This window comes from Sceloporus occidentalis, unplaced genomic scaffold (assembly GCF_023333645.1).
Source record: "Sceloporus occidentalis isolate IW3139 unplaced genomic scaffold, rSceOcc1.0.p SCAF_89, whole genome shotgun sequence".
NCBI lineage: Eukaryota > Metazoa > Chordata > Lepidosauria > Squamata > Phrynosomatidae > Sceloporus > Sceloporus occidentalis.
In genome coordinates this window covers 1,125,875-1,194,467 of record NW_028317069.1, presented here as the reverse complement: position 1 = coordinate 1,194,467, position 68,593 = coordinate 1,125,875, and the positions used below count along the sequence as shown (strand labels likewise).

The 68,593-nt window shown below is 35.3% G+C and overlaps 2 protein-coding genes across 2 annotated transcripts; both read left to right on the top strand.

The window, feature by feature from the left end:
• The first annotated feature begins 22,431 nt into the window (after positions 1 to 22,431).
• On the top strand, positions 22,432 to 23,271 carry LOC149284669 (homeobox protein Nkx-2.8-like). The gene is made up of 2 exons (XM_089496299.1): positions 22,432 to 22,582; positions 22,790 to 23,271. Exons 1-2 carry the CDS (start codon positions 22,432 to 22,434, stop codon positions 23,269 to 23,271), a joined length of 633 nt encoding a protein of 210 aa, XP_089352425.1.
• A 16,692-nt stretch (positions 23,272 to 39,963) lies between these two features.
• LOC149284668 (thyroid transcription factor 1-like) lies at positions 39,964 to 41,632 on the top strand. Its single transcript, XM_089496417.1, has 2 exons — positions 39,964 to 40,339; positions 40,968 to 41,632. Exons 1-2 carry the CDS (start codon positions 39,964 to 39,966, stop codon positions 41,630 to 41,632), a joined length of 1,041 nt encoding a protein of 346 aa, XP_089352543.1.
• Positions 41,633 to 68,593: the final 26,961 nt, after the last annotated feature.

The window sequence follows — 68,593 nt, the reverse complement described above, 5'->3', positions numbered from 1 at the left end:
GCAAGCACTGGTGGAACAAATGTAACTTCTCAATGACCTGGGGAGGCCACATCTACTGTTTTCCTTATTTATGCTATTGCACAGCATTGTGAAATTTGTTGCTTCTAGAAGATAATTTTCTCTCCTTTTTTTCTTCCTTTTTTCTCTTTCTCCTTTTCCCTTTCTCTCTCTCTCTCTCTCTCTCTCTCTCTCTCTCCCCTCTTTATTTCCTTATAGAAGACAATTCTTTTACTAAAATTAGTGGATATAAGTTATAAAATAGGACAAAATGTACTATGTATACATATTTACGAATCTACTACACACACACACACACACACACACACGGTATTATGACATAGTTCATATGCCTTGTGTGTGTTCTTGCAGAACGTAAACGTATCTAATCTTCTGATTGTAACATAAGATGTACCTTGAAGGAAATGGATTGATATACATTTTCTTAATTTAATAACAATCAGCTCCTTGCCTATCTCTCACAGGAGGCTGAAAACATTTCAGACTAAACTTGATTTAACCTTATAACATGCTTCCTGATCTTATCTGAAGGACAGGCTGTCCCTTAACAGGATGCATGTCTCATTTCATTGGAACGAGTTTCAAACTTATGCTTGAGAGTACCATGGACGATTGATCCATACATACACAAGCCCACATTAACCAGGAGCAAAAAACTGCACTCTGACACCTAAAGAGTTAACCACGGTAGAAATTACTATTACAATATTAAATGATCATAATGTGTGAATTGTATTAAAATGTATATAATATAGGCATTCAAAATTAGCTGCTTATAATTAACATGCATTTAAAAAAGTGAGACATACAATAAGGTATATTTAAATACAGAAAACCTGCTTTTTAAAGTTAGTAATTTATCACTTTTGTTGAATCTTTTTATCATTTTGATATTAGCCGCTAATTGAGTTGTTAAGTATCTGGTGGACACTGTTTGATACTTTGTTTTAAAGTTAGTCGGTAAAGAAAGATAATTTGATTTTATGGTCGCAGACTGGGTTATTGAAGTGTCAGAACATTTAATTAGTAATGAAATCCTTATTATGCTAAAGATATATAAATATATATTTAACTTATTTGCTAATCAGTTCTTTTATATTTTTTTAATCTTAGAAATAATTTGTTTCCAGAGAATTAGTAATTATTACAGAACGAGTTTTGGTAAAAAGAGAAGGAAAATCTATTTGTCTAGTATAGTTGCAAAACTGTTTTTTGTTTTTTATATTTAGTAAAAGCCTGAAAATGTTTCATCTATTTTGCTTTTGCTAAAACTGCGTGTGTGTGTGTATATATATATATATATATATATATATATATATATATATATATATATATATATATATATATATATATATATATATATATATAATATACAAAGATATTTCACATTAATCTGAATGCAGATAATGCAGATATTTCTATGGGATTAAAAGATAATTATTACACGAATGTAACATATTATATACACGCAGATCATTATATATGTGTATATATATATATATATACACACAAAATGATCTGCGTCTATGTTACATTCGTGTAATTATCTTTTAATGCCATGGAAATATCTGCATTCAGATTAATGTGAAATATCTTTGATATGTCTCCCAGTGTTTAACACTTTCAGTGCCAGCATTGCTTAGGGCTGCCTCTGGCACCTAGAGGGAAAATCATGCACTGGGTAAGAAAAATGCAGAATACATTATTAAAACTATTATTGAAACTTTTAACACTATTACTAATAAAACTATTGTTGAATTATATTCGCAAAAGTGTTTTTGAGGTTGCTGGTAACCAGTTTGACCTGAAAAATACCTGAAATCCTGTGCCGAATGCTGATGGAAGTCTTTTTTTTTTTTTTCAGAAAAAGATGCTTTTGTGATAGTTACAACAACGCAGATACAGATACCTGCTTTTTAAAGTTATTCATCTATCACTTGTGCTTGTGATTGATACATCACTTTAAACTCCAGATGGGGACAGGCAGGTGTCTGGTCAGAACTTCTTTGTAGTAAAAATCCCATGGGGAAAGTATATTTCATACATTACAGTACATATTTAACACAAATAAACCAGTTTTTCATGGACTGCTAAGGATATTTGGAGAACGTACATATCCATTGAGTACATTACAATACAAAGAAAATGCACAGTTGGTCTATATCCACCTATTCAAAGTGTATATTACATTTTATATACACACATGCTGCTGTTCATATACACATGACTCCAATACTAATAGGATCAGGGCAGGGAGAGGTATCCTTGAATCAAAACTGAATTACCCAGAAAGTCAGATCAAATGAATCAGAACAAGCCCCTAGAAGGGTTTAAGCTGTGTGTAATAATGCACCCTGCCAGGATCAGTAGCCCATGACACCCAGAGGACCACAGACGAGTCCTTACCCTTATGTAAGTGCCAAGCAGAGCTGCTGGGAAAGGCATGGCATGTGTGTGATGCTGCTGTGATGCATGAAATAGGTTTTTAGGTGATGTAATACACTTATGATGTCATTGTAAGTGATAGTGTATGTCTGTGTGTGATATAGTACATGTGAGAGTGATACCTTCTATATGTGTGTGATATGTTGTGTGTGTGTGTGTATGTGCATATGATCCATGCAATGTGAGGCAGGAGGTATGTTAGGCAGAAGGTGGAGAGGAGGCAGGGGGATGGGAAAGACATCTTTAACAATTCATCATTCTGACAGCTGGTTCAGTCACCTGGAATTCATTAAAACAAACATTTCATTCTGTGCTGACTCCTTCTCCTATTCTCCTATTTGATGGTTTCCACCCTCTGCCAGTATTTGTTTCTGGATTGGGATATGTTTTTATGATTGCCTCTAATTTCCGATGGCCTATTTAATTAGATAAGACAAAAAAGTATGCATTTTTTATTCAATTTCCCTTCCTTTCCCAAAATATGTTAAACGAATGAACCTAGCGCCCTCTACCGTTCACTGAATGAAGTGCATTCATACATACCCCATAAATTAAATGATTCACAAAAAATACATAATTTAACCATAAATTATCTTGCACATTGTATAATATGTATCACAATACATTTTATAATACATTCTGTAACACATATTGGATAACATATATTTTCCTTATTGTAGATCCCTTAGTACATCAAACACATGTACAAAGTGACCAAAAAATCGCCAGTATATAACCTGCTAATTTAGTTCTATATTTACCATTTGTATTATACATAGGTCTGTATCATGGCTGGACTGGTGATGATGAGGTGGCCTTGGCACAATAGATGCAATGTATTTAGGCCATGAAGAACAGGGGTATTAAACATTGTTCCTGGGGGCAGGAATTTTTAAATAGTTTGAGTGTCTTAAACAAATATCATCATAGAATAATGGGCCAGTTGCCATATATATTGGAACGTTTTGAAAACCCAATCCTGAAGTGGGATTGATTCATACTGTATGGGGTATTCTTTCATCTAGTTCTCCACTTCTACAGCAGAAGCGGTAGAGGCTAGTACCGCGAGGGAATTTAATCATACATGGGATAGGCATACGGCTCCTGAGTCTAAGACGAGACCAACGACTAAATAAGATCTGAGTCTTTACATGAGGAAAAATGGGTGACTTGATGGGTGAATAGGTCTGATCTGCCATCAAGATTCACATTTCAAAATGTTAAAAAATATTCATTTTAACAAACAACTGTTATGATGTATATGTTGTCCCCTCCTCAATTGCTCACCTAGGACCCTTTCAAATATGACGCAACCCATGGCCTGAATTGTTGGTATTGCATCAGCTGCCATATTTCTAGTATTGGATCAGCAGGGCTGAAGAGCAGAACATTCACTATATTATTAATCTAACTATAGTGAACGTTCTTGGCTCTTAACTTGCCTTCACCTCCAGGCTTTTCCACTTCAGGAAAAAATTAAGCTTAAACAGAGTAAACACAATTTAGGCAGCCATTTTGGAAATGTGTAAGCTTGATCAGGACAATGTGTTTGATTGTGGGCCATAATTATTTACACAATCAAAAATCATATGGTTAGTTTAACTGAAGTCAGCTATTTTTATTTTGTGTGACACAAAAATTCTCTCTAACATACAAGAGAGAACGGTTATGAGATTTAAGCTGATGGATCTGATGAAAACGTGTATTTTGTTTGCCTGAAATGTCCTATTTATGAGCGAACAATAGAACCTCATGGCAGTCAGTCAGGTAAATGTGTGTTCTGTCACCAAGTAACAGATACCTCCATAGAGAAAGACTAATTGAATCCTTAATTCATGGAAACTGACAGGATATTTATCCACCCCCCACCATCACACCCTTTTCCGTCTTTATATTTACTTTTCCCTTTTAGCTTTTGCTTTTTCGACTGATTTTTTTTTTTTTTTAAAGTCACATAGTGTTGGAAGTTATAGGGGTAAAACTGGTTATACAGGTGAGGCAACATGTCTGCTATGACAATAAGACTAGACCTCCAAGTTCAGGCCCATGTGTAATAAGATGCCACAACACAGGAGATTGACTTATCGTTATTGGAATCTGAGCAACATACCCTTTCGGAACATTGAGAATCAGTCCGTGAAATCTCTTCCAGGAAGAAGGGCAGATAATCTTATTGATAAGACCTAGACTTTGTTGGCAAAACAGTAAATATGGTCAAGTGGTCAACCCTTAGTTTTTTTGTGTCCCTAAAATGATTTAAGAGACGTACAGGAGTTTTCTGCTACAACCACCGTATAGCAACAATGAATGAGACGTCTCATATGTATAGCTATGTGTTAGGACAAACCTCGCTGTCTAAAAGGAATATCTATCCATGGGATGTTAAATTATCTAAGCCTAGGATTATTTTATGTAATGGGTATGTTACTGGGCCTTCAGTAAATTCCCTGTGCTCTTCAAATGACTTGGAACGCCCATTTATGAGATCACATTGTGATGTCATGCAGTCATTGTTTTAATCCCTGTGGAATGGTGTTAATGCAACTGTCTGCAGCCGATCAAAGCAACCAATCGGTGAAATCACTTTCTGTGCATGGGCACGTAGGGGGCGGGGTTTAGACCCTCCTGTGGCTTTTGACAAACCAGTGCTGAAACTGATTGGCGGCAAGTAAATGATGTGATCCATGGAAAATAGCTCCATAGCAAATGGAGAAAAGGCATATTGGGGCATTCCAGAGAATCCCCCCGCCATGCTTTTACAAGGGGAACACAGTGGCAATTTAAAGGGACCTCTCCACCATCATATGCATGAAAGTCCATACAATGGCTGGAGTGTTCAGAAATGTAAGTGAACACAGGCATTGAGTTGAGAAATATTTGAGCTCTGGTTTTGAGGAATGATTATTTCTGGTACCCTAAGACGTTCCTAACGAAGAGAGTAAAACCAGGAATTGTTCTGAGTACGCGTGACTTACAGGGGTGTTCAGAGCTGGTCAGGTTTAGAGAGGCAAACATCTATCATTTTAAATGATTCACAAAATTAAGGTAATCATTGTCAGTAGTCATTAAATCTGAAGCCTACCATACATCCATCACCAAAATTCCTAGCAGGTCCACATTCACAACACCAGGCAAAATAAACCCCGGGCTAGTCACTGTACCTAATGCAGATTACGAGTTATGATGATGTCAGCTTTACATATCATCCGACATCATTAATAAACACATCTACCTAACTCCTGTGGGAATAGGTTTTTGTGAAGAAAACAGAAACTGTATTTTTTTTCAGGGGCTTTGACACATCATTTTTCTTTTTCTTGTGAAATGGCAGAGTTCATTGAGGGGAAACAGCTAGGTAAACATCAGCACAATGAGTTATTTCCAAAGCAGGCAGGTAGCTGACAAGCTGAAGAATGAATGCAGGCTTTGGGAGTGTCATTTCTAAAATGGGCATTGAGGGAGGAGAGGCGGCGCGGTCCGGGGTAAGATAAAAATGTGGGCTGGCCGTTGAGAGGAGCTAAAAGCTAAAGTTTTGGGGTAGTTCAGTGTTTTTGGTTAAATGCCAATCATGCACACTCTCAATTTAGTTTACTGAGAGGGTGGTAGATAAGTGGAACAACCTCCTAGCAGAAGTGGTAGAGGGTAATACAGTGAAGGAATGTAAGCATGCATGGGATACATATGGCTGATGAATCTAAAATGATTAAGCTTCTACATATTGAACGCAAGCAGGCTGAGGGGTTTGATCTTCCATAAGATTCTATGTTTCTAAGTTTAAAACCATCTATTTGCTTTTTTTGTATTTGTTTTAGTGATCCTAAAAATTAAGAAAATTTTTCCAAAGAAAGCTACTATAAGAAAAGTGCCTTCCCTGCGGTTTAAAGATGTAAAATTCCAACCACTTCTGTTCCAACAATAGCTATCATGCTACCTATATATATATATACAGTTTCTCATAATACATAAAGAGCCAAAATGACAAATACATTTAAGGAAATATCCCTTTCCAACCTATACAACCGTTCTTTATAATACTAGACATAAAGCTATCTCCGGCAGTATCTTGGATTCCAAATAAAGGATAATAATGAAGAATAATCATGGGAAGCTACGTCTGTAATTTGCTGCAGAAGAGCGGTTTTAAGAAGCTGCCATGTGAAATTATGCTGTTAAATGGTTGTTGCTTTCGAAATAAACTCAATAGCATTTCTCCTGGTTAAATAAATAAGCCCCACTTTTTTTTGTAAGGGGGGGAGCTTTTAAAGGCTTTTTAATATTTTCATTTTCTTTTTTTTACAGAAAACTTAAGTCGCGTCAACTTGGTATTTTTCTAAAGGCAAAAGAGTTTGATTAACAAAACATTTGAAACAATTCATATTCTTACGACGTGTTTGAATATTTCCTATACACTTAAATAAGTCAAATTATGTTATATACTACTTGTTATGTCTGGTCTACCCATTGGACAGCACTACAGAATTTGATGGCACTATATAAACAAATCATAATATTGTGTAGTCTGTTGGCCATAAGCAACATAGGAAAAATTTTCAGCTGTCAATATCAAACCTACAGGCAATTATGAGGATTTAGTATGTTTTGGCAGAACGATGTAAAATGTGTATTGGCTTTTACGTTGGAAGTTGTAGGGTCTTTCTTTCTTTATATTTTTTGGTTCCGAGCTTCCAATGGACATAACGTTGGTCATGTATGTGAATACTTATTTTATGAAAAAAAATATATTTTATGATTTATCATATTACACATAAAAACAGATATGCTAAGGTGGAAGTGACTTACATATTATATTTTTGTAGTACTTTTTCAATACTTTATATACTTTGTTGCAAGTTGTGATGAGTTAGTTTTGCTTGTCGCATGTAAGTTACTCATACTAAGTTACATAGCTTTATGACTCTTATGTAACGGAATAAACCGCTCTAATATTTCCTTATTTATCTACTTGACACAAAAAAAATGTTCTTGCCTCGGGCGCCAAAGAAGCAACCCTCATATGTCTTAATCAGCCCCCTCTTATTTACACTAGAAAAATCATACCTTCTGTGTTATCTGATTGGAAAATGGAATTTTACTGATGTCGCTGATTACAATCTTTGCTGTAGTTTTGGAAAATTAAACAAGAAATAAGATAAATTTCAATGTACACAATACTACGTGAATATTTTGAAATTAAGCCCTTAAGGACAACGGGTTGTCCTTAAATCCATTGACAAGTTTGTGAGCGCGTACATGTACAGGCTTTGTCGTGAAGGGGTTAATAGTCTATGGGAAGAGAGATGGGCTGTTTCTTCCCCCGTGTTTGCCACGGGCTTGTTGGCTTGCGTCTGACAGTAATTGTTCTGAAATGCGTTGGGTGCAGATGCTTTGGCAAAAACCAGTAAGTAAGATTGAGTTGGCTCTATATAATACCTAGTTAAATTATTGTTAGATCTTAATGTGCTCTACTGCTTCAAGCCGATTGGGCGCTAAAGCATGCGCTCAAAGGATCGGTATGCCCGGCCACACGCTATGTGAGCATAAAGACATAGCGTGATGCTGGACGTATTTAGCTGTGAACCTCGCCTTACGTCATCAGACGACTGCTGGGTTTAAAGTGCCAGAGTAGTCCTGTCAATGCCAGTCCAGGCCCCAGATGTGGTGATATAGCATATAACACAAGGGCAGTTGGCCTGTTATAATGTATTAATATCTTACTGTGAGGAAAGAAAAAAAAGGTTACAGAGTATTATAGAAGGATATGGTGTTTGCAAGAAGATCCATGCCACCTATCATTCAATTTCAATTATAGTTTTTAACTAGGCAGTTCAGAACAGAAGAGCTTTAATTTAAGGGTTGTTAATGTGGGTATGCCTGTTTGGGGAGGGTCCTGAATATGGAAATATGACATTTTATATGGATAATGCTTTAGCACCCTCTAGTGGTAAAAGTAAATATTGCATTACCCATGTCATAGCACATTAACCATATTTGACATAATTTGATTTGACATCTTTTCATAAGAGCTACATTAAAAGGAGTAACTCGGCAATACTATTGTGAACTTGATAGTGAAACTAAGGCATTATTCCAGGGACGCCACTACCATTTAAACAGACTAAGCATCTGTTTAAGGGCCCTCTATTAATCTAAAGGGCCCACTCATAGTATAGTGGAGGGTTGGGGCACAATTCTGCTTAAACATATTTTGCTATAATGTATCCGTTAAATTTGTGATCATCAGTATTATGTTCCATGGTTTATGTATAATTATCAATTTGAATTAACTGTGTTTAAGACGGAGGTCCCAACATCTTTTTACTTAGGGCCCCAGAGCAGTCCCTGCATTTCTTTTACCCCAACCTTCGAAATTGTGGGTATAGTAAATACGCTTTTGCAGTTTAAAGTCATTTTTTTTAACGACTATTGTGGTTCAAAATTAAAAACAGAAAACATCCTCAAGGGACGCGTCTCTAGTAGATTACTGATGAATAACTTGCCGTTTGTCCTTTGAACATTAGAAACAATGTAATAAAAGACCGCATCCTTCTCGTATATCTGGAGATTGTACTTGGGCAGCTGCAGAAGTTTTCTTACAAAACTGCACTGCAATAAAGGTCCGCAGTTATCATACAGTTCATATAAATTCCTTGGGTAACCACGGCTGCTGCGCCTCCGTACTGTTAATGGGCACAGACTTTGGCAGTGTTAATAGCATGGCTACAAAGAAGATTGCTTGAATGCCCAGTAGGGTGATCTGCCCCTGACAGGCCCAAATGCCCAGTAGGTCAGTAGCCAACAACGCCACACACTTGATCTGCCGCTCCAACGGTGGATCGAGAGTGTTCGGCCAGAGGCAAGGTGAGCATAGAAACAGTATTTGGCCAAGCATTTAGTCAGCTGCCACCCTTATATTTATTGTATTTTTAAAACAATTTAACCCAAAAAGTCATTATTTTATCTAAATAACTCAGTAGCTTGATAAAATTATTATCAAATAATTTATGGCGAGACAAGATGGTCCTAATGCTTTTTATCTGCCATCAAATTCTATATTTTCATGCTTCTAGAATAAGACCTAGATGGGTACCCCTAAAAACCAGATTGAAGCTTTTTTTTTTTGATAGTTTTTTCTAAACATACAATTACATATATATATTGGTTTCAGACGGTCGTGCTTTTAGCATGGGTTTTATAATCAATTTATGCGTGATTATTAACCATTACAAGTGTGTTTTTATTTTTTACTGTTAGGACTTCTATAATGAGTAATGCATTGGATACTTAAGATATGAACATTCATGCGGAACCTATTGGTACACTTTTGCCTTCCAGCCGAACGTGGTGCTTTTAATTGCACCAAAGATTTGCACTGTTAATGGCCATCCAAATGGTGAGATTTACTTGCTTGTTTCGGTGCATTCTGCATTTTTTTTTTTATTTTTTTTTTTACGAGCCCAGTTCACAGAAAACCCACAGAAAGGTTGCTTGACGCTTTCATGAATCAGTCCTTTTGCATGCCATTGAAGGCCTCGTAAAATTAGTGCGCTTCATATGCTAGCAATTATTGGCCTGCTTTTGAGGAGCATTACACACTGTTTGCATTGGACTTTGCAGAGCCACGTTATCCATAAAATAGTGTGGAATGCGTCCGAGCCCTAGTGCCACAGCTTGAAACTCATTAAATATTTTTTCGAGGAGGGGTTGACGTCAAAATTATGCATCTCAGCAAGGGGGGCGCTGGAAACCGGGACTTTTCAGCCCATGGCTGGGCATCTTAGGTTTATTCCTGTTTAACAGGACACTGGGGTATAGCTCAGTATATATAGGTTTTCTGTATATACAGTACCTATTATTTACTACCTTGCTTTATGGAGGAAACTTTAGGCCACTCCTGTTTAACTAATTCTATTTCCAGATGCTGTCTTGTATTCTAGTCTTAATTTGGCAGAACACAAAGCTTTCAGAATATGTTTTATTTTGCCCCAATTTTCGTTAGTAGCACAGGACGTGCTGTACGCAATTAGAAGCGGCTTTTGAACCACTGGCTCTTACGCACCGGTTTCCGACGTGGAGAACATAGGGAGGATTGTTTGTCATTTGCTAAATAGTCTCCGAAAAGAAATATATTGCTTAATTTGCAGTTTATAAACCAAATAATAAACATCGATTATATTCTAGATATAGGTAACACAGAGCAGCTTTCTCTATTTTTTGGGGGGGGGGGCGGTTAATAGAAACTGCATGCAAACTGTAAATGTATCGGAGCAAATTAATATTCTTACTATTCTTTAATAGAACAGTCAAGTCAATTGTTGCTGATCTGCGCCGTACCTTGGGGAGAGCCCCCAGTTTCCTACAAAGCTTACCAAGCCGATGATGTTCTCCATTGCCAGTGCTGGCATCTTTCCGAATGAGCTGACGCTGAGACTTTGGAAATATTAATCCTTAATTAGCCCATCTTGAGAGTTCTATGTAGGTCCTCATGGAATCTTTGACTTGTCATTATTTAATGATACACTTCATTGAGTCGCCTGCATTCAAGCAAGGATATCCGGCAGAACATTCTGGGAGCAAAATCCCCAACTGGGAGTCTTGGATATGATCACAGCAGGGGAAAATAGGAAGGTGTCGGCTCTAGACTGTGTGACCCTGAGAATCTGCCTTCCACCCTGAGACACTGAGATTGGGTAAAAACCATGAGACTCGGGGTCATACCCTGTGTTCCTAGGTATGGCTAGGGAATACCTCAACATCCTTGTGCTCTGAGTTAGGTAGCTATACAGTATGTTATGGAGATCTGCATGGACCCCTTAATTATGGGCCAGTTTGGTGCTAGCCCATTGAGAACTGTGGCACACCAGGGAGGCCAGTACTGCTATATAGTGATGGTATCCTAGTAAAGCTACCTTGGAGATACTGCCCCCTAGATCTTCCAGCCTAGGCCAGAATAAGCCATTTGTTTCTGTGCATAAACCACAATTTTTTTTTTTTATTGACATGGCATTTTAGCCCAATTTGCAAGCTACCATTCAAGTGGCACATATGGGTTACACTTATGCTAAATCCTGAGCCAAGTTGCTAGAGAAGAAATTAGCAATGGACAGAGCATATTAATGTATGCCCAGAAGACCAAGAGCTGCTGACCAACAAACGTCACTTGGATTTCCGTCTTAAAGAGTTCAGTGAAATCTACAAATATGGAGTTAAACAAAGTTTACTAAATTAGCTGCCCTCTTAACAGAAATATAATTATATTACGCTTATTTTGCTAGTTGGCAGAATGTTGCAAAATTTCAATGTACAATTCCAAGGCATTCTCTCAATTTCCACTCATAATAAACCCTAAATAAACTTTGTGATACATTTCTATATTTATTTATACATTGATTTTAACTAGCTGACATATTCCGGTGCAGGTGGGGATTTTGGTTTAATCTTCCATTTCAACAAATTCAAATTAATAAACATAAATTTTATTACGCCAGGTGGCCTCGGAGGAAGCATCAGGGCATCCAGTTTCAGTAATACATCAACATGCCGTAAAATCTGTAACCTTTATTTTTCCCAACCCTGATGTGGTCAGAGTTAAAAAAAAAATAAAAAATAAATAAAAAAAAAAAATAATAAAAAAGAAATAATTCATGATCATGAATGCCAATGGCAGCTTTCTCGTCATAATAATTGTGTATCCAGTTTGGTTAAACACCCAAATTCCCAAATCTTTGGGAAGCAGATAACAGAGGCTACCTCTTTCAATGAAAATAGCATTGGATTTAGGTTAAACAAGGGCATTCTTTACATTAAGGGCAGTAAAGCCCAATAGTTCACTGCCTGTGTGGGTGATGAATGGGATTTTTTACTCTAGAAAAAGACATCTATAAGGGTGCATTTATCACAATTTGAGGTCCTCTTGTAGGGAAATATTTCCTCTATGGGTAAAGCTAGATTTCAACTTAAAGCGGCAATATAATGTCCCTGACAGCATTACCAAAAAAAGTGCATACACACACATACGTAAACACATTACACAAATTATACACATACTCGTACTCACTAACATACATGTTCACTCATTCTCACACATATCCCTCTCACGCCACTCGTAACACACACTCCATGTCACACCACTTATACATGCTCACACACACACACGCACCCTTACACATCCATGTGTGCACACTTATACATAGACATTCATTCTCACATATACAGGTTTATATATATATATATATATATAATGCGACCCTTATAGTTACGCTACTGCCTATAAAACAGAGTGGGGGCTGCATGGGACATTAAGGATAGGTACCCTGTCGGCAATAATAGGCTATGATGGCAGGTCAAATCGGGGTGCACACTCAATGCATTTTAGTTGGCTAAGAAAAAGGGGCCACAATGAGGAACTTGGGGGGGGGGGATCAGTCTGGTATATAAAAAAAGGGGCTTCCGTTATGTTATATGCAGGAGAGGTGTTACAAAACTATAAAGTGGTATCATTACCTGTCTTTTTGCCGCTAGTGCCTCACACAATACAATCGGCCCTCCTGCTGGTGCTTCCCACCGATTTTGTTACATTTCTTGCTTTCTATACTGTTCGAATAATGAATCCCAGATCTACGATTTTCTTTTAGTTTCATTTTAATTTGGATCTTTGCAACATTGGAATCTACCGCAATAATCCTGGGGAGGATAAATCAAAAAGGGAAAGTTGGAAAGAGAATAAAGGGGAGAGATTGGGTGGGGTGGAGGGTCCGGGATGGTGCCAGAAAATGGACAAGGAGACAGAAAAGAGCAGGTCTGCGGAGTATAATAATAATTTAAGGTGGAATGATCTTTTGGGGCTAGAAAATGCAGAAAAATGGAAACAGATTTCCCAGTAAAAATGCAATAAGGGTTTTGTTAGAAAAGTGCTTATTTTTACGGGAAATTTCAGAAGCTAAGATATAGCCCACACAATATCTATAGAGAGCGTGAGTATATTCTATCACTGTTCAGAACATTTAGTTCCTGGTAAAACTAGGAAACCCTGTTTTATAAGCTGGTCCCTAGCTCCGTTATGTTTGAGTAAGGTCCAGAATAAACAAAACATTCACAAGTGTCAGTAACAACATTGTTATTGGGTCTCACTTGCATAGTTCCAAAACAAAATTATGGATTTATTATACTCATTATGGATATAACAAAATAAGTAAAAAATTAGGAAATGCCAGATTCACTTAACCTCATTTATATTCTTCTGAGATGTGCACATGGTGCTTGCTGATCTGATTTTTTTTTTTATTACATTTATTTATAAATTACATTTATTTATAAATTACATTTATTTATAAAGCGATAGCAGATTTTGTTACAATAGGTGAAAATATTTAACAAATTGACAATAACATGAACACCAAACATACTGATAGAGAAGGATAAGACAGCCCTGCTTTTATGAGCTTGCAATCTACTTGATTTATTATATTTGTATAGAGAAATATTTCCCCATGAAAACATCAAATTTAATATTTTATTCCTATAAATATTTTAGAGCTTTGCATTACTACACTAGGGGGTGCTTTGAACCTACTTTTTGTACTTGCTGCTGCACAGGAGAACTGAATTACCCAAAAGGGATATGCTAAAGTAACAGATGTAAGAAACTTTGGAGATTAAAGAAAAAGTTAACTCTTATAAAGAACATGCCCACAAGCATGATGCAAAAAGGGGACAATTGGTTAATTATGTATGTTACTATAATTAAACTAAAATATAACAATTCGTGGTGGTACATATTGCCCCCTTTTCCTTGTGTTTTATCATAATACTCCAAACCTGAGGGATTACAATGTGTGTTACTAGTATGTGTAATGTGTGGGATGCAAGTGGTGGATGGCTGTCGATGACTTTTTGTGGTCTATAAAGTTACTATGGACTTTAAACCTCAACCTTGTTACTGAACCATGCAACATGCTTGTAGCTTGGCGAGCAAGCTGTAGAGTAGAAGAGTGAAAGCCGGAGCTGAGATGGCTAAAAGCGCTTTTGTCTGTTTAATTACACAGTGAGAGAGTCTGGCTTGGCTTCCACACAGCTTGCCAAGCCAAGCCTAGGATTTGGCTCAGAATTGCCACAATGCACTGGCTGGCTTGCCCATCTCTAGACATGCTTCCTATAATCATTGAAGGCGTCCTAGAGATCTTGTGCCAAACAAGAGGTTAATAAAATAAAAAGCTGAGACTTGGTTACAAATTTTACAAATCTTATAAAATTGTCAATTAAATTAATAAAATAAATTAATAAAATGTATGTAATAGACTGCACATCATAAAACCAAAGGACAACACAAGGACCAAAATGTTATCTAATCTAAATTCAATAATACACTTACAAATTGTTTTGTAGAATATGTTTAAGTTATAGTCTATGAATAAAACAAGTAGTCTATTTCTGTAAATCCTAAAATCTTATTCTACTTTACAGTGTTTGTAGATACCTGGGTCAGGGATAGACTTGCATCTCAGCTGCCCCACGGCAGGAGAGGTGCCAGGGCCTCCTTGTTATCCCCTGTCTGCCCTGCTTACAACACCAGTCCCTTTAATTGGAAACCTCCATGAAGGGATAAGTTGTACCAAACAATATAAAATCAATTGAGGCTGCAGGTGGTACAACTGGATGGGATGCAGCAGAGAACAGAGATATGAGTCTTCAATGCCACAGGTCTTTTCTGGTCCTTATGGACTGCTTCCTGTAAGAACATGTATAGGAATAGAATAGGGGATGGTGTATAGAAGGGGGGAAAAATAAAAGAACGACCTCCCTAAATGAGACATCAAGGTATATATTATATATATATATATATATATATCTCCACACATGCCTTGCATACAAAACTGGGGTTTTTTTGCCTTCTTTTGGATCAACAGCAACAAATTAACAGATATAGGAAAGGCTGAACTTGATGGACGCAGGTCTTTTTTCAGCCTATGTAACTATGTAATGATTCAAAGCACTCAGGGCTTGAGCCTCCCAAATTAAAAAAAAAAAATAAATATCTCCGCACGTTACTTTAATTACAGAATTTACAAAGACTCAACATCTACCATTGAGAGAGAAAACTCCTATATCATTGCACAAAGCCTATTCATTGGCCTGAAAATAAGTCTCCATAGACACAGTACTTTTCTCTCCGACTTTCACAGCCTCGTCGATACTCTGTCCTCTAAGCGTAATGTAGGTCTGTAAACAAATGCATAGAATTGTTTTAGCATCTCAATAGATACTGTTGTCCGGTTTCTCTAGGACAGTTCCACCATCAAGAAAGTTATATATATATATATATACCAAACTGACACAATGGTGACTACTTTGTTGATACATTTCATGTAATTATATTTGTTTTCCCATTAAACATTCTTACAGCCATAACTTCTGAAATATATTATATATATTTATTTATATATATTTATATATATATATATATATATATATATCTTTCAGTCTACTTCCTTAAAGATATGGCTTTCTTTCACTTCATTTATTTTATAAAGCTGATATACTTTATTCTCCTGGCTATAAATGTATAGTTCTTTTGAAGCACAACCTAAAATAAAACAATTAACACTAAATAATAAAAGAAAATCTAATTATAAACTAGTTTCCCCAATTATCTAAATGTAAATATAAATATTTATCGGGGACAGAATTCCAAAACATATTCCAAAAAAATATTTCCATTCTTTTTTTATTTCCAGGCTCCCGATTTTTGGTTTCACAAGCTTAAGTATTTTTCCACTGAAAAGTTTAACTTTAAAGTGAGATTTTTTTTAAAAAAAATTGACATATAGAATAGTGGAGTCAGGTGGTCCTATTAGTTATTTGATTGTTTATTTTATTATAGACTAATCCCTCTTAATTTTTCATTGGCAGTGAACTCTGTTTCCTCTGTTAACCAGTATATAATAGTTTTAACTTTTTTACTTTTGTTATCAAATGTATTAACTTAATAAATATAATTTCTTGGCTGAAGACTCATGGCTGGTCAACATATACTCGGTGTCCATCCCTCCATTAGTCATTATAAATACCCTCTGTATTTGGCAGCACTTACACTACACTGTCTATTTAAAATCCTAGCTTTAACAGGGCAAAGGTAGCATGTGTTTCATTTTTTTATTAATATAACATATATAAATGTAATATAACATTATGCTATATTCATAAGAACAAGAGGCAGTAAAACATGGAAAATGTCTAACTATATCTTTTTTTATTTGTAAACATTGGAAGAACCCCAGCTAATCCCATGGTTAATTTGTTATATATTTTCATTTAAAATTAATATTATTGTTTGTTAAAATAAAGAACATTTTTTAAAAAGATTTTTTTAAGCACTTCTTCAGGGTTTAAGTAGATTTTTCTGGCTGGGCTAGAAGGCTGAACCAAAATCTCCCTAAGAGCAAAAGCAAATATTTAATAGTTGAGAGCCCTTGAGTGTCTAAGTGGACCATTTACTGGGCTCTATCTATATGTGAGCACAGGATGTTAAACAGATTAAAGGCTTCCAAAAAAAGTCACCTTTTAAAAGTTATTTCAATTTTTATCTCATCTTTCAACGGTTAAAAGAATTTCATGCAATTAAATATACATTAACATATGAAACATTCATGGAAGCTATTCTTCTGCGCTTATCTAAACTATATTATTATTATTATTTGTTATATGAAATCAAAGATCTTGAAAGAAATTTAAGATGGGGAGTATTCATAAAATATGCTGTTTTTTCCCTCATTTATTTTTTTTACATAATGTGACATACTTGTATGTGTTTATAATTTTTATTATGTATTATCTTTTATTTATATGGCGCCAACAATTAAGGGAGCTATAATTACAGTCCATACATCGAAAGGGTCTGACAAAGTACAGGGTGTCTGGGCATCAAAGTTATCATCATGTATGTGGCTGTCTCATGGGTGTATGTACCTGTCTGTCCGTTCCTCTATCTGTCGATCTCTTTAGCTGGAGACTGTTGAATTCTACGTTGAGTTTGTTTTAAGCCCCATTTTCTTGGTTCTCTTAATTACGATAATTACAATGGATTTCGTTAAGTGATTGTGTGACTTGGAATGTCATCCAGGTGCCCCTATTATAAATTCCCTGTCCTCGCTGTATCTAGCTTCTGGAAAGAACTGCCAAGCTTGGTAGACATGTCCCTACAGTAGAAGAAAGCCCAATATTCAGAGCGTAATAAAAAGAACATTCTGAATCCCGGTGAATGAGCCGTACGAAGGGGAGTAGGAGTTCGGAGAAACCAGGGGACGAAAGGGATAAAAGTCATTTCAATTTAATCTCATTTAAAAAGACATAACTAATAAATTTGTATGGATTGTGCTGCAGGAGACGCAGGCTAGAGTCGATAGTGGTTTAAATCCCATTGAAACGACTGAAAAGCCCAAACAACAAAGACCCCGGTCTGATTATCCCCTAGAGCAAAGGGACATTCTAAGGAGGTGTCAATCACTTATTATTCTAGCATGGAACAAATGCAAAATCTTGACTGGAACAAATGCTTCCAACAGGCCTAGAATTCAGGGTTACATTTTCCCTTTGTCCCTAACCTAGCAGTTGGTATGTATTTGTCTTCCCCCCAGGACGACCACCCAGGAAGCCTTGTTTGGAGGCGGCCGTGGAGCGAGGGAGAGACGGTGGCACAATCTTATCAAGCGCTACTTTTTAGGTGCTGCCAATACGTCTGGTACATGGGAGAGTTTCTCTGGATTGAGAAATATGCGGAGACCTGGCCAAGTGTATTGTTTTGGGGTTTTTTTTGTTTAATGCCAAATGCCAAACCCATGTGCTCTCCGGCATAGGAAAGCAGAACATTTCTGTATGAGAACATGAACTTCTATTATGATTTCCGATGAAATTGTTTATTGAAGTTTTATTAGAGCCGTTTAGCCCAACTGGTCTACCCATTTTGCCCGATGTTAAAGACTCTATACTGTCTCGTCTTCGATCCATGAGCCATATGCCTATCCCATGCATGTTTAAATTCCCTCACTGTATTACCTCTACTACTTCTGCTGGAAGACTCTTCCACTTATCTACCACTCTCTCAGAAAAGTAGACTTGACTAAACTAAAAACATTTATAAGTGACTTTGTTTCAGGGGTTTCAACTTATACAGATAATTGGGGAAATTTGTGAGGATGGTATAGAGAATGTATTGGTATAGAGAATGTTGTTGCTTCAACCAGGGGAAAATTTGTTGCTTCAACAGGGTGGCACCAAATAATTCCTATAATTAAACAAGATAGTAGACAGAATAATGGTGAGTATTCATAGTCCTAATGGTTCTTCAGACAAAATCTGTTTCTATAGTTCTATGGTATGGATGGTTATCAGGTCTGCCTTACATTTTCTGATCATTTTCTCTCTACTCGTTTAAACCTAGAATTAATCTACTGCACTTAATGATAAACTGGGGTTTGGAATTATAGGATGGTTATAGATCAAATGAAAATACATTCTCAGATTTCTCATTTCTTAAAAACAAATTCTAGAATCCGCATTTTATATATGCTTGTATATAATCCAATAAGTATTGAATTTGTCATTTGTTACCCAATTCCAAGTCTACTAAAGAGACATGGCAGAAACTGCTTTAAATGATAAATTGGGGGCTGTCCCTGTCTCTATATTTGTGGCAGTTCTGTATCTTGAGAATCTGATAAATAGACCTCCAGGTGTCAATTTTAACACAAAGAGGCATTTGTGTCCCTTCAGCCATGGTTCCCAGATTGTAGACAAAAAAAAGATAATAGAGAATGAATTCTACTATGGCCAAAATGTTTAACACTGTACAAATATATATATATACATTAATATAAAAATTAGTATAATCTTCAGTTTTTAAAAAGTGTGTACCTTTTTTTAACTTTTTTTTTTAGTATTTCGCAATGTGTAACTTATATATCAGGTTACGAAATAGGTTTCCACTGGAAAAAAAAAAATTGTCATTTTAAATGTTTCAGGGTTAGATAAAGGAGATGTAGTTATCTGGAGATGAAATGTGGACGCATTCTACCTAAATTTAAATAAGTGTACACAGTATAAATACATGTATAATAGAATGCAATCTAAATATTCTGCTAAAAAGGCTGAAATCAATTACTCTTCTTACAATCAACATGCTACTTTCACTTAAAAGCTTGCTTAAGCAGATCAAAGCAAACCTCTAGGAAGCCAATTGGGATCAAATTAATTGGACAATTCGGCTCAAATAAGCTAATTAAGCCATAAAGATTTTTCAACCTTACATATAATCATGTGAGTTAAATTCAATGTGTCTAAAATATTGAAATAAATAATAATTAGAAGAATAATAAGAATTTCATAAATCTATTGTGGACCTGGATACAAAACTATATAAATGATTCTATATTTACTTTGGCTCTAGATCCTGCCAGTGCTATATTACGTAATTATGTTAATAATCATAATCGTTGATTGTGCCTTTCTTAGAAGGATATTTAAATGAAATTTTATTTAATACATATATTTCATACTGTGTACAATTCTTTAAGTCAAGATGGACTATGTTCATATTTCTTCTCCAAACAACTCTCCTTTATCTGACCTTGAATTTTAAAAAGCGAAAGCATTAGAAGGGTTATTTCTAAAACCCTTTTTATTGCAAGATTTTTTTTTACTTTTATCCTTAACTTTTGTCCTTCATAAGGTCAACAAATATCTGTCAATCTTCATTGCTGAAAGCCCTTAATATAGCTACATTTGTAGCAAAGTGAGCCATAACAAGTTTGTGATGTGGTTATTTAAGAATAGACTTTTGTAGCGATGCTGGCATTGAGGAAATAATTCAGAAACACAGAAAAAAAACTGACAAAAAAAAATAAATTAAGTACTAAAATGTCTTGCAAGGCTGATGCTTTTTTTACTTTTTAAAATCCAACCTGCAGTTATGTATGTAACAACCATCATTTTTTTTTTATTAGTAATTAGCAATACATGTATTTATTTCTGAAATTTAGCCCAATGATGATTTCTAATTGATTAAACATAAAATAATGGAATTATCTTTTTGGTTAAATTGCAGATTATTTCTGAAACGAGGGTGTCGCATCACATTACATTTTATAGATGTATTTTTTTCTGCTCAAGATTTATGTGGGGAATGGAACACATTTGAATAACAGTCACATTAAAATAATCAGAATGCGTCAATCTATACTGTTGGGACTGGTTGGTGACATCCAGGATTATGCTCATGGAATGTCGCTCTTCAATAGTTTGTTCTACAAACTTGTCCAAAAAAAAAAGCAAATGGCTCATCGACCCTTCCTGGTCCTTCTGAAAATCACTTTTGCAAATATACATTTCTGTGGCTTGATGGTACATACAAATATCATATTTGTTTTTCAGAAGGATTTGGGAAGTAATCTATGTATTTCTAGCTGATCTTCCATATAACTTGTTCAGGAAGTGCTCAAGAGTACTCAAGGGTCTTTGTACATCCAAACACGGTGGTCCTTGAGAGAATAAGTGCAAAATAAAATAAGACCCTCATTCCTGGAATGGAGGGGGCATTCCCTATCAAATTTACTTACGTGTTACTTGGTAATACTTTTTCTAGATGAGTCTTTTGACCAGAATTGATTCATGCTTTTGTAATGCTTTTTCTAGATTTGGGTAAATCTAGGTATATTTAGGGTTATATATAATTCATTACTTATTATGTTAATATATTTTATATTTCATAACCGGAAATTTTTAACAGTAGATATTTGTATATTTTGCTATAATTGTAAATCTCGAATTTGTGATTTCCTATTTTATGAAATACAATTATGTCTGGATATTGCACGTCTACATATACTTCTGTGTGTTAACTCAAGAATATCTGTGATAAGTAATTAGAATTAATCTTATGGTCAGAAAGAAACACTTTTTTCCCCCAAGATCTTAAAGCTTGTGTGTTAATGGGCTAGATAGATGTGGCATTGGATAAAATTATATTTATTAAACTCCCCTTTTTTTTTTAGCTAATTTAATCTTTGATACAAATAGAAAACAAAAGTGGAAAAGTATAAGGAAAAAGTTAGACAAGGCTCTTATCTGGAGCATAATCTCTGCATTTATATTCCCACTCAGACTTCTTTTCTAATTCAGAGTGAAAGTAAATAGCTCCTTATCAGTAGAAGCAAGACCCTTTTCAACAGGTCTGAGGGGGAGATAGTGTGAATGGTGAATGACTTCTACTATCTCACACTGGGCAGGTGGATGCAAATGAAATCTGGGTGAAAACATGCCAAATAATGTAAAACTGAAGATTTCCATTAACAAAGTGTCCCAGCCAACACATGAATAGATGGATCCTAGACTTCCCATAAAACAGAATCAATCATTTTAGTTATTTAATTTGTGGCTGTAACTCACTTTGAAGCATCCCTTGGTTACATGGGAGGGGAGGGGGGGTACTGATCTGTGTTTTAGTTGTTAGAGGAGGGGGTAGGGTTAGGTTTGCTGGGGATGTTGGTCACTGCATGCCACCCAAGATGTTATTCACAAGTAACAATTCCCATTATCTCTCCCCACTTTGGGCTAATCAGACAGAATCCCTAAAGATGAATCTTGTTTCCTGTTGTCATTGGGAGGTAAGGGTTATCTCAGGGGAGGAGTGAGGGTAAGTGGAGGGGAGAGGAGGGGTTTTTTGTTTCCCATTAGGGTCCTTAGCACTTGACTCATTGTGGTACTTAGCATCTTGTAGACAGGGACGGTCTGAAAGCATTGAGTTTGTGTTTATGTGTAAATGGGGTGGGATGTTTATATAAACAGCAGCTCTGTGTAAGTGACACTAATATTTGGACTCAGCTCTTGGAAGTAGAACATTGAGGACCAAGCCTTAGACCAACATTCACCACCTTGCTACCTTTCAGAGATATTTTGAAATAGCTATTAAGAAGACCAGAGATGTCTTCAGCCAAGTTAAGCTTCACAGTCAGAAGAATTCTGGATCTACCAGAGTGTGAAGGCACCAGTCTACAGACAGATTCACCTTTAAGTTACAACAGAAGAGATGTCTTCCAAGACTGGCTGGAGAATGAGAGGACTCACTATTTGTGTAAGTATAATGGCATTGCTTTTATTTATTGGAATATTTTAATATCTGCATGTTGCTTTAATTAAGAAAACATAGTTACATTGGGGGCTGATGGGACAGGAATGGATAATGTCTTTATGCAGACTATAATTTTACATGGGGAAAATACTTTTATTTCTCTTAATGAATATTATTTTAATAGTATTCTTGAATTTTTTTGTGTTCCAGGTTCAGATGACAGTGGATCAGAGGCTCCATTGCCAGATAAAATGCCAAGTGTGGAGGTGTCCTCTCACACACCTGAATCCGAGGAGGAGAAGAAGAAGAAACGTAGAGTTCTATTCTCGAAGGCTCAAACCTTGGAATTAGAGAGAAGGTTTCGCCAACAACGTTACTTATCAGCCCCAGAGAGGGACCAGCTTGCCCATATCCTCCATCTCACCCCAACACAGGTCAAGATCTGGTTTCAGAATCACCGTTACAAGATGAAAAGGGCAAAACATGAGGGGGGCAACAGTCCATCACTCCTGAAACATGTCATGGTCCCACTGCTGGTCAGGGATGGGAAACCTTGCCATGCATGTGCTCCTGTTAGCCCTAGGGACAAACTCCAGGTCTTCTCCACACTGCAGCCCCCAGGGGCTTTAAGCTTTGTTCCAGGGTATCACCAGCACATCACTTATCCATCAAACCTTTCCTGGGGATGGTGAACTTTTTTTTTTTATTGAATTCCCTTGTACATACAGTAGTTTTATGGAAAGATTGATTGCATTGGTGGACCAAATAGAAGTACCTGGAATGAAAAGTTTCAATGTACGTTTAAAGAAACCTTTGCCATGCTGAAACATCCTACCTTGCGGACAATGGTTATGGGACTTGGTAAAATAACTTGTTAATTTTGAAACAGAATGTAAAAAATTACATACATATATATATATGCACTTGTACATATGTCCAATTATTGACCTAGTATTTGTAGTATTTTTATTTTGTTTAATAGTTATTCTCCTCTGTGAGTTTTGATAAATTGTTTTAATACCAGGTAAATATTTTTGTCTTTTTTTAAATGTTGATATAATGCAATTATACCTTTTATTATTGATTATTCGTTTAAGAGTAATTTGTTCATTCCAAAGTTCCTTTGTCTCCTAAACTTTTCTCATAAAATTAGCCATAACCTTAAAAACAAAAAACAAAAAAAAAATTTATTTTTTAAGTGAAAAAATGCTGAAGTTAGCTACATTTGTAGTTTATTCAGCAATCCTTAGGTTTCTTCACTTGTATGGAAAACCCATGTTTAAAACGTGATGGTTCGAGCTGGGCAATGTATATAAAAATAAAAAAATGTATGGAGAAAAAAAGATAAATGACTGAATGAAAATTAAACAAATTAAAATAAAAAAAATGAATGGGGCAAATTGAACTAAATCACACACAAAATGTATTAAGTTTTTGCTTGCCATTTTAACTTTTTCATTAAGAGAACATTTAGAAGGCAAATTTAAGAAACATTAATGCTTGAAATTATAACAATCATGATGTATAAGAAGTAAGACAATACATCACCTTGTATCCATCTCCTAGATGTGAGAAAAGAACGAAGGGGTATATTTACTAAAATCCCAAGTGAGAGCCTTATTTTTCCCTTGAGACGCTGATATAAGTGATTGAACGTATTTTAATTCAAGTGCATCAGTGCCTAGTAAACTGGTTGGACATAGTGAAGCTTATGGAGTTAGAATATATTTCATTGTCCAATGGAATATCACATATAGCCTTTGTGACATTACAACTCATCATATTTAGTCAATGGCTGGTTGCTGCATTTATTACCCATCTATAAACAGAGCGCTTTACATGAAACTATTTACTCAACAGTATTAATTATTCTAACATTAGAATATCCGTTACTCTCATATAGGCAGTTGCCAGTTAGTTTACACCAGGACCTCCAACTAACGTGTTTTAAATAATTGCATAATCTAGAAATTTACCAGGGAATGAGCTCACTCTCAGACCCCTCAAATATTAACCCTTTATTACTTAATAGCATAGATTATTCCATAGGGGCCATTATAATGGCAACCAAATAATCAGATTGTGTGAATTGAGTCACCTGTCTTTAAGCAGGGGCTTCAACTGTGATACACCCAGGGACAGTGCACCATGGGGGCAATTGGCCTCCTGGCTTGTTCAAAGGTCTTCAAAAAAGGGCCAGTCCAACTTGGATTGGTTTAGTCCCAGAGGCAGGGGTCACATATCACAATATTATATGACCCTGCTGTAAAAACGTGGTTGCTAGCACATTGCGTGTGTTAGTGTGTGTACTAGTGTGAATGTTATTGGGCAGGGGGCACTCAGCAGAAAGTGCCAGCCCTCCCCTGGTAAACCCTAAGAAAAATAATCAGGATTTGGTGTTTATTGCCCTTTGTAGAACTATTTTTGCACAGGAATATTTCTTTGAAACTACTCATGCTTCTTAAAGTATTGGGTGGCCTCATTTTCCCCTTTGAGGCTGAGGGGGGGAAAAAAACATTTTAATTTTTTTATGCGAGACGTTATGAAAATCTTTGTATTTCTCTTTAGAGCAGCACAATTAAAAAAAAAAAAAAATCCTTATATTGTCCCTCTTTCATCCCTTGGGACATTAAGCAAACAGCCAGGGTGTGGGGTGGTCTCTGATCCTGGTTGGGGCCTTTTGAGCTGTGTGCTCCTTCCCTGTAGAAAAGACACTTGTTAGTGGCAACCAATGCTAAAGCAGGAAAATTCTTTAAAATGTTTAATTTTCTGGGCCTATTTGGAACGTTCTTCAACATTCATGCTCTAAGACAGTAGAGGTTTATTTTAGGTGTGAATGGTTCTTCTTGGATGTCTGTTTGTTTCACAACTACAATATTTGACCCATCCACCCAATTTTAAATAAATTGTATATATATATATTTAGAAAATGTAGGGCCATTAAATAGTTGAATCTATATAGACTGATAAAGCATGTGTTCAGATCATAAAGTGCGTTCAGATCAATTATTTGGATATAACGCATTAGCATTAGGGTTCAATGGCCTTTCTAGCCACTGCAGATTTGTTTTATTGAGTAACATCGAGGCTTTAGGTCTTCCGTCGTGCAATAAACATTCTGCAAATCAGTTTCTCTAGCGGAAAACAAATAACGTATTGTTACGCCGTTGTTTCTGTTTGTTTTTTCCCCTATATGAGTGAATTTATTGGACCAATGTAACTGCCTCCCAGAGCTATAAAAAGACATGTCAGCTCTAGAATACAGAGCATGTACGTGGGAGGTGAAGCAGTGTATTTTGCAACGATGCTTACTGATGTGTAAATAGGACAAAGTGTTAATGTAAAGGCTGAAATGTAGGGGGCGTGCATACAAATTAGAGAGTCAAGGCAGGGGGGCTTTGGATGGAATAGGGTTAGGGAGCTACGATCAGCTTTATTTCCTAGCTATAACCCTGTAGCTGTCACCTGGGACTACAGATTCAGCTGTTGACCACCTTGCTTTCCATATGGAAGAGCCGATCCTTGGAGGATCCTCCCAGGGAAGTCTTTCCTTAAATCTCCCTTTGTTATACAAGTTGAAAAGGGTTTTGTGGAGCTTTAAAATGGACATGACAAAACAAATCCTCCTCATTTCAATTGGAGGCTGTTAAATCTGTCCCCGGTGACAATTTTATGGGTTTTTGGCTGGACAATGGTATCTATTTAAAACATGGTGGCCTTCAGGGTAACAATGGGGTAGAATTAGATAGCTTAAGAAAGCTAATTAACCCGTTTGCTGCAGAGTCCCCGATCACTCTTAAATGGTCACTCTCATACATGAATACACACAGGCTCCCACGCACCTTCACACAGACCAATGTTCCACGCAACCAGACACATGTCCTCCTAGTAATGCGTATACATTAGCTTCTTGATGGACCCTATGTAAACTGACCCCCTTTTTTTTTTTTTTTTTTTTTTACACCTCAACAAATTACACAAATCATTGTGTAGTGCAGCGTAGTAGTTAGAAGTATTAGCTCTGGCGGGGATGTTTGGAAGGTCCATGACCTCATTGCAACAAACCTCCGAAAGGTTTGGCCAAAATTTATAAACAATACAAGGGAATCGATGCTAAAAAACAAACACATTCCACACTAGTTACAAGGCACCAAGATCTGATTAATGACAATAGGATTCTTATGTAAGGAACTTGATAAACTATACTGCAATTAACTTAAGAAAGGGGAGCAAAGATGTCTTTGACGTGTTTAGTCTTTTTAGGACTTGGGAAAATAAGACCCATTCATTTTTTGAATGTCTTTACTCTTTTAGCGTCTACCACTTATGCTGGCAGGCTGTTCCACATATTCACCACTCTCTCAGTAAAGTAAAACGTCCTTACATTGCCTCTGCCTCTCTAGGTCAGGACCTCTTGTTTTAGCATCTCTCTTGCTTTGAAATAATCATATCGTCTTTGTTTTGATAAATCCCATTAAGTATTTAAATGTATATATTACATCTCCTTTCTCGCTTTCCACCAAGATAGATATATAGATATATATATATATAGATATAGATAGATATAGATAGATAGATAGATATAGATAGATATATATAGATAGATAGATATAAGATCCTTTAGCAAGGAACCAAAAAAGGACCCATCAGTAATTTTCTTTAAGAAAAAAATACTGTGTGTTTGGTCCAACAAACAAGTTTAAATGTCAAAAGCCAATGTACTGCAAATCACAAAATGGCCAGTAGAGGGTAGAATTTTATTAGAAATCACTGTTGGAGGTTTACTTTCATCCCATAGCAAACAAGCTGCACCAATAATAATTCAATGACATTTACATTGCCACAATTCATAATGAAAAAGATTTCACTGAATATATATTGTAATGTATAATGTACGCATTCATTATATTCTAGTTATCATGGTTGAGCGGATGTAATCCTGATAAACAGTATAATGCTGATTTATGTATCTCAGTATGGCCCTTACTAAAGCGCAGTTTTTCCATTCAATACATTTTAACACCCCGTTACGGAGAAGTAATTTGCTAAGATTGCTAGGTGTTTGGAATTGAACTGAAAATGGTCAATGTGTTTTTTGAAAGCAAAAGACCAAGTTACCATGACATATTTGTCTTCAAGCTTCAGAGTAGATCAAAAGACAAGTCTAGAGGAAAAACTATCCACCTAAAGAGGGATGAAAATAGGGACACTGATGCCACACACTAGCCACACTACCCTTACACACACACACACACACACACTGCCCTTACGCGCACACACACACACGCACACACACACACACATGTACAATGCCCTCACACACACACACATATACATGTACACTGCCCTTACAGACACACATATACATGTAAACTAGCCTTTGATTTTGGTATCAAAACATTTGCTACTGCAAACATTTTTATATGAAAGTCTTAAAAGGTGTGGGACGAAGAGTTGAGGCACGGCCATTGGGCAGCGTGGTGCGTGCACGCCAGCCTCTTTAATTTTGTTAGGCGCCGGCGGACGGAAGAGGCTTTCAATCCCGCTCGCAGCTGCTCACGGCTGTTTTGAATGTTGGTCTGCCAGCCGCCCGGCCCACTGACCTACCGTCCCACCGGGAAATTTCCCGGTATCCCAGTGGGCCAGTGTGGCCCTGGCCTCACCCTTCCTCTACCCCTGCAAAGTGGGACAGAGACCCAAAATGGGGACTGTCCCGCCTAAATCGGGACAGTTGGTGGGCATGCGATCATGGTACACATGTCCTTTGTATATATGTCATAGGAAGCAGGTCCCACCAAATGCCCCATTAATACAGAAACCAATAAATATTTGTGGACACTTGGAGCCCAGCATATTAGTCTGTCCTGGCCAGCCCTGCTAACATACCAAAAGACAAAAATAAAGGTCGTACAGAATAGATCAGTAAATAACCTTAAAGTTCTGATTCATCAATGATAACTTTTCTATTTTTATGTATGGTTATGGTGAGCTACAGGCTATTTTCTTGACAAAGAAACAAAAAAAAAATCATGACAGTTCAGAATGTACATGTATTACATTGTGCAGCAAACTGAAGTGGAATGCCAATGTGCCTGTTTCTTCCCCCAGCAATAATGACTATAGTTACCATGACTAATGCTGTTTATATTCATAATAATAATAAAGATTAAATGTGCGGGAGAACCAAGATTAGATAATCAATAATGGGAACAAAAATGAAAAGAACTATGTGTGCACTAAAAAACATACATAGAAAACTATAAGAAGCAAATGTTTCTACCTCCAGAGAGTCTTTATCGGGGGAAAGATAAAACATAGATCTATAGTTGTCATTCATATCAGAAACCTAGAATTATAAGTAATATTTATTTGCCAATTTCTTCTCTTACCTAACATCAGTATTAGACATGGATTTTCAACAATCCATAGGATACCTAAAATGTATTCATAATGTGCCCATATTGAATATATATTTGTTTATAATAAACATGTCGTCTCCTCGTGGCCTTCCCATGAACCTTGTGAAACATGATTGTGTGGGTTTAAACTCTCGGAACATTGTGTACCAACTCAGATACTCCAGAACAAAACCTGGTGTTCCATTTGTTTTAACCCTTCATTTTCAGACATACGCAGGGCGACCGTCATCTAAAGACATTCTTTCATTTGATGTGTCTCTGTATCGTACACATACAAAATCTTAATGAATATTACATTGTCAAATATAAAGAAAAATAGGTGTTATACCAAATATTGTTTCTCATTGTTATGGGGATCTCTGCTAGGTTTGACATATTTATTTCAAAAATTTGACATATTCAAAATGCTCGTGCTCTAAAAATGGAATGTTATTTTCATATTCCTTTTTGTGTATCACTTATACCTTAGAAATAGTATCCAATAAATAAAAGAATGAAACAATTTGGAATGGTACGGTTACTCATAGGTGTTAAGATGAAGGGCTTGCAAAATAGTAATCGGGATAGAGCCTCTCTCGTCCACTATTATATTTGTGTCTGCAGCTAAGACCATTAAACTTGACCGCCAGCCAGAGGAGCACAATAAATCGACACACTTTTTCGAGCACTAAAAGAAATATGCTTTCTTTGTCACGTAAAAGACAAATCTGTGTATCACATTAGATCTAATAAATCTATATTTATCTTGGATCTATTTATCTACAAATATTTCTCAATAGCGTTAAATGTTAATGTGTTGAATTTTAAATATATTTATGCATTGGAATTTCTTTCTCTTTGGTATTAGTTCAATAGGAATTATTAACCCTTAATTGTAGGGTTGACAGACATTCTTTAAAATAGGTTTCATGGCAGGAAACTTATTTTAAGGAAGGCTAGTATTGTAAAATTACTAGATTTGTAAACCAAAATTCTACTATTATATAATAAAGATCAGGGCAGAAAGTAGATATGTGAATGTGCTAATACATAACCATATTGGTGCAGTGGGTAATTAATGCAATTACATTTTTTTAAAATTAAATATTCTATATTACTTATCAAGTATCAACTATGCCTTGAAAATGGGGACTTCTGGTCACCCTAAAGTAATGAGATCCCTTCTTTGCATTTGGAAACATCAGTTCTAATTTAGTTGTTCTGTTAAATATGTCTAACTGTTCTAAAAATTGTATATCAAATCCTATTTCATAAAATACAAATATATTTTTAGTTTAGGCCAAGAATAATTTGACCTATTCGTAGTGTTACAACATGAAATTCTAAGAAGCCAGAATGTATGTGTTTTTTCTTATCCCTTTAATAGAAAAAGTGAATTCAGTAAAGTAGAAAAGAAAACATTTGGAGGGCATTGATTTTGAGTTCTTATTCAAATCTGTTTTTGTGAAACTCTTAATTTATCCACATGAAAAATAAGCAGAAAAAAGATAAGAAAAAAAAATCTAATATAAAAGTATATTAGTGCCATGATATGTAAAAGTATCAATATATAGTGCAATCTCATTAATACATAAAACACATGCTTATGAAATTGATTAGCAAAACACATTTGTTCTAGAGAATATAATTTGTTTTAAAAAAAATAAATTGAAATTAAAACAAATATCAAAAACAAGTCAGTTACAGATAAACAATACTTACATGTTTGAATTTACACAAGTGTTTCGGTACTTTTAACATCTCCATTGCAACTCCCAAAGAGGCACGCACAACTTAATAACATGAAGATATAGTGCTATATAAATTACAATATCAAAAATAATTTATTTTTCTTTGTGGTTTCAGATAGAGAACAAAAATGCAGATGGGGGGGGGTGTTTCTATTTGGAATATTACACAATCAGCGCCAATGCTTATGTAAAGAAAAGAGAACTGAGTAAACAGTTGCCTTCTATACCCACATTTATTGCACAAGAATGACTTTGTGCCTTCAATTCGCTGCCTTTTTCCATCAGAGTTCTTCAAAGTTTTTTGCTGTGACCCAGTGCAGTAATATCACACACACTCACATCCTCACATCCTTAATTTGTGTTGTGTGTGCTATAGACTGAAAACCTTGGACTTGTGATGTATAAAACAACTTAACATGTTTTGTTGGGCCATGTTTAAGATAGTGGAGTCCACACTGAATTGACTGTAATATTACCATTCTTGTTCAAATTTCTTCCCTCCTTCACACTCCTAATGTCTCTTACACCTTAGTGGGTAAATTGAAACAGTCATGCGTCAGCTGCACACTTTTCTTCTTGCGCAAGACAGAAATCTAGGCGTAGGAAGAAAAACTTCATTATACCACTAGAGGTCACTGTAGCTCATTACATATATTCCTTCTTATTAAAACTTCCCTGTCGTGTGTGTGTGTATGTATACGTGTGTGTGTATGTATATGCGTACACACAATTTTTGTCATAATTTATTATATATAATATATATTTTTTAAGTACTTCAATATGCATTCTGCAGGCCTGCATCTGCCCCCCTCACCTGTGGCTCGACAAATATTGCTACCAATTTGCTGCTTGACGCAACCAATCAGCGGCAGGAACACTGTAATATGTTATATGTAATTGCTAGAATCTGTTTTTATTAAACGCTATATCATATATATATATATAATGTTTAAAAATGACGCATGTACTTGCATGGGGCCATCATAACCCATCATGTTATATCATGCTATCACCCACCTGCTTCTTTACTCCGCTTGGCCTGTCTTGTCTGCCCATTTTTCCTGATGTAAAGACCTTGATCAGTTCTTGATCTCGACTTAGATTCAGGAGCCATATGCCTATCCCATGCTTGTTGCCTTACTGTATCAGCCTCTAACCTACTAGTTTATCTGCCACCTTCTCGGTTAAATTAAACGTTACATTACATCTAAACCCCTGACCATCCAGTTTTACTCTATCTAAAAAAACACAACCATAAACATTTGCGATAATAGTGATAATTACCAATTTTGTTTTTATCCCTCACATATATATATATAATTATTTTTTGGTGTGGAGTACTCTCTCAAGAACAAATGGTATCAAACTAAGCTAAGGCAGAACAGCAGTCATTAGTCTGGAACGGTGGAAGCTTGTTTCGGAGCTCTTGTCCCTCATGTCCGCATTATTCAAACCATTTTTCCAGTGAGTCGATAGAACTGTAATTGATTGAAAAGACACTAAAAAAGATCTATTGGAAACACGTCCCTCTACAGTGCATTAAATAAATACCTGTAAGTATTCCAGTACATAAAAAAAAAAAAAACCATGGTGTCCCGACTCCTATCAATGTTTATTCTGTCCTCACCATATGAAGAATGAACTGCCTTGGTCGCAGTTTGGTGGACACAGACGCATTGTGTCTGATTAAGACATTACTAATAATGGCCTTGGGGAATTGAATAAAACTTCTAGTACAGGGGAACACCCATTTCATTTACTTTCACATATTTCACAGGATGTAATGAGAAAAAAAACAAGGATTTATCCTGAGGAGTGGACAACAGAGCAGGCATGATCACAATAAGTGAATAGCCTGATTAGTGCATTATATTCTCGGTGAGAGGACAGCTCAATATGACGTGTTTGTCTACTCTCGTCAATAAGGAATACATTTATGTGATCTATAAAATATTTTCTTCTGTCTTGTAGGAATTAAAGACTAAAATATGGGATACATAGATCCATTGGCTGCCTTATTTGTTAGAGATCTTAACCTCTGACATATGGTTTTGCTTGTATGTTGCCTTTTTCATAACTGCCTATCTCCTTTTTCCTTCGCATTGCCAAATGTTTATTTCATTCTTCAAACAATTCTTTCTCAATTGTGAATTTTTATCAAATTTGTACTCTGGCAGGATGGGACCCCCTCGCTGATACCTTTCTTTTACCGTTTCCCATTCCCATTCCCTTCAGCAACCATTCTTGCAAATGGCAGACAAGTCTACTACACAAGATAATGTGCCATTGAGTGAAAAGGGTTAGAGACACTTGTCACATCGAAATATTCTGCAGAGCATGGGCATGTGTAGAAGTATGTTACATTTATGCCCGCCTGGGATGGCCATCTGGCATGGGCCGCAGGCCAACAGCGACTTATACAGTGTGTGGCCGGCAGCTGTGTATGTGCATAAAAGTGCAGCCGAGCATCTCCAGCCAACAGCCGCACTTATGTAATTTGATGGCTGGTGGCCTTCAATGCCAGGGCTCCATCATCCCCAGTCGGGCCCTGCATTCATATATTTATATTTCTGACCTTCCCTAATAGAACATTTTCTCAACATTCCTGCCCTCTGTTCCTTCTAGCTTCTATACATGCACAAATCTAGGTGTCTGGGTGTATAATACACTTGAATCATTTTATTAAGGATTGTGTAACTTTGTTTTACCTAATTTTTTTTTTTACCTAAGTGACCAACTACTTCACTATTCTATTTAAAGCAGTTCATCAAATACAAAAATATTATTTATGGAACATTTTATATCAAAAATAGATCTGTGAGCTTGAATTAATAGATGAAGGCAGCCTTGTATTCCTTCAAACCTCTCAATTTGGAGTTGATTTCTTTTTTAAGTGATATTTGTTTGCAGTTACATACTAATAGTATTTTTTTCCCAGTCATTCACCTTTTGTACAGTGCACGCACATTTTATTCAGTATGTGCTTTTCCTCCCCTTTGATTGCAGTGATACCCTATAGCTGGAAGTACATAGCAGGAAAAGCAACAAAAACACCCTAACAAACCTAACATGCCAGTTTCAATTTCTCCACGAAATATGAACCTATAATGAAAAATGTTTTATATTAATCCTTTTTTTCTCTGCTAAAGAATAACCCCCTTTATATGTCCATTCCCCAACATATTTGTCAAATGGCTTTATACATTAGATAATTGCATTAGATGATCTAAATAAAAATATTAAATATTTACCAATAACAGAAAGGTAGATTAATTTGCCACATTGTGAATTATCAGATCAGCTTTTTTGATTGGCTTTGGTTTCTATATGTTTTACAAGACCATACATGATAATTCTTATGTATCATTGCTCCAAACTTGTCTTAATAACAATAATAATAAATGTATGGATTGATAGCCTTAAATTAAATAAAATTCAATACATTTCAAGACACTTAAGGGTTTGATGATATTCTACACCTTTGGGCTGGTTCTATTTAGTTAAAATAGACATTTTTCTTAAAGATAAATACATTCGGAAAAAAAAATTAAATTATTATATATATTATTGACACCTTTATTAGCTATGCATCCCTTTTGTATGGATTTGTCTATGGAATGAAAATAAGAGATTTTCCGCTTCTGGACGAAAAAGGCTTTCCTTCAAGATGTTATTTTCTTTCTAAATTATTAGCCACTGCTGCTGTGCTGATAACCGGGAGTAGATTTTAGACAAAGCTAACAATTTGAAATGTCCTTTTCTTTAAAGACATAAATGTATTCATTTGGGCTTAAAGATCAAAGATATATTTTTGTGTTGACATATTCCAGATGAAAAGGGAAACTCTTTCCTTGCTCAAATAAGCTACAGGTATTGTTTTTTAAGTACTTAAAAGGCTCTAGAAATATCCCTGCATGTTTGTTTTTTTCAATCCTCCTTCAAACTTTCTGAGATCACAAAAAAATTATACGCTTCAATCAAAAATGTTAGTTTCACAATACGAAACATATATAACAATACAATTAAATATATATATATATATATGTGTGTATATATATAGTACCAGTGTTTAGGCAGGTTACAAGAGAGGATCACTGATCTCCCACTCTTCCAGCTTATATGCCATTGCCACACTGCCACCACCTTTGATGCCAACACTGTGTATGGACTTTTATTTGTTTTGGAATTATTTAGATGGTTTATATATTTTACATCAAGTTTAGCCACTCCTTGCCGATTGGTCCAGGCAGTCTTTGTAAAGTTGTGTGAGAAGAATGGAGAAACCCTCCAGAAAATAATTAGACATTACTTGCCATTCTACATGCATCTCATTTTCCATGGGGTGGACATTTCAAGTCAAATTCCATGTTAGTTTGTAAATTATATTTTTACATTATTATTATTACACTGATTGGTAAACAAAGGCACAGGTTATAGGTAGTTTCAATAAATGGGTTGGCTATGTCACCTTATAAAGTTCCCTTTAAATTAATAATTAAACTCATATGCCACTGATTATCATATGTGCAAAGGGTCCTGCTTTAAGAAGGACCTCTTTGTGACCCAAAGCCTTCTGTCTCTATTTTTTCTCTGCTGGTGTACCCCTTTTTGTATAAGTATATCACTATTCTCCAGCCTTTAAAAAAAAAAAAAAGTGATCCCACATTAAGAACATGTGTTTAAAAGAAAATCCTAAATATTTTCATCATATCTGGTCTTTCTGTTTTGTTAACAGTTTTGCATTCGTAATCAGATATTTACCATTTCAGTGTTCAAGCCCTGCAGAAATGCTTTTAATAAGTTAAAGAAAGTAGGTATTGAACATATAGTGATCTCCATTGTAAGCAACCCTTGATGCGGTGGTTGGGTTAAATCAAATATGGTTTGATTAGTTGATAAAAAGATAAAAATATTTCAGAAATTTGTTGTATCCAATGATAAATACTGAAAAAATACAAAGATGTGTCTATAGTAAAACTTACACTGTTATAGATTTCAGAAATATACATACATTATGACATAGGGTAATATCAAATGCTTGCCGCAATCTGAATAGTAATACCTACACCCTCACTGGGTAGAGAACTATGACTATGGTGTGATCAGAAAACACTTATATACCTGTTTTCCTCTGTACTTTTACAAATCCCCTCTTTATAAGTTCTCTATAACAAGAAGATATGAGATACAATAAACATGTTTAAAGCACAGTCTGACCACCCTCACACCTTCAGTTCACAGCCACTAAAACTGATAATAGCTAGATAGAATTTTTAAACAATCTGTAAAGTGTGACACCTTAAATTTTAGCTTTTCCCATAATTCACTAGCCCACGATGGTGGGTTAATGTGTGTGTGTGTGTGTGTGTGTGGGGGGGGGGGGGGGGGGGGTTATACACTTTGCTGGACTAGTATGTTGCATTCTAAAAACAAAATTAACATTTTGTTATTTATATGTACCATTTAATATGTGATCAGTGAATTCCCAGCCCCCATGGACTAGCTGGGTATGGGAGGTGTTGTATGGTTTGGGGTGACACAGTATGCACTTGGATTGGCACCAGATGATTGACAAAGTTCTCCATTCTTCTGCATCTTGAGTGTTAATCAAATGGATTGTGTGGGGTCAGAAGCTATTGAAGAAACCTCCCTTCAGTCTCTAGGAAGTGAATACAGCTCTCCTCTAACACAAGGAGAGAGAAAGGGAGGGAGAGATATAGTGTGCCTTCCTCTTGAACAATCATGTCTCCAGCAGGCAAAATGCCCCTTCTATCCCATTTCTTCCTCTTGCTATAGTCTCACCCTTTTTTCAGTGCAGTGAATATTGTTTGAGGCACTGAATAGGAAAGGAGAACCATCAGCCAAATTATCCCGATGATCTGAAATGAGAGAATTGTGAAAGTTTTATGGATATTCTCTGGATTTTTAGCAGAATCATCCCCTTAAAAAAATACCACACAAACTGTATATATATATATATATATATATATATATATATATATATATATATATATATACATATATACAAGAATAAAATTGCACATTGTATACACACATTAGTGAGTGCATATATATATATATATATATATATATATATATATATATATATATATATATATTCATATACCATCATATATGTCATGCAAAATTTAAATTCTTTTTTCTTCCAGATTATTTTAACAGAACCAATTGAAATGATGCTATATGTTGCGAGGGTTAGATTATAGCGCAATGTATATGTCGGTATGTGTAATTAGTAAGTCATACACACATTAATACTCAATTCACATCTTTGGCATGCTGATTATATTTACAAGTACATATTAGAGAATGTAGAAAATTCTTCAACTGTAATCTGGAAATACAATGATCCACTATAGCTACACACATAGTGTGTTATCTACTGTATATAAATGTGTGTGTATGTTTGTGTGTATATATATATATATATATATATATATATATATATATCACAAAAACAATAATACCAGCAGTTGTTAAAGAATATCCCTGATCAGTTGATTTAGTAAACTGCATAAATCATATTAACGCCTCTTAATAATTCATCTTTGGGAAAAATCTAACATCCCAATAAACATTAGTTATTCCACTAAAAGTCTATAAATATATCGCATGCATATACGCAAATACGCACAGTTTCATAATGTACAGACAATATATAACATAAAGGCACTTAGAGGCATTATATATGTTTTACTTATTATGTTACAGTTGCTTTAGATCTATGCATGAGTTCAGTAAAGTAACCCCTTGGTTACCACAGACCTGGCATAGAAATTGTTAAACCTTTAATTTGCATCTGTCTCTTGGAAATACAGAGATCATCACTCTGAAATCTACATTTTGTAACATTCAGTGCAGAAAACCAAATTTTCTTACCATTTTTTGTAGAAGACTGTGTTTGATAGTGGGTGACTTTGGGGTGGGGCGGTCTTTATAATTTAATTTTTAACAGCAATACATTTTTGAGATTGAGATGTCTAGTGTTTAGCCTTGTTGGATGTAGTGAATCTAAACTTCAGATCTGATTGATGGAGATGAAGGGTGTGGGGGGGGGGGGGTCTGTGCTATTCTGTTTGTGGGGGGCCTCACCTCTTGCAGAGATGTAAAGTACAATCCAACATGGACTTGACTGCTGTTAACCCCTTTAAGTCCTGGAAGGGGTGAGACAATACTTGCCTTAGCCATGTGTTGCCTTAGCCCTCCTAGTCCTGAAGGGGTTAACCCTGGGGTGGAAAAGCCTACTTTGTCTAAGCGGTTCCTTGCCTAGCGAACAAGGGCTTCCCAATTGATGCAAAATGATCCTTATGTACTAATATGAAGCACGACCACAAAAGCAGCCGGCCATTTATACTGCCACTTTAGACAAAGATATTTAGTTATTCCAGGGGGTACCAAGTGCACTTTTGCATTTTTAAGTATGAGCAAGCATGGTATAAACACATTTACAAGTGCAATTACTAAATACTTCTAAAATGCTCCAAAGTCATTGGGTTAACTGCACAAACCTTTACCATGCAAGCTCTTAATATAACATTTTATAACATTAGGTTTCAGTGCTGTCAGATTTTGTGTAGAAGGACGTATCTCGGTTCTAGTTAGCAGAGGTGCTTTGAGCCTCTATCACTGTATCATTGGCAAATCTTGTACTTTCAGCCTCCTAATGTATATGTGTGTGTGTGTGTGTGTATATATATATTACACATACACACACACACAACTAAAGTATATAAAAATAAGTGACTTGGTAAAGTTGGGGTCTGAATATTAAAGAAATTCAAATTTTATAACATAGATTGGAAAGAAGAATTCAATAATAAAGGTGCCAGAGAAAAATTTAAATTACTGACTTAACTGCTCCACTGGCCTGATAAACATATTTTAAATGCAAGGCTTTGCCAATATTCCTGGACGTTTCAGATATATATTTATTTTAGTGTTGTTATTATCACTTTTATTATTAATACAATATAATCAATTGCCAGACTAACTAGCCCAATTATTTGCCCCAGACAGTATAGAATGCAATGTAGCTTAGTTTTACTGTACATGATGCTATTATTATTATTAATAATGTTGTTGTACCATTTAATCAATGTACACAATAACAAGTCCCTTCATCTACACCAGGCAGCATATAATATGATATATCTTAGATCAGCAGCAGACATATAGTAATGGCTTGGTATTCTCCATGAAAATAGGTCTATGGATCTCCATTTACTGTATGTAATAACGCACCAGTTGATCGTAATAGATTTTTCTCCTGTTGAACAGACTTCACATAATCCTTATTTCTAACAGTAATGACATTTTTTTTTATTGAGCATCTACAGTAGAATAATTTTCTGATTAACTTTGCCACTCCATTGATATAGATATAAATACAATGCAGAATATTTGTCTGGATAGTCTGATCAAAAATAGAATATTATTATACATGTATTGGATATTAGATAACATATATATATATATATATATATAGATACATACACACACACACACACTTTACGGGTATATAGCGCAAACCCCTTTAAAATCCAAATTCTAATTATGAATATATATATTAATAAATAAAAATACTGAATTTGAGTATGGATGTATATATATAGAGAGAGAGAGAGAGAGAACAAAGTGCGATCTTCAATATGAAACCATATTGCAAAGTACAAATAATGAATTATATATTTCAAAGAGCAAATATATATATAAATTTATAAAAGCAAATAATGAATCTAAGTATATCTAAAACATGTAATATTTATATACCTATACAGCTATAAATTACTTTTTTATCATAAATATGTAGAAAAGATTTAACACAGTAGAAAAGCACAATTGAAATAACGGTGAAATCGTTGGAACTTTTATTTAAAAAAATATATTTTTATTAGTAACAGAACGAAATAAATAAAGCCCAAGCGAAAGCCCAAGGTGTTTACCTTGTGATCAGCATGCAAGCTAATTATTTGCGCTCGCTAAAGCTCCATTGTCTGGCTGGCTGCGCTGGCCCCGCCTCTGCTGCCTAAAACCTGGCGCCTGCCTAAAACAAACGCAAAGAAGCCTCTGAGCTCCACTCAGCCCCAATTAAGGCGGACTCCGTGCGCAACCAACAAGATCGGCGTTAAGGCAACACCAGAATATTTGGCAAAAGAAAAAAAAAAAAGAGGAGAGAGGGAGAGATCGCTTTTTTTTTTCTCCCAGCCTCAGAAACATGTCGATGAGTCCCAAGCATACTACTCCCTTCTCAGTGTCTGATATCTTGAGTCCTTTGGAGGAGACTTACAAGAAAGTGAGCATGGAAGGAGCTGGTCTAGGGGCCCCTCTGACAGCTTACAGACAATCTCAGGTGTCTCAGCCTGCCATGCAGCAACATACCATGGGCCACAATGGACCAGTGAGTGCCACTTACCACATGACAGCTGCAGGGGTCCCTCAGCTCTCCCATACCACCATGGGGGGCTACTGCAATGGCAATCTGGGCAACTTGGGCAATATGAGTGATCTTCCACCCTACCAAGACACCATGAGGAGCAGCTCAGCTGCAGCAGGATGGTATGGTACCAACCCAGACCCACGCTTTTCTACCAGTAAGTAATTCACTGTATTGTGTCTATTTATTCGTTAGAAATATTGTTTAAAATAGCAAATTTGTTACAAAAGATCTCAACTTCTATGTGTTGAGTGTGTTTTTAAGATTAATTGAAAGAAATGTCTCAGAAAAGTTTGTAAGTTTGTAACTTACTAAATAGAAGACCAAGTTACACATATATGTATGTGTGTTTATATATATATATATATATATATATATGTGTGTGTGTATATATATAGATATAATATATACATATATATATATATATATATATATTATATGTGATATATATTGTTTGATATAATTAAAAATAAACAAAAATATTTTAATACCCCAGTAGGGGTAACTTTTATGAATTGGTAATATTTTTAAGATAATTGTTTAATTTGCTCTTAAAGAAAATACGTTTTAATACATCAGTATGATAAAATAATTTTCTATTAAAATATAACTGATTACACTTTGAAAGAGGGTTTTATTGATAATTACAATATTCAAAATAAAGGGGGTTGTTGCATGACTGATGGGGGGGCCATTTGGGTAACTGGTAACAAAAATATTTATGAGAACCTGTTGTTTTCTAGATCAGATTTGTTGAATTATGATCTGTATGGTTACTGTTTCAGTTTCACGTTTTATGGGACCTTCAAATGGAATGAACATGGGAGGCATTGGTAACATGGGATCCCTCGGGGATGTTGGCAAGAGTATGGCACCGCTTCAGAGTACCCCAAGAAGAAAACGTAGGGTTTTATTCTCACAGGCCCAAGTCTATGAGTTGGAAAGGCGATTCAAGCAGCAGAAATATCTGTCTGCTCCGGAAAGAGAACATTTAGCCAGTATGATACATCTCACCCCCACTCAGGTGAAAATTTGGTTTCAAAATCACAGATACAAGATGAAAAGACAAGCCAAGGACAAGGCAGCCCAGCAGCAGATGCAACAGGAGAACAATTCTTGCCAGCAGCAACAGTCCCCTAGAAGAGTTGCAGTCCCTGTGCTGGTGAAAGATGGAAAACCATGCCAAGCTGGGTCTAATACACCTACAGTTTCTCTCCAGAACCATCAGCAGCAGTCTGCTACATCTATCACAGTAGGCACCAATGGGTTGGGTCAGCATCAAAACCACCAAACAAACAGCGCAGGTCAGTCGCCAGACCTGGGTCAACACTGCAATAGCCCTTCAGGCCTCCAGAACCAGGTCACCAGCTTGTCCCATCTAAACTCTTCCACTTCTGACTATGGTACAGCCATGTCCTGTTCTACCTTGCTATATGGTAGGACATGGTAAATGGAGTTATCTCAGATCCTCCTCTCCCTCTGTCTGTTTCGAAAAACAATGAAAAAGTAAAAGATAAAAAAGTTTTTTCCTAAGAAAAAAGGAATGAAGGAAAGAAGGGAAAACAAAAAACTTATACTTTAGGGAGGATGGATTTATAACAGGGATTTATTGAGCTTTCCCAAAAAGGGGGAGGCTAGTGATTAGTTATTAAAGTGGATGGATGACACTCCAAAGGTCAAACCAGAAGATGGCACGGACTCCATTGTTGTGTCTTTACAAAAACATGTGTGTATATAGGGCTTTACAGACAGCTTGAGGAAGAATTGCCCTCTCTACAGTGACAAATCCATTTTTTAAACAATCTTACAGTCAACAAGGATACCTATTTTATTTTACTAGATTTGATGTATAATTGTAATTCCTCCCTTTTGCTGGACTCCTCTTTTAGTTTCTAGTGATCTGTATATTTTGTTGTAAAATATTAAGAAACACACAAAAGACACATTTTTTATGGTAATGAAAATTATTGATGTATATTATTTGAGAGACAATTGTTACCCACTTTTGGATTTTTTCCCCCTTCTATCTTATTTAGGACTTCAATATAGTTCTTAACAAACTTCTAATAAATTATGCACATTCAAAAGATTCATCTATTTATTATTTTAATTCACCACTACCATTTTTAACGATTATAATTTTGTTTATTGGTTGACAAAATATTTTTATTTTTAGCAGTAAGGGGATAGTATGTCCCAAATAAACAGGTATAACAGATTTTATTATGTAATTCAGTCTGAAGTGTGCAAATTATTATTTGTAGAGAAATAACATACACCTACAGAGACAAATATAGATAAATAGGAAGATTTCTTTGGGAATAAATTGTCAGGGATTTTTTTTTTTTTTTAATCCAAATAATTTATTCCATTATCAAATTGAGATTTATTTATCATTTTGATGGAAGCAAATGATCTGTGATTGTGTTAATACATAAGAATTTGGAAACACACAAGAAGTAAATAAACATTTAAAAATCCAACACCTTCATAGTATTGATCATGTAGTAATAATTTCTCCTGTTTTTAATCTCTGCTGAAGGAGTTAAATAAGAGTTTTTATGTAGTTTGTGGAAACGGGCTTTACAAATCATTAGAATACAGTCCTAAATATCTTAGTATGTTTTTGAAATTCTACACTTAATTCCCATTAATTGTGATTTGAATTTTCAAACCAAATAAATTATTTTAATTAAATGCGCTTTTTATAATTTCTGTATTTTATATTTTTTATTTAAATTTTCAATAACCCAGTATTTGTGAATAAGATTAAAGTATCGCAATCCATTTGATAAATTGTTTAATAAAATTAACAAAATATACATTATATAAAAAAATCAAATCATTATCGTTGCAATAGAAACATGTGCCTAAAATCAAGAATTTTAAGGTTCAATTAAGGTAAATATTACTCCATCATAATCTTTTTGCTAAGTACAAAGCTTTCTTTTTAAAATTTGTTTTAGAACATTGTGTATCGAACATGCAAAATACTGATTTTTATTTATTTATTTATACAAAAGCGAACGTATTAGTGAATGTTGCTAGATAGGAAACTGTCAGGGGACAGATTTAAGTTAAAAAAATAATTAAATGAAAAATTCAAAAAAGGAAAATGAGCTGAAACTATGGACATTAATATTTCGCTTTTTAAATTAAACTAAACACATGAGTAAACGAATGAGTAAAAATAATTTTGCAACTAATGAAACGTTTTAAGTATATTATATCTCCATATATTCATATTGACATCCGAATATATATGAATATATATATACTATACTATGCATATGGTACTTATTTATAGCATCATCATAGAACAATTAATAAACTTAGTAAGGTACTAATTAAATATTTACAAGGAGTTGCTTTACTTTGAAAGTCTATTTTTAATTTAGTTTCATTTTTTTAAATTGTGTTATATGCCGAGGATATGGAAGAAAGCTAGGCATTGAGTGTTGCAATGATTGCTTTGCACAATGTCTTACACTCTTTAAGAGAAGAGAAAGGGACAGAGAGATTTTGTTTCCATTAAATCAACTAATTTTCATTTTGTCACATGGCAGCTTAGTTTAATGTCTGTTTGCTCCTGCCATAGAAAGGTGAGTTCAGCTGTTAAGGAACTAGAGCAATAGGCAAACAGCAATGTAAGTATATTTACATATCAATCAGCAAAAAGGCAAATACATCTAGATCTTCCTCTACCCACTTTACATATTCCATTTTCTATGGCATGAAACTTTGTATTAAAAGAGAGCAGTTGTATTTTGAATAAACATATGAATTCCAACTAAATAGCTTATAATATATTCATATTTCCATTGGGGTGAAAAATATGTGAATGTGGACACATGATTTGGACTCCAGATCCTTTGCATAAGAGCAACCCCTGTCAATGACAAGGGAACTAGAGGGATTAGCATATGTTACAATACACAGACTGCATTAGGATGTGAATAGTCTGGTTTGCTACAGGAGATAAAATAGTCTACAGCATCCAATGCTCTTATAGTGTCAGCCAGAGTCCATAAGGCATATTTATTCATTTACTTTTGTACTGCAGCATCTAACACAAGAGTCTAAATTGTATATGATGAACTTTTTAAAACTTTATTCCAAAATGGGTTAAAAAATTAAGATCTACACAGGCACAGTTGTTTTATCGCTTCTCTTTGTGCACATAAGGCAAGCATAGTTTTTTTTTTTTTTTTGCGATATATATTTTTACACATTATAACCTCAATTTAAAATGTTACGAATACTGCATGGATCACAGAGCTAACAAGTGTCTTATGGAAAAACCCTATATAAATAGGTGTTCTTTGGAGTGTCTTGCTGTAAGACCACAAACCCCTTTAGAAAACGAATGAACCCTTTAGAAAACTTGGAGGTAAAGGCTGGGGGGGGGGGGGAGAAAGACCGAAAATTCTTAAAGAATGTTAATCCTAGCAGCCCACTACTCAAGAAGAACACTCTTTTGTGCCACCCCCAAGTCCCCCTGGTTTGTGGCTACATAATATGATTACATAATAAGGAATGGCATGAGATATGTATAGGTCAGAGGTGATTACTACTCCTTGTGAGTCATAAATCTAGGCTCAGGTAAGAGACTACCAAAAAGACAAAGATTCGTGGGGCAAAAATAATAATATATTGTTTTTTTTGTTCAAAGCCATTTGCTCTTCTACAAAACTGTCAAATAATATAGCAATAAAGGAATATAAATTAAACTGGAAGGATTTAAGGGTTAGTTATTTTTTGTAACTTTAACCTCTAATTCATCTATCACTTCTTTGTTTCGGTGTCTGATGCATATAGAATATATATATATATATATATGTACACAGAATTATTAGTTATAAAAGTGTTTTTTTCAAAAATATGAATTAACTTAATGCAGTTGTAAGAGTGATATTTTGTTTCTACTTCTTTACTTTTTTTTATTTTTATTTTTTTATTTTTTTTTAGCAAGGTTAGTTACAAAGATGCTCTAAGGAAAAAAATGATTGCCATCTTAAAGTCCAGGAGCAAATTCAGAAACACTTATAGATCAGAAAAAGGAATGTGATAGGCTGATCTTGAAGGACTTCATTTTCTCAAGATTTATTTACAGGGCTTACAATTCTGTCTTTGATTTTCTTTGAAATATGTGCTATATTTCTAACATGTTTGTAGCTGGATTATATTTAGGATTTTTGAAAATCAGCTAAGAGCTGAAGATTCACCGATGATAGGACAAAATAATTCCAGGTGTGTTTAATTGATATGTGCTTGTACCTATATTTAAATCAGTTGAAATTATAATTTGAAAATTTGTGCTAGCCATAGCCCTTTTAGGCTTGGAGGTTTGCAGGTTTGCATTACCTCTATTACGTCAATCGCATTTCAGACTTTTTATGTTGATGGAATTTCTTTTTCTACAAATATTATTACGATAAATAATGTATTAATTTATTGAATAAATAATTATAATTTATTTTAAACATTTTTTCTGATAGTAATCGACTGATACTTTAAAAAATCAAATATCAAAAACATCAACTATATTTATAATTAATTACAGAAATATTTTTCTAACGCATTATGGCATATTTATTTAATTTGAATACACGATTTACATGTATTATCAACCGCACAAAAAACCAAAAACATAAATTTATTCTGTTTTATGTTGTCATAATTATATTAATCACAACACTTCTTCACTTTTACAATATCATTATTACGGTTTAGGGAAAATTAAAGCATTAATCAAGGGAATATATTATCTCTGCCCCCCTCCCTTTTACAGCGTTTACCTATCTTCAAAAATGCATATTATGCTAGTCAAGTAATTAAAGTGTACAATTTATGGTAATAAATAGATCTATAGGATGACCTCGGTTACTACCACTAATAATGCGGCTTTTCAACACAAAGCAATACAAAAATAACCGCTTTGCTTTTGTAAAATGACCTGGTATGAATGTAATACCTATATATATATATATATATATATATTTATTTATTTATATGTATTACCCAGATAAATAAATGAAAATTAAATGCTGAATACATTTTTAACATAAAAAATAAATATTTACCTATTTTTCATAACAAAATTCCATAAACTCGTATGTAATCGTATACTCTAATTCAAAAAAGTTTATTGCAAACTACAAAACTGAAGTTAATTACCATTGAAGTAACATTGAAGTACAATTAATTAAGCCCCAGGTACACACATTACAATTTAAAACATACACCCACAACACACAATATGTGCCTCTTATCAGATTTAATGAAATCATTGTATTGGCATGAAACCAGCTGCAGTTACTGTATTTTAATCTGTATTAATACGATCATTCTCCCCTAGTCGAATGTGTGCATATATATATATATTGTGTGTGTGTGTGTATATATAACACACACATATATATTTATATATATATGTATTATATAGGTTATAATTAGCTCATCTTTTATTCCAAGACACTAGTTTTAAAAAATCATTATAACCTATTGTGAAAAGTAAAGCTGTTATGTTTGTGTTCCATAATTTAGACTGTTGTATAAAATCGTAATATAGGCTGATTAAAATTATAGTTATAATTAGCAATGTTAGACATGGCAGTCATTGATTTAATGCATTAAGAATTTGTATCAAAGTGTTTTTTAAGCTTTTTTCACTATTTAATGTGTACAGCCTGTGACATAATGTTCATTGTTTATTTTACTCAATGTTACTTGTTTATACTTTATATTAGCCAAAAAAGCCGTTCTGGTTTTTTTTTCTCTTTAATTTTCAATTTTAATACGAACATAGCCGAGGAAGGCTTTGGCCGTACCAGACAGTGTTGAACAGGAATGTAATAATCTACCTGTATTATAACAAATAACAAAAAAAAAAGGTTGCAAAATACATCGACCCCTGATATAAGGAGCACCTTCCAGCAGAAGGGTCGTACCATCATCCCTTTTTCAATACATTTTAAACAAGAGGATCTGGTGAGTGATTCGGATTCAATGCACATAATCAGCTGGGCCGTCTCATTTCAATTTTAAAACGGTTCAATTTTCAATCGTGTCTCCATGCCTTATAGGATGGAGGAGCTCTAAGGATGAGGGTGATACAGGTGACGGGAAATGAAGACACACTATACATCACACATTAAATATTTTCTGCCATAACAAACTCACTCTTTCTCTATCTCTCCTTTTTTCTCTTTCTCATTAGCTCCTTTTTTCTCTGTATCCATCTCCCGTTCTCTCCCCCTTAATCTCTCTCACTTCTTTCTCACTCACTCCCTCTCTCACTCTTTTTTTTTTTTTTTTAACGTTCACTGATAAAGATTTATTCTTAATACAACATCCACTTAGAACATATGATTTAATTGCTCTGAAAAGTCTTTGTTAGAAAGAATGGGGGACTCCCCGGTGTAATCTGTAAAATAATATGATTGGTAAGGAAAGAAAAAAGGGTCTTGATTGTCCTTCGACGATCTCTTAAGGTTAACAGTCATTTAATCAAGAGTATTCTTGGGCCAGTAATTTAGAGAAACTTGTTTGAGGGAACCGTTTAGAAATGCTATAAATAGTAGGCGAAAAGACAAAAAGTTGAAGAAATATCCTGGTTTATAGCTTTCTTAATCTTGAAAACCATTCTCAAGCAGTTTAAACAGCAAAAGCATCTTTAGAGTTAAATATCAATTCGGTATACTATTCATACGTGGGATCAAGCCATACATCCCTGCCAATCTACTTTAACGGCATATTAAATATATTATATTGTCATTAAGGTGAGGTATAGAGGTGTGTGTGTGACATATATGTGTATATGTATATGTTAAATAATAAACTTTGTTTTTTGGACTATGTTGCTAAGATACATTTAAAAAAATGTATAAAGCAACAAATGGTTTTAATATTTATGTACTATATATTTATTTATATATATATATATATATGTGTGTGTGTATATATATATATATATATATATATATATATATATATATATATATATACACACACATGCACGTTTTCTTAAAATTTTTTATATTTTTCATTTTATATTATATTTTGCCTATTTGGTTTTTAATATAAATATGTAATGTTTTTTAATTAATAGTTTATTCAATATTTCTTGAAAAATCCTGTAGGGGAAAAAAATATTTTTGAAATAAATACATCGCCTGTGTGTGTGTGTGTGTGTGTGTGTTTGTGTATATATATATATATATATATATATATATATATATATATATATATATATACGATGTCAAAAAATAGAGTATTGCAGAGTATGCGGTGATACCTTTTTTATTGGACTAACATAATATTAAAAAGACAAGCTTTCGAGAGTTATCCTCCCTTCATCAGGTCCGAAGCAATACTAATCAACATGATAGAGGTTACAACTTAAAATAAGTGATGGTATAAGGGGGGGGGGGTTGAGTGGGGTGTCGTAAATAATAGGTCTGGAGGTGAGAAATGCAGAGAGGTGGAGAGATATACTCTATTTTTTGACATCGTGTCTACTGGACTAATACTTTTACATTATATATATATATATATATATATATATATATAAAAATTTGTGTATGTGAATATACATATTCACTGAAGACAAATAGCAAATCTCATCCCATTTTTTGCAATTAAATTGTACCACCTACTGTTTTTACTACAAAAATATGAAGAATTAAAATAAACTATTATAGCTTTCTAGTTTTTCTAATTTTCTAAGGTTGTTTTCAAGCGTTTACATTAAGCCTTACTCCTCTGTGCCTTTAATAAGAACTGATTGCTCAGCAGCACTTGGTTTTTTCACCTATAACATACACAAAGCCTGGTGTGCTTCACACCATCTATCTCACATTATCCATTGAATTATACTGCAATGACCTATACTCTGTGATTAATTATGATCTGAGCTAAGGATTAGAGATATCAACATATAAGGCAGTTTGCTTTGTTGTTTGATATAAAATTTAGTCTGATAAAGACAGAGCAAATAGACCACTTAAGTTTGCTTGGAAAAATAGAGAACGGGTTATGGAGAGAGAAGAGAGGGAGAAAGATGGGGATGGAGGCTGGAAGTACCTATATGCTGTAATTCATTACAAAAATATGATTGAGCTTTAGATTAGATACAGAAAACTTATTTTAGTTATTTTATGTGAAGTTTAGTCTAAGGAAAGAGCAAAAAGACCACTCAAATATGTTAAGAGAAGGGGATATGTAGAGAAGGAATCCAATGGGGAAAGATGGTGCAATGACTTGTAAACTGTGGTTAACTAAAACTATGATCTAAGCTATGGATTAGAAATGTAAACATAAGTATTTATTTTATATTATGACTAGTTTAGTCTGATAAGGGCAGGACTAAGCGACCACTGAATAACGGAATAAACAGAGAAGGGGTAATGGAGAGATGGAAATAGTAGGGGATGGATGCTGCAATGACCTGTAAACCGTGGTTAACAAACTATGATCTGATCCATTTTTATTTGGTCTGAAGTTTAGTCTAAGGGCAGAGCACTCAAGTGTGTGAAGAACAGAGAAGGGGTTTTGGAGAAGGAGAGAGAGCCAATTTGTGGAAAACAGAGTGATATAGGAGGACAGAAAGAGAAAACAGGAAGGGTGAATGGAGGCAATGTTTTGGTATACAGAATAGGCACTAAAATCAAGAAAAAAAGATATTGGGGGGTTCATTAGAGAAAAAAGCAAGAGCCCACCAAAAACAGAGAAGGGGTGCTTTGAAAGATAATAAAATGCAGAAAAGCAAAGGAAAGATGTTGTAAAGAGAAGAATGTAGAAATGGACTGAATCGAGGGTGTGGGAAGAGAGTTGAAAGAGGAGGGGGTAGTGTAGGATACAAAAAGATGCCATTAATGCTAATTTGACTTCCTTTAATCCAGTCTCTAGATCACAAACTGGTTCTCTGCTCACACAGCTCAGCTGCCTTAGGAGGGTCACCTACAAGATGAGAAATAAAGCCGCAACAGAATTTATATCTCTGCTTTCAAAGGGACAATCTCTAACATTCTGTGGGAAGCAATTTTGCTGAAACTGCAAATGTAAATATATATTTTCATAGAAGCTGCTCAGATGCCTCAATTTATTTTTTTCTCCTTTCTTGTTTTTAACCAGCATAAAGTTTCCATAAATATTAATTCACAATTACAGTCATAATTTGAAGATTATAGTCTTGGTGGAATTGTCAGCCAATTAAAAAAAAAAAAAAAAAAGTGACTAATTTACAGTTAGCAATCCGATCCCAAAATCACAGAGCTGGAATTTGCAGATTGGAGCGCAATTTGCTTAATGAATACATTTATTGAATAGTAATGGAGTCCTGTACACAGCATTATTATGCAAAAACAAACAAAAATTCTTTTATGAGGCATTCAATCCACATCCTCATCTCATTCTTCTCTCATAACTGACAAGCCCATGCCTTGGATGCATATCTTTTTGGTACTAGGGATCACTCTTTCATTCTAGATACAGTTAATGTCTATTATTATTATTGTTGTTGTTTTTATTTTTATTTAGTGCCAACAATTTATGCAGCACTAATTACTATCCACACCTTGAAAGGTGATGTCAAACTGATGCATTTTATGCCGGCAATAAGAAAAAAAAAAATATATATATATATATTTAAAATATATATAAAATGCATACATTGAAACCAGTAAATGTTTGTACATATTTTTTTTTCTTTTTATTGGATTTATTGATGCCCCAGCCTCTCAAAAAATAACTGGCAGATAAAGGTAAAATATTTTTCTATTGAGTAGATCATTAGCTTATATCCAGAAAGGAAATTTGTAAGAATGGCGTAATGTACTGAACATCCTGATTTAAATTACAATTAAACATGATTTGAGAGGGTAGTGTGTGCAAAGCCAACCGTGGTTTTAAAAGGACTATGATGAAGTCTTTCACATCTAGTTGAGGATAAATTATGCATTGAGGACCAATCCACAGGTTCTCTGTTGTCTGATGTCGTGCTTCTGACCTGGATTCTGGTCACAGATGGACTAAGTACAGTCCTATTATCAAACAATCTCATCTGGCTTGGCAGTAACCTGCACTGTGACAGTGTACATCTGCTGTGGAGGAAGCAGCTGTGAGACAGATTGCCTATGGTTTGGAGATGAATGGGCTTGAGAGTACACCTAAGGGGTCAAGTTGTAGTACTTATCAAAGACCAACAGTGTTACTGGATTGTGGTAGGGTAGGCTTACTGAGAGGGAGGAAAGCATTGCTACAACTTTCCCTGCAAAGGAAAGAAGAATGACTGCTGGTTCTTTTTATCATTACAGAAATGGGAATGGCATAAAAGTGACAATATAATTCTTTGATGGAACCTTGACCATCATTACTTACCTATATTAGTAATGGTTTTGCAACACAGCTGTTTGTATTTGCCCTGTATTTGGAAAATCACGCTGAAAAGTTTAAAATGAAAATAAAGCACCCTGTGAGTAAATAGTACATTGATGGCTTAATGATCTATCTGGGTTTTAGTTACTAAAGGGAGTGTTTCTAGGAGAGTTGTGGTTTCAACTTCCTCACTTGACTTTCCATTATGAAGGGTTATCACTAGTAAATTTCTGAACTAGCCCTATATAATTCAATGGGTTAGGATACTTTAATGAAATCTAACTGATACTATATAATTATACAGGGCCCGCCAAGCTCTTGCTGCAGTAGATGCTCATTTAGGTTGGCCATCTGTAATGTAGTCAAGGAGCTGAAACTACAACTCTCCTGTTAACTCTCCCTTTAGTGAATAGACCCCTGTGTCTACTTTTTTTATTCTCCCTCTATACGCAACACCATCCAGCAACTCCTCAACCCCGCGTACAACATCTTTTCTCTTCTCCACTCTCCATCCTCCAAACAAAATTTGGCTGCCCTTCTCTTCCCTGCAAACAACATAATCTGGCAGCCCCTCTCCTACCCACACTCAACGCTTTTCATGGAATTAGTGTGAATTCCTGGTCACACTGGTAATTATACAGTCTCTCTCTCTCTCTCTCTCTCTCTCTCTCTCTCTCTCTCTCTCTCTCTCTCTCTCTATATATATATATATATATATATATATATATATATATATATATATATATAGTCATTATTGATGATATAGAGTTGTAGAATGCAAACAATCTTAGCACACCTGTCATTCTAAAGTTTGTTCCACTGAATGGTGTCTTTCGGTTAGTTCTGGGCCCCAAGCTTTCTGTTTGAGTTGCTGGCTTAGGCCCCTATTCATCTATGAACATAACCTTGATTCCTCATACATTTTTATAATTGTAATTAATGTATTATAATGTTCATAGTTTCAGTACTTTGAGATACATTGTATTTGATCAATCTTTTAAGTAATATAAAAGTATAGATAAAATTATCTGGTATTTTAATGCACCAAATACTTGTTTTCTAGTATAATATTAATGTCAAACTCCAGTGAACCATTCATCACAATGGAGAAACTGGAAAATGACACCATGGGTGTAAGAAAAACACATCTTTGATACCTTGAAGAGAAATGTCGTCTTCAATCTTTAACAAAAACCCTGTTTATTTCTTTCATAGCAAGACCTCGGTTTTCTTTCTGGAACAATGCAGAAGAATTTTCTCTTTTATGCATACTTTCTATTATCACACATGTTAACACATGTGTCAATATTAAGGCAAATTTCTTTTTTGTTCAACACAATATGAAATATACCATTTTCATTTTTTTTTTATTTTGCGAAATACAAATATTAATTTACCAAATTAAGCATAAAAATAATGTTCTGTGAATAATTGCTAACCATTTATTTTAATACATTTGAAACGTTACATTAAGTTTTTGAGATTCACTTTTTAAACACTCGGTGAGTAAGTAATACACTGATGGTTCATTGATCTGGTTGTAAAAGTATATGACTTCTTGGCTTACCACAATATTGGTGGTGGTAGTGGGATTCTCTATGAAGTATTTAACACATGAAACATAAAAATGATTAAACATAAAAATCTGCAATCGGAATTAATGAATGTATTTATGGTTACTGCTATAACTTGTGTTTTTTTATAGATTATGGTCAATGTAATACTATAGGTCAAAATCGTTCTTTTAAGAGGCAGAATAAGTAATTTTCTTTTTTCTATTATCCAAAATGTAACTCACAGAGGAGATTAAATATATTAGAATTTGATATTAACTGGGTCATGCAAAATAGTCTAAAATTGGGTAAACTGTCTTTAGACGAACACTGTATACAATATTAATATACAATGTACTAAATGTTTATACACTATATGTTGACTTTTTGTGTATTGCTTTGGCACAAATAACAGTATTAACACATTACATGTACACACGTTTTCAAAATAACTGTTGATAATGGATCAGGGGTGGCTCTATCATATGTCTAAGGAGCTGATTGAGGGCATCAAACAAACACAAGATGCATTCATTCAAATGATATAACTGTACTGTGTAAGTAAACCTATTACAGCTATCAAACAAAACAAAACATTATTGATTTATGTAGCACCATCATATTCCGCAGCGGTGTACAGATAGCTTTTGTATGCTTTAATAATTTTTAGGCAACAGGCTCTTTTCAAATGATTTTTTCTGATTTAAGATTTTTTTTTTAATGAATAAGGCTTTTTTTCTCATTTGAACATCGGTGAAGTGCAGTATCCACAAAGCTTATGGTTTATTAACACCGAATTAGCATCTGATACTATGTTTACTGGTATAACCCCTGTCTAACAGCAACGCCCAAGGAAAATACTCAACAAGCTCGATAAATTGAACTATATTTACTATAGTTTCATTTTAATTACAGAACTGGAGGAGTATCTCAAAATCTGCATGAACCACTCATTCCTTGTATCGTTTGTAAATTATTAAGAAGGCCCAAGAGCAGTCATGCAGTGCCTGCAATTGCATTTCAAGTGACTGCTGTATAATGTAGCATTAACCATTAGCATCAGTTATTGCAGGTATGGGTATCGGCGACAAAGTCATATTTAAATTTACCCATTCCGGGACCATTTAAGATGGTCAGCAATGGGACAGTTTAAGGTATTTGATATACTACTATTTAATAGATCCTTAAAGTGGCTGTCATGAAGAAGAAAAAAAATGACTATTGACTTTTCATACAATGGTCATACCATGGAGTTTCTACTCTGAAACTTTGCCTTATTTCCTTGTTACTTCCAAAAACAAAACCAAAAAGGTTCAAGAAAAGTTTTTTGTAATTTTATATTGTCAGCTGGATAATCCAGCAAATCTATGAATATACACTGTTGTGGTGATGAAAGTGTATGATGGATCCCAGTCATGTATGTGCAGGTCTTTAAGCGAACACTTACTTCTATTTTTGACATCCTTATTCCGTATTAGAGTCTTCTGTTTGCCCCATGATCTTGACATGGACGGGTAATTGCAGGTTCCAATTCTTAACTCACTGGGGTAGAATGGGGGTAATGGGGGGAAAAAACTGTATTTAACTGTTACTTACACTGGAATGTGTGGCTATAAAAATGGGTACAGAAACAAACAAAAAAGTTTAGCATATTAGTTTAATTTAATTTAACAGTCATTATTCCCATGCCCCATGCAGCCTTCCCATCAAATAACACAGAAAATAACTTTGGAAATACTTTAATATGGATTCATTAAACCTAAAAAAATAAAAGTACTTACCTTTGAAAGTGCATGGGATGGCCAGAGCTTCCCTTTAATTTAAGAATGTCTTCCAACACTTTTTCAAAAGGAAAACAAAATATAGAAAAAAAGGATAAAAAATGTTGCTCGATTCCATTTAGCGGCGGAGATTCTGATTCCAAAGTGAGCAAGCTGTGCATTGTATTTTTTTTTTTCCTTTGGTAAAAAAATGATTTTGCTGTAAGTGGGACAGTACCTTAAAAATCACAGTTTTGGATTTGACTAATGTAGAGCTCCCGTATATTCCTCTTGTAATTAGTTAATCATCTGTGCAAAGATAATGTATTCCTGCCACTAAGATTTGTACTTAATCACTGAGAGCCTGGTTATGAGAAAATAAATAAAACAGCCCGACCCTCCTTTATCATTTTGGAAAGTACAAAAAAAAAAAAAATAACTTTTGCAAATTAGATTAGAGACTCTACTTAACACATTAGTCTGGCTGAGTATGTACCAAGATTCACATGAACGCCTTTGAATAAATATAACCATTCATTCACTAATAACAAAGTCGCTTAAATCCTTGATCAGATATAAAAGCGTAACAGTGAAAAAGAAAAAAAAACTGTCAGGAAATAATAAATATAAAAAGTCTATTTTATATATGTTTTTATATATATATATATTATTTTTTTATTTATTTATTATTTATTTGTGTTTATTTGTAGGATCAATGTACTTGCATAACTCTTAACAATTTTGTAATAGCAGGATGTAAGCCAACCGTATTTCTCCCTAGATAATAAAAACAAATAACTATAATTAAAATAAAAATGCACCCAAACATTAAATTACATTTAATTGCCTTTAAAGAAAAAAAAAAGAACCGAAGCCTCACGCTATTCATTCTTTGCGGCTACACACAGCTGTAATCTTTGTTTTTTATCTTCAAGATGATGCTAAACTGAGCAAAATATGAGCTTTCTTTTAAAAATGAACATATGCCAGTACTTAGAATTTGCCGTGATGCTTCAATAAATCCAAAAAATAAATAAAATGTTTTTTTAGTGATTATTTTATTTTTTTATTCATCATTGCTTAGTGTCAACATTGCTAAAATAATGAGTTTATTTCATAAACTGTGGCTTTTCAGTTGAGTCGCAATCGTATACAGGACTTTTTTTGTTCCTGAACGCACTGTTAAAGCAATCCGATGGAATACAAGAAATAACTAAGAATAAACTAAAAATTATAGAGGACCTTCTTTTGAGAGAACCTCACCAAGATTGTTCCTTCAGAATGTATTGTGAAGTTGGTATGTTGAAACGTGTCAACTTACAACAACTCATACCCCAACTCATGAGTAGATGGTTACACCTTCATGTGTGTTCTTTGATGGCCTATATTTCTATGGTTTATTTGTAATATTTTTTTAAGTTTTTTATTGGTGGTGAGCTATAGTGATATGCGAGAAATAAAGAATATGTGAGAAATAGAAACCGGAAATAGTAGTAGAATAATAGCACAAGGGATGAGTTGTTATGGGTAATAAACCTGGTCAGATGGTCTACCTGAAAGAGAGGTATGAGGGAAAAATGGCATTAAGGGAAGGATTAATTGATAATTCCTCAATGAAGTACCAGAAACTTAATCCCATAAATAAAGAACTGTTCATAAGTACATTCAACCATAATTTTGGATTTTGATGCACACATCAATGAACTTTGTAGAGACCCATCACCTAAAGCTGTACATTAGCCATAATGGCATGAAGTTAATAAATAATTGTCCCATGACATGCAATGGAACCCACTTTTGAGATAGAGAACACATCTAGCCCTCATCCCTGATTACGCTTCTCCGCTAACCCTCTACATCTCCTCTACTCGTTCCTCCATTGTTTTAAGAAGAAGAGCCTACAGCACTCAAGTTCCATTATCCTGTTACTATCATCTGTCATCGATTGTTGCTGCATCTATACATATGCTCTGTATAATATAGAAGCCTTAGACGCTGTGGTTTGGACTGATCTTTGGTCATGGAGACATTTAGATATTTAAGCAAAACAAATATCTGAAATATATCATCTAATGGGACCGAAGTTAGCAATTGCTTAATTAGCTTATAGGGTAGAAGCAACTCCGATTCCATCCCTGAATACATAGGTTAAGAATACAGGAATAGAGCTTTGGGCATAAGACGTTTTCAATGTCACCTAAGACCACTACTACTTATTAAGGTATTTGCAATGCCACCGTTTATCTTGTTTTCTATGTATGAACCACCTCCATATAGTGCTTTGTGTTTGATGAGCCTGGTCACATTTCCCAATGGATTATTGCATTTTAGCGAGAATAGTTTACGCCTTGAACTTAACCTGACGTTAGAAATTAAATGTTTATACATCATGCTGACTGTGGCATCTTTACTCTTATCGTTCTACTTTGCTTTCTCGTATTGCATTAAACCGCAACTTTCCAGAGCGCTAGCTAATATATTTTTGCATAATTACATTAGGTGGATTATAATCAAGCTAAATGTTGCTGAAGCACAGATGCTGGAAGAGAAAATGAACATTTGTTGGAAGACAAGCACGTTCACTTAAGTCATCGTCTGAGGATTGCTAGGCGGAGGAGCCCAAACGGCGAGGAGGCCAGGTACCTAATGGCAAAAGGTAATCCCAAAACTCGTAGTCAAACAGGCAAAGGTCAGGGCTTGCAGCAAGGTTCTTAAATGGTACGGTCAAGCAAGGTCAAACTCCTGAAGGTCATCAGGGAGAATATTAACAATAATACATTCTTTGGAACAAGGTATCGCTACAACTTAGTAGAGAGGAAGGGTCTCGTTTTATTGGGGATGTCCTTATTTCCAGGGTGGGGAAGTGAAGATGTCCCTTTTAAGAGATGTTTGGCGAGCTGCACCAACGAGGATGCCAACCATAAACTCCTCGATTGGGTATTCACAAATTGGGTGATGATTTAAAATGACAGACATAATGAGGTTCATTTGCATCTTTACGCACATGCATTTTGCATTATTTGTAGCTTGAGTAGCTCCAGCTGTCACCAGTCTTGTAGTTAAGGTAAAACCACGTCATTGCACGTCGGTGAAATACAATGGTTTTTTTTCTCCATTACGACTTCACTTCAAGAATCTCCGAAGTTCTACCCCCCTGCCTTTCCTTCAGTATGGATAGAGACTCACGTCCATATTGTAGGCAATATTCATCTGTCACTCCTGCTCACTAATTAGAGCTGTCTCGAAGTTCAAATTCTGGGCTAAAGGTCAGGAGAGGCAGAGAAAAAAACACCCAGTGGGGTGCCAATTGGGGGCAACAAGTTAAAGTTAGACCACACTACAGCCCCGGATGCGGCCGTCGCCATATACCTTATATCGGATTAAAATGTTATCCTCCACTGGAGATTAGGAAATTTAATACGGATCACATTCATCATTGGGTGTCACTCCTCCATAATACATCATATAAAGGCTAAATAACGTCGTGTTTAGTTTGTTTCGGACTTTATCTCGTAAAATCACATTCAATTATCTTTGTCTACATTGTTTATATATCATAATTTATTATTTATATAGCATCACCAAATATTGAAATGGAAATTATATTGGCATGGTATTTAAAAATGAATGAAAGCCCATGTATATGTGTGTATGTATATATATATATATATATATATGTGTGTGTGTGTGATGTAAATTACTACGCTTATATGAAAAATGGAAATCAAAAGGACATTTTGTGTATCTGCTGACTTTAATTTGAAGCAAAATAGATTTTTGTCTGAGACTTTTTTGGCATTCGTTTTACCCACCGCTGGTCCATCCAGCAGGAAGAGGGTTAATCAGTTCCAGAGGTCCGAGCTGTAAAGTTTTCTAATAGTGAGTGATTTCTTTTCTATTAAGCTTTCGAACCTCTTTGTTGCAGGGTTTTGTTGAGAGTGTATGGATCCTATTTGCATCTCTTAAACTCCCTGTGTGGTCTTTGTTGCAAGCTTGTAACTGTTAAAAATGACTTGTTAGGAAGTGTGTATACTCTTCTCGATTCTCCGCGGCCCCCCTTCCTAAAAGGATTCAGTTGGTCCTGTAAGCCTTATCTGAGAATCCACCTGAGCCCCTATACTCAATTAGGGCTTAATCTCACTGCAATGACCGCAGCGTTACAATTGAGCTTCCTTGTTTACTCCAATTAAAACAAGAAAAAAAGGAGCAAGATCTTTTTTATTCACTCACTTTCTACTTTTTTGTGTGTCTTAGTCCCAAGAATTTCATGGCTCAGTTCCTATAGCAATTTTAGTCCCTTTATTATACGTACAATCCAACTCGGTAAACATGTATCTGACTCATTAAAAAGTTTAATCCTTAAGCCAACATTTTCCACCGATGTGCTAAAGTACCACACAACAGAAGGTTTAAATGTAGAACGCCGCGTCACAAACAGAACGTTATTGGCCAAACCCTGGGGAAAATGATTTATGTGAAAGGAGTCTCTTTATCCTTTGGAACTAGTGTTGATAAATGTACTAATTTAAAAAAAATGGTCATCACTCCTGATGATTTACATCCAAGTCTCGTCTGTCCGATAGAGTTGAGTTAGAGGAGAATATCAGAAGGTCTGTCTTTGGGTCCCAGCGGAACAAGCTGTCGTGCAACAAACTTACCTGGGCTGTGCACCTGCTGCTCAACGTTTTTTCTATCTGTTGCTTGAGTTGCGACACTCGATTTGAGCAGGAGAAGCTCTCAAAGAGGTTGCGTACCGAATTAATTTATACTTTACCTTTCTCAAGGTGCTCAGTTGTTCCTGCTGCAACATGGCATATGTATTCTCCTAAACCTAGTCCTGTACCTGTTCCTGCACCCAGCTTTATACCCAGCCTATACCTTGAGCCCACCGGCCTGACCCTTCGCCATTGACCCTGAACTTGCTCTTGACTACATATTTGCGAAGCCCTTCGATTTGATACTATCTTCTGGCTTGACCTTGACTTGTCTCCTGACCTTGTTTTCTGGTTTGTCCATCTGTGCCTCCATTGCTACCATCTGTTTATTGATAGTTTGGCTATAACAAAAAAGACGTAATAAAGACTAGATAGAGGTGGGTTGGTATTTTGGGCTCTGTAGGTAAGTTCTAGAAGTTCCAATTTTTATTCTAGAGAGTATGGAGAGTTAGTAGAGTGACTGGCACGGTGGGACAGCAGATAAAGGTGTATAAGTGATGAAAGGCAGGAGAAAGGTAATGCAGTTTGTAGAGCATTCCAATAATCCCATAACACCATATCACAATCACCAGTCGCCTAGTAAACCCAGCAGCAGCAATTCTCTCTTCTCACAGGGGAAAGTCGCACCTGTTAAAAAGATCTTATAAAGATAAAAAGTCAAATTAGAATCTAGTCACTTCTTTAGGGGTGTTTTAAGAAAGATAGGTTCCATTACTTGGGTAAAAATAGTTTTTTATTGTATTCTTAGTACTATATCATTTTCTCCCAAAAATATGTATAGGTTTCCCTACGTTAAGTGTAAGCTGTTAACAATTATATCGCAAAACAATATGCATTGGACACTTTTAAATTAATGTATCACTTTTGTAGTTTTGATGAGCATAATATATGTAAAACCATATATAATACAATTTTGAAATCTTGACATTGTCGCCATACATACAGAAAATGTGCAGAATATATTTTTCAACAAATTGTCCCAAATTCCCCACAAAGTTCTCGGGCTTATAAGGTTTGGGAAAGGCATAGGAGAGACATATAAAGTATTGGTGTATTATGTAAGATTAACAAAACATTGATCCTTGTGAAATAAACAGTTAAATCTATGTATATCCAGTGCTTTTTCAACACAACATGTATTATATTTTTCCATTCCAGGAACAGATCCATAATGCATTAGGGCAGGGCATATACAAGTAGTTTATATTTTACTACTGAATATTATAGAAAGTGCGACATTTTTTAATAAAGTCAATTCGTTTTATGATTTATGTTATATTTGTGCATGAATAGGAATTATTTAGACATAAACAAGGTGATATTTATTCTTTGCGTCTCTGAATCTGTAGGCCATATACATTTTACACTACGTTTCAAGGTCAGGTACCAAAGCCACGTAATGCAGATGATGCTCTCGAGTCATAATAGATATTGTAAACCCAATAGCGTAAAATAACTGCATTTTTTTTTTGTCGTGTCAAGTACCGAATCTAACTTCAAATGTTGTATTGTAATTTAGAATGGAATTTGGATTGCACAAGTAGGACAACAAAATAACTACTAAAAGTGATAAAATCTCTAAAATTGTACTTTGGTTTCAAATGCCAAAGGATTCGAATACATAACCCTGGGCAGAGCCATGGAGAACCTCCTCTGGGGACCTGTCTTCCTCCTGCCCAGTACTGAGATATGATGTCATATTTTGTCGTTCCGCATTACTGTAGTTGCAAATAATACTATAGCGGGGTCTGCAAAGACCTCTCCAGTACAGCTAGTCCTTTTTTATATTTTTATATGGGTTTGTCCAGTACTTTAGCACTGGCGGAGACCAGGAGTGGGTACAGAGGCTGACACTCCAAGAGAAACACTTTGACCTCTGATGTAAGAAGATATTTTGTCATTGGTTGAGTGACTCTCACAATCAGTATATTTAAAAGAAACCACTGCCAGGTTTCAACAATTCTTCTGTGTCTCTATTTTATTCATACATCTTTTTGTCAGAATTCTCTTGTCTGGGGTAGAAATCTATTTTTTTTCATTTTCATTTGTTTCTTATGTTGGCCATTATGAAATATATGCAAACTTTAGCATTTATCAATTTGCAATTTCAAGTTTAACCTTTAATCTCATTATCAATCAACGTGTTCATTAACCAAACAGCTCTCAAGGCCAGACGTTCCCTTCATGTTTTAAAAATGTTTAGCAATGAAACCTCTTCCATGTTAGAACTTTGGAAACAATTAGGCTTGCTTTTCTAATCTAGAAATGTTCCGTCACATCCTAATCTACTGTTGTAAAAGCCTTTCAGGTCCATGTTTACCTTATACGCCTCATTACTAACTTCAGAAGAAAAAAAACCTTTTTCGTAAGACTAATCAGGAACTGAAAATGAAATATTTGGATACAATTAGACATTCTCATAGGTATCATCAAAACATCAGGAGAGGTTAGAATATACCGTTTTTTTGGAACTGTGTTGTGGGATTGAGACAGTGACCCCTAGTGGTCAAAGGGTCTAATAGTTTTGAGCAAGTATCTGGACCAAACTACTATTTATGATCACTGTGGCTCGATGAAAAGTCCTATGCTTTCATTGTCTATTTTCCATATAGACGGCATGGAAAAATGTGGCTTCAGAAGTTTTGAACTATGGCATATGTATATAATGTTGGGTATAAGTTTTCATTCTATAATTGATTGAGCTCAGCATACTTTTAACTAATTTGTTACGTGGAGCCTATGTATTTTATTTGGACAACTGGCCTCAACCCACCCACCATCTGCAGTAAAATGGGTACAGGTCAATGATCTTAAAGACCATTTAAAAGTGCAATGATATAGGGCCCAACCGACCGCTCTATAGAGTAGCTTGGTTGGTCATAATAAGTCTTGGTCATTCACCCATCTCTAATGAGTTAACAGTGATAACCACCACTTACTGTTGAGGGTTATCACGTCTTTCCAAGCCTAATGTTGACTGTAGGATGGGGCAGTATTACACTAACTAATTTACATTGCTTGGGACTGAATTAATGTAGGTCAATGAAGTTGGTGGAATAAAATAACAGGAACATTTTTAATTCATTCATCAATAAATAAATGCCGATGCACAACAACTATTCGTATGGGCCACAGGACCACATTGGTCGATGAAGAACTGGAAGCTAGCAGGTTAAGCCGGTTCCTTCATAACTAATTTATAATGACACTTTGTTCCTGCCATGTAAAAAGTCTTTTGTTTGTCTGTTGCCTGGGCTTGTTTTACCTCCCAATGTATTGTACCAGTATCGTGCAGAATAGATAGAATAATGGTTACAAGCGAAGGTACACAGAGGCTTAGTGTCTTGTTCTTGTGGTGCTCCTTTGGCCCCATTATGCAGGCCAGAGCTGCTTTGTACTGTTGCTGGGCAGTAGTCTTTAATTAAGCCTCAAAGAAACATATGTAGCTTTTGTTCACACTTGAACCATGTGTATTTGGGTTCTGGATGTAAAACAGCGCAAGGAATAGGGATACGTGAATTGTATATAAATTATTTGGGTGGTGTGCAAATCACATCCTTATGGCAAAGGTGGCGCATAGCATTAAAGTAACCATCCATTTATTGCGTGGAATGGTTGGGTTTTATAGGGACGTTATCCCTGGAAAATGAATAGCTGCTACTTAAATGTTGGTATTCTAAAATCCCTGGTGCCACGGGTGGAAATTTAACTTGGGGGCTTCATCTTCCTCGAAGGTGGAGAATAGTTCAGGGTACGGCTATCCAAAGGGGATGTTGTCAATTAGAAATAATTGTCCATCGACTGTTTGTTACAGGTAGTTGATGGGAACATTTTCTGCGATAGACTCCTTAATCTGGTCTGCAGAGCTTGCGATCTGCTAAATAGAGTATTCACCAAAGGGACACACTCTTACAAGAAGGCTGTCATTTCAACTTCCTCACATCAAAAAAAAATTCTGGGACCCATCTATATGTAAAGAACTATCGGCAAATCTAAAGTGCTGCCCTGTAGTATGTAAATTCATTACACGTCCTGGGTGAAATAGGGGATTTGTTCGCCATTTGACTAGGGAACTTTGGCTCAGGCTCTGGCATTGTCCTCATTTCATGTACAAGCAGTGATTTTATGTAGCGTTTTTAGTAAATAAATAACGATGCCTTTCCTAACCCTTTTTCATTTTGGAAAATATGTCCTGACTATTGCTGTAATCTCGTATGTATCCCATCATTGATCTAACCTTTAGTAAACTACCAAATAAAAGAAAATAATCTTGATTTTAATTAGTGCGCTAGAAGTAAACAGTAATTTACATCTGTCTGACATTGTCTCGTCTTGGTTCTTTCAGATGACATGATTTGCTCAAAGTATCCGGCAAGAAAGCAAATGCTTATTAACAAAGTAGGATAAGTTATTGTGGTCTTTACAAAGGTACTTTAAGGAATTGTAGTTTGAGAAGCCTAATACACTAAACTGCTCTGTGGTTTCCTTAAAGTAATTCAGTGGTTCTACCACTTGTTTCTTGAGAGCATCGAAGAATAAAAAGGTTACTTAAAGTAGTAGTTTCCAAGCCCGGTTCTCTGAGCTAGCAACAACAGCCCTTGTTGTCTTTACAAAGCCAATGTACCTAATTATAATAAATTTGTGAGGGTATCATGAAAATTTGTGGCATTCATGCTTATAGCATAACACAGATTTCTTTATTGATGCTCCTTCTGATGAAAACATGAAGAGAATACCCAAAAATCTCCAATCTGGCAAAATTATTTTTTAGGGTCTCCAATGTAGTAAACCAGGGCCACTGGCATATCTATGTGAACTTTGTGACATATACATTGCCGGTGCGCACACATATATTATAGATAATGGTGGAGTCTATTTGCAGATCCGCACATAGTAACTGCCTCCGGCAGTGTCAGCATTCACTAATGAAAATAATAGAGACTATTGAGACCCTGTTGTTAACGTTGATCCTGCTGGCTAATCACAGGTACTGCAATCAGAAATGCAGGGCTCTACAGCTTCCTGATCACCGCGTGATCAGCTAGAGAGGGGGTCGTAGTGAAAGGACTAGAACCTCAATAAAAAAAATAGTAAAAATCATTAGAATAATAAAATAAATATATGGAACCTAGCAATGTCGACATATAAGTTGTACAACAGAGATTCAATGGTATCCCAAGTAAAAAAAAATAAAAAACACTAAATTTTATTAAAAAGTGAAACAGTTCCCCGCCTACTAGAAATATACAATTAAAAAATATTTTTGGCACAACCAAAACATTTTTAAAATAACACTGTGGTGGGGAAATTTGTCCTGTGTATGTATGATTTTGTGTTATACAGGGAATGTTATAGAACCAGTGGGTTATGGTTACAACAAAATGTTTTTTTTTTTGTTTTTTTTTTTAATTGTCTAAATAATTTTACTATTCCTATTAAATGATTGAATATTAATGGTATCAGCATCCTATGGAGCGCTTACTCTGGGGCGGGGCTAACCAGAGGAAGCGGCATGGGATTGGTGGAGAGTGGGGCATGGTTAGATGCTACTCCCTCGCCAGGACAAAGAAGAACCCAAATAGTTTACATACTGTATGCTGCAGCCAACCACTCTGGAATTAATAGTGTTTTGGACCTAGTTTTGGAATTTGCGGATGAGAATTTGAGATTGTTGGAATCTAGATTTATACATACAAAAAAGTTTTTTCAAATAAGTAGCAGTTTTTTTATTTATTTTTTTTTACACGTACACCTGCATTCTCTTACCCCCCCCCCCTTTCACAAGTAAAAGAGTGGTTATTTCTACCCCGGAACATAAAACTTCTTGGACATGGCACTGATGGGAGTTTTTTTAACCGCCTTTAGTAGTGTAAGAAATGGCCCAGTGATTGCCTGCACCACTCTGTGCTGTACAAACTTCTGCAATATTCCATCACAATGCACTCGCAGGCAGAGAGCTTTCTACAGCGACACATAAGTGCCATTATCACAGCCTGAAATCGCTCCCTGCCGCTTGCCACAGAGCTGCATAAACAGCTTGCCTTGCTTCTTATTCCCCAAACACCGAAAAGTACGTGCACTTATACCTAACGTGCGTTTCTTCTGTGCCATACCAGCTCTGTAAGACCTGGGAGGGTATACGTCGACATTCAGATATCCATTTCAGTAATTATTAGCAGTGAAAATTGATTAAGAATTGCGTCAAGACAAGCATCTCACTCACAGCTAGTTTCTTAAGTGTGATCCCATGTGTATAGAGGAAAAAAACATTCCAAAGCTGAACCGCGTTCTCGCATTTTGAGTACAATATTGGACCCTGTACCACATCATCTGCGTTAATAAATTACAATAACTATTGATGACAATAATAAGTATACATAATAATAATTTAAGTTTAGTTAAGAAACACACTGGCTTATGTAACTAAAACAAGTTACTCTTGGATGATTTTAAATTTAGGGAGTCGAAAAAGGTCCAGGTCACGCAAAGACAATCAACAGGCGATCATTTGAGGACAACGGCTCTAGACCAAAATCACTGTGTATTGAAGATACAACTCTTAGCTCTGCAAATATCACTTGGTTTAGGGCGATTAGATGGCCCCCATGTTATGCATAGAGAAAAAGATATGGGACCAAGAAAGAGAGAAAAATATATAGTAAAGGAGTCAGCCACCCCCATTTGGAAATATATAGGTCACACAAAGAGTGAAGGTCTGGAGGGATTCATTTATGATCGTTCTGCTAACTTTGAAAGTGTTGTGCTCCATGGTGGACACAGGGTTGAAGCTACACTCCTGTTTTTTTATGATCCTTGCCTATATACAACTTTTTTATTATTTCACACTTTAATGATGTGTGGCAAAGCCAAAATACCACCCCAGGCAAGAATACTCTTTGGCAACCCCACTTCTTTTTCCCATTTTAGATAGTGTTTTTACACAATTTTTATGTTCCTACACAAACATTTGTATCTGTTGGAAAAGAGGCACCCTTGGATTTTGGTCCAAATAGGGAAATCTGTCCGTAGTAAAGTGGCCGAGGGCTTCCACCGCTTGTCCTCCGGACCTGTCCCTCTAAGAAGGATACACCACTGCCTGGTGCTCTGAGTGGTTGTTTGGGATGCCTGGTGCTAAGACGAGTCTTGATAAAGAACATTGAAAGCAGAGGTCTTTCTTTCCTAAGAATGTCACGTTAGCCACCAATGGGTCATGCAAGGCCGAAAAGTGGATTCCTAGAGATTTCTATAAACTGCTCAGAATACATCACAGCTTGGTGGGCAAGTGGAGGCCTAAGCCTTGTCTGGTAGCTTTCATTTTTTAAAAAAAATAATATTGACGTGATATCAACATTAGACTTTAGTGTACGGTTTCTTGATTTTATTTTGCCCTGTATAACACATAGGGGCTGGCTTATTTTTTTTTATTTTATCAGTGGCCATTTTATCAGTGTGTTAACAAATTAACTATATTTAGGGGATCTGCTGCAAACCTTAAATTTTTGGTTAATCTTGTCCATCAAAATGTATTTCTTTGTAAAATATATATGATATAGATATGATATAGTTAGTTATTTCTACATGTTGAATATATCAGTCTTAACGTCACAATATTTCACGGGTCTGTGAAATGCGTGCATAACATTTATGCGACTTTCACAGGGTAAATAGAAGACCAACCTTTCTTACCTAACCTTTATCCTGGAAATGGATGCAATAGCTCTTTTTGTAATGAGCGAATATCATACTAATTGGTGTTTCACAGTCCTGCCACTGCATTCTTTTTTTTTAAAATTATTATTTTATTATAATTAAGCTTAGGAAATATAGAAATGGTCGCTGTTCATAAATTCCGCACAGTATTCAGGAGACGGCAAGGACGAAACCGCTCGGAAAAGAAAAGCGCTGCTGTAAATGCAATCACCTTGAACGGCTGCTGCCATTGTTGGCGCGGAGTGAAAGTATTACTAATTGTCATGCATTTTAGCTGGATTTTTACAGCATTATGCAGTACACTGAAGGGTCAATTTGCTGAGTGAATTACTTAGCATGCAAACCGTAATACAAGACGCTCTTTAATACTTGACCTCCCAGCATAATAATTGCATCTGTGAAACGCAAACCATTGAATGGCGAGTGAATGAGAGCCGAACAAAACCAGAAACATGTTCTGTATCCCCCCCCTCCTCCCTTCTAAACTGTGTGTTATCTTTTTTAACTAAACGTAAATTATTCCCTATAATGGGTGAAGCCACAATTAGAAGGCATTTGTGGAGTAATAGCTTCAGGGTGAGGGATTTTTATTACTAAATCAGACTTTCTTCAGGGACCTGCAAATTACTTTTATTTGAGATGACGATCGCGGCCACAAGGCTTTGATAACGTGGGGTTCAAGCTGACTGCGTTTTTCTTAAGAATTTTTCTTTTCTTGGTGTCTTTTTGGCCAGTATGATTATTGGAAGGTAGACCTAGATGTTGGGTAATGGTAGCCGGGCTGTTAAGGCATATTATTAAAGTGAGAGAGGTACGCGTGATAAATAAGATAAAATATTACCAACGCGTACGTCTAAGTGTTTGTTGCAGGTCAAGGGCAAGTCTTGGTTTGATTAAAGGGTTCATCCGTTTGAGCAGAGAGATAATGCAGTTAAGTCAATTGAATATATATGATTCCTTCCCTGAATAAGACTTTTTTAAAGGCACCTTTGATGAGAAAAGTACGTTTCTGCTGGTTCCATCCAACTATAGGTGCATTCAAGGCTACACAGACAGAATAGAGTAGACTACTATGTGCAAGAAGGTGCTTTGTAGCGTTCATCAAAGCATTTCACGTCTAAATTAGGTTGGTTTTCAAGTGATGTCAGATGTCAACATAAACATTTCAATGATTTATGGCCACCAACAAGATCAAACAAGACAGCAGCAGGCATGTTAACTTGGTTACCATATTATATTATATATATATATTAGAATGTGTGTGTTGGGTGATATGTATCATGAGATTATACTTATA

Bases quoted from the DNA above. Each gene is read 5' to 3' on its own strand.
- LOC149284668 (XM_089496417.1), top strand. From the start codon at position 39,964: ATGTCGATGAGTCCCAAGCATACTACTCCCTTCTCAGTGTCTGATATC. The intron at 40,340-40,967 runs GTAAGTAATTCA...TTACTGTTTCAG, and splicing joins AGACCCACGCTTTTCTACCA to TTTCACGTTTTATGGGACCT.
- LOC149284669 (XM_089496299.1), top strand. From the start codon at position 22,432: ATGTCTTCAGCCAAGTTAAGCTTCACAGTCAGAAGAATTCTGGATCTA. The intron at 22,583-22,789 runs GTAAGTATAATG...TTTGTGTTCCAG, and splicing joins TGAGAGGACTCACTATTTGT to GTTCAGATGACAGTGGATCA.